The sequence below is a fragment of the Mauremys reevesii genome, linkage group 12 (assembly GCF_016161935.1).
Source record: "Mauremys reevesii isolate NIE-2019 linkage group 12, ASM1616193v1, whole genome shotgun sequence".
Lineage (NCBI taxonomy): Eukaryota > Metazoa > Chordata > Testudines > Geoemydidae > Mauremys > Mauremys reevesii.
This window is the reverse complement of record NC_052634.1, coordinates 24,943,050-25,002,330: the sequence shown is the minus strand read 5'-3', so window position 1 is coordinate 25,002,330 and position 59,281 is coordinate 24,943,050. Positions and strand designations below refer to the sequence as shown.

The following is a 59,281-nucleotide window of genomic DNA, read 5'->3' as shown; positions in this document are numbered from 1 at the left end:
CAGCAGACATGGGGGGAAAGCCTGTGGCAATGGACTTTGCAAAATTATAGACTAGTGATTCTCAACCTGTGACCCAATCAGCAGCTGCGGCCGATGTGGCACCCTCAGGGCCATACAGGTAGTATATAGTGTGTGGATTCTGCTCACATAACACAGAGAAAGTTGCCTGTGCAGCTCACAATAGTAAATAGGGTCAGATCAGAAGATATCTTCTTTCCAAGTGGGAATTGTGTAGGGAGGAACAACAGACCTAGTGCAGCTGTGTTGCTACTGTCTGCTAGCCCTGAAATGGTTCCGAATGCCTTGGTTCAAGTGGCACCAGTTCTAAAAGTAAGGGTGATTTAGTGCTGTGGTTCTCAAACAGGGGTATCCAATGGTCTTCCAGGGGGTACATCAACTCATCTAGATATTTGCCTAGTTTTACAACAGGCTACATAGAAAGCACTAGCAAATTTGTAACAAATTAAAATTCATACATTGATTTGTTTATACTGTTCTCTATACTATACACTGAAATGTAAGTACAATACTTATATTCAAGGGATTTATTTTTATAAATATTGCATCTGATTTTGTAAGCAAGTAGTTTTTAAGTGAGGTAAAACTTGGGGGTATGCAAGAGAAATCAGACTCCTGAAAGGGGTACAGGTGTCTCTAAAGGTTAAGACCCACTGATTTAGTGCAGGTACCACCAGTAACATAGAACCCTGCAAAAACTTCTAGTGCAGATGAATTTGAGAGCAAGCCGGAGAGAAACAGCTGCGGAGCATGCTAGAAAGGGTTGACCTGTCCGCATTGTCTGTGCCTGACTGGCTGTCATGTGGCACAGAGGAGCCTGTGAGAGGTAGGGCAAAGCAAGAGGGTTTGATTAGTTGCTAGGAGCTCCACATGCTAATCAGGAGGTGTGTGTCTGTAAATAGCGACATAAACATCTTCTAATGGACAGTCTTCTAAAGCTGTCTCAATTGTGCTTTAATGAAATGGGAACCCTGGTTTTAGATTTTTGTTCTTTAATTCGCTGGGGGTGAAACCCCTTGTATGAAAACATTCACCATGGGAATAAAGCTTGCGCACATTAGCCTGGGTGTGTAACTGAGCACAGCTTTATTAAGACGATACTTTCAGGGATCATTTCTATAGGTTGTAACTAGAGAATTGTGGCTGAAAGTGTCTGACCTTGCTAACCATGATGAGGAGTTAAAGTGTTCTTTTCTGAGCATGAAGTGAGTGGACAGTGTTGCTTTAATACACCTGCTGTCTGCTATTGATGACTGTTCTTGCTTTCCTTTTAGGAAGTTGAGAAGAAAAGAACACAGACTGAGTGGTTAGTCCTTATAAAACAAATTTAAAAATAAATGTTTTGGTTTTCTTTTTCTGTTATCTGAGCTTGTTTAAAGCTGTTGTTTAGTGGCAAGTCTTAATTTCTTTTAGTAGAATTTGGAAGAAAAGTAAAGGTAGTGTGAAAACTGGTGTTTTAAAGGTTTCTAATTCAGTTCTTACTGAAAGTTTTTTAATTTTTTTTATGCTGCTCTCTCTCTCTTTTTTTCTTGTAATCTATTTCAGAATTTAGGTAGGGTTTTGTGTCTGCATGTTCTCTTCCTTTTGCACTTGCTTCTCTCTTCTTCCCTTCCCTTTTTTTGGGAAGCCCCTATTTTTACTTCTTCTGCTCTGGCAGGGGGTACGCAGTTTGCTCTTGGCCCCAAGCCCATCAGACAATCCACACAGGATCTGAGAGTAGCTGTCTCTTGGCCGTATAGTGGGTAGAGGGTTCTAAAGCTGTCTCAGGGTATGTCTACACGATGGGATTATTCCGATTTTACAGAAACCGGTTTTTGGAAACAGTCAAGTGAACGCGGCCACACTAAGCACATTAATTTGGCGGTGTGCGCCCATGTACTGAGGCTAGTATCAATTTCCAGAGTGTTGCACTGTGGGTAGCTATCCCATAGCTATCCCATAGTTCCTGCAGTCTCCCCCACCCATTGGAATTCTGGGTTGAGATACCAGTGCATGATGGGGCAAAAACAGTGTCGTGGGTGATTCTGAGTAAATGTCGTCAGTCAATCCTCCCTCCATGAAATCAACGGCAGATAATCATTTCGCGCCCTTTTCCCTGGATTGCCTGGGCAGACGCCATAGCATGGCAACCATGGAGCCCGTTCAGCCTTTTTTTCACCGTCACTGTATGCCTACTGGATGGTGCTGACAGACGCGGTACTGCAATGCTACTCAGCAGCATCCCCTTGCCTTTTGCAAGTTAGCAAAGATGGTTATTAGCTATACTGTACTGTCTGCTGCTTTGCTAATTGACAATGATAGTTGCAAGTTATACTGTACCGTTTGCTGCTGTCATGCGTGCTCTCGGCTAGCTTCAGTGAGGTTGACTGGGGGTATATGGACAAAAATAGGAATGCCTTCCTAGATCATTCTCTTCTTTAAGTTTTGTCTAATGGAGAGGCAGTCCTGCCTAACTATCAGGCAAGCCTACTAAAGAACGAGAGAAGCAAATGGCTGCTCCAGGTCCGAGCCCCAGACATCTGGCAGAAACGATGAGCTGCATGTAATTCTAGGGGGTGCCCCTGCAGCAACCCCACCCATTGCTTCCCTCCTCCCCCATCTCTCCTGGGCTACTGTGGCAGTTATCCCCCCATTTGTGAGATGAAGTAATAAAGAGTACATGAATTTGAAACAACACTGACTTTATTGCCTCTGCAAGTAGAATTCAAAGGCGGGAAGGGGAGGGCAGCCTCCAGCTGCTATGATATTCCAGGCAGGACTGAATCTCCATTAGACAAAGCTTAAAGAAGAGAATGACCTGGGAGTCATTCCCATTTTTGCCCAAGCAACCCTGGCCGACCTCACTAAGGCCAACCAGGAGCACTCACGGGACGACGATGACAGATATCAGTCCTCCCATACCACCATCTGCCCTCAGGAAGGGAAAGAAAGGGGATGCTGCTGTGTAGCGCTGCTGCACTGCGTCTGCCAGCAGCATTCAGTAGACATACGGTGACATTGAAGAAAGGTGAGAAACAATTTTTTTCTGTTTGCTTTTTTTTGGGGGGGGGGGACATATACCCTGAACCACCCGTGACAATATTTTTGACCCTTCAGGCTTTGGGAACTCACCCAAGAATTTTCTTGGCTAGCTTCACCTCTGCACCAACTTGCACTTTTCCTATGTGAGCCTGGCTAGCTCAGTTGGTAGAAGCAGCAAAGAGTCTTGTGGCACCTTATAGACTAACAGACGTTTTGATATAAACTCGTAGTGTTGACTGGGCCAGAGAGAGCAGCAGGTTTCCCCTATTGTTTCTTGCTCTTGTTTTCTTGACTAGTTTCTCCTCTGCACCAAGTTGCTCCTGTGCTTCATGAGCCTGACTAGCTTAGTTGGTAAAACATCAGACTTTTAATCTGGGGATCCACAGTTCAAATCTGCAGTCAGATGATAAACTACTCATGAAGATCTTAAACTATCTTTCTCATGTCCTCTTTGATGTTACTTTTTCTCTGCAGGATTTTCCCTTTCCTCAGAAGGGCCTTTTTCTGTGTGGGTTTGAAGGGGCAACTTCCTGACAGCCCCTCTGTCCTTGCAGCCTGGAGGAATAAAGGCCTCTGGGCATAGAGCATGTTCCTCCCCTGCACACACACACACACACACACAGAATATCCCTAAGGAATTAGAATCACCTGCTGCCTTCCCCTGTCCTGCTGGATCCCCAAATGAAGATGTTCTTCAGCCCAAACCCATGTCCCCTCTTTTCCCAGTGCCCCTCAATCCCAACCCTCTGTCCCTCCTATGCTCACTGCTCCTCACTCCCAACCAGAGCCTGAAACTCTTCACCCTTCTCCTCTGTCCCATCCCACAGCCCCCTCCTATTCCCAGTGCCCCTCAATCCCAACCCACAGCCCCTCCCATTCCCAGTGCCCCTCAATCCCAACCCACGGCTCCCTCAATCCCTCCAGCAGCAAGTGCTTCAGACCCCCTCAGGAAGATTTTCTTGCAAGGTTTCGTGTAGGAGTCTGCATGTGGATTTTACAGTATGTTGGAAATATGTTGGATTGCTTGCCGAAATGATCACGTTTGGCTGGTGTTGGATTCCCAGTCTCCATGTTACAGGGGCAGGAGAAATAAAGGGTTGTTATCCTTGTTGTGTGAATCGAGGGCAGCACAACTGTGCTTGGCAGACCCTGATTGAGGGACTCACCCTCAATTCAATAGCATTTGCTAGGCAGGGGACAGGGGTTCCAAAGCGAAGTGGGCTGGGGCTTGGATCCCAATACTAAAATGTAGGTGTTAGACCAATGTTAGGACAGGGTGGCAGTGGAGGGATGAGTGAGTCCCTAGACAACATAGTGAGTACGGGGCCTTCTTATTTCCCCTTTTTCCACCCAGGATGGCAGGTGAACTCTACAGAGGCACCTCTGGGCTTGCACTGACTAAGGACAACAGCTGTGAGTGGGGTGCAGAGACGGGATGGCTCATGTTAAAGGACTTTTGGTTGCCGGACTTATGAACTGTAGGGAGAAGGACACTGCCCAGCTTATTTGGGGGTGGGTCTTTCCCTCGTGGTTTATGTTTATGTGTTGGGGCTGCTGACATGACTTCTGTTAACCCTGGGCTTACATTGCAGTGAAGACAGACCCTGAGAGGGCATCTATACTGTGGTAAAATCCCGCTGGCCCGGCTGGCCTGGATGATCTGATTTGGGCTCCTGGGGCTCATACTGGAGCCCAGGCTCAGAGACCCTCACCCCTCGTGGGGTCTCGGAGGCTGGGCTGAAGCCCAAGTGTCTACACTGTAATTTTATAACCCTGCAGCACAAGCCCCACAAGCCTGAATCAGCTGACCCAGGGTTTGAGAATAGTGACTTGGGTGTGTTAATGGCAGTGTAGACATAATGCTAGGCTATGTCTGCACTGCAATGAAACACCCACGGTTGTCCCGTGCCAGTGCAGGCTCCCGGGGCTTGCGCTGCGGGGTGGTAAATTTGCACTGTAGACATCTCAGCTCAGGCTCAATACCAGGCTCTGGGACCCCACAAGGTTGGGAAGGAGTTTAGCAAGCGAAAAGGTAAAATGGCAGTGGAGTATTACCCTGGACTCAACGGCATTTCTCCATTGGTCTGTCTGCTAATCCAGGATTCTGTCTGGGGGCAGAGGTACCCGGACACCTGGGCGGGGAAGGGGCACCAAAACATCCGGGATCTTACCTGGGAGGACAGCGGCGCCTGCAGCTCGACATGAGACGGGGGCGGGGGAAGCAGGAGCATTTCCCAGTTCCTTGCTGTCCCCGTCTGGCCAAGGCACAGAGCTCACAAGCAGAGTTTAAAGCTCCAGCTGCCAGGCTGTGAACCAAGCTGGGCCCCGTGGCTGGTGCCTGTGATCCCAGCGCCAGGGGAAGCTGAGGCTGGCGGATCACTTGAGTTCAGGAGTTCTGGGCTGCAGGGGGCTGTGCCGATCGGGTGTCCACACTAAGTTCAGCATCAATATGGTGATCCCGGGGAAGCTTGGGGTCTCCAGGTTGCCTAAGGAGGGGTGAACCGGCCCAGGTCGGAAACAGAGCAGGTCAAAACTCCCCTGCTGATCAGTAGTGGGGTCACACCTGTGAATAGCCCCTGCAGCATAGCCTGTGCAAGACAGTGAGACACAGTCTCTTTTTATACAGACACCCCCGCAGAGACTGGAGGGGGGATGGGAGCACCGACACGCTGGGGATTCTGATTTGGGGGGAGGGATGCACCCAAGCAACACGGATCTTGAAAAGGGGAACAGAGACACCCACAGATCCCGGATGGGGGCAGGCAGGGGAAACCACACACTGAAGCTAGTTCATGGGGTGGGGGACAGAGACACCCACCGGGGATCCTGGATGGGATCACCCACATGATGGGGATCTTGAACTGGGAGGAGGGAAGCACCATGTACCAGAGGTTCTGAAGGGGAAACAGGGACTCCCACACACCAGGTGTCTTGCAGCAAGAGCTGCGGTCTTCATTTACACAGGGCAGAGATGGGGAATTAACCATGTCCCTTGCGGAGCTTGTTCCACTAGATAATTAGCCTCACGGTTAAAAAATGGTAATTTCCAGTTGGCATTTTGTGACATTGACTGCAAACCAATGGGGTCGTGTTCAACCTTTATCTGGTGAATTAAAGAACCCTTTAAAATCAGATATTCCCCACTCTGGGAATTTTTAAAACTGTGTATTTAAAAACAGTGATTAAATCCCCTCTTAACCTCCAGTCAATGAAATCCATTGAGCTTCTTCAATCTCTCGCTGTAGACAGAAAAGAACAATGCACATTTTCCTTGTTTTTAAAGGCAAAAATCCTGATCTTTCCAAGGGGAGCTTCTGCTTCAACTGTCAGTTTGGGGAAGGATTTGGCTTCCTGGGTTATAATCTGCCTGCTGGGTTATAATCTGCCTGCTGGGTTATAATCTGCAGTCTGTCAGCTAAGCCATAGTACCTGCTATTATTTAAAGTATCATGTTTGCCCACACCTGACTCCCTGCCATCCCCACCGGGGCCTGACAAGCTTTGCTTGTGTTTGGATTCTGCAAAGCAGAGGAGCAGGTGACATTTTCCTTGCAAGCTGTGTGTGTGTGTGTGTGTGTGTGTGTGTGTGTGTGTGTGTGTGTGTGTGTGTGTGTGTGTGTGTGAGAGAGAGAGAGAGAGAGAGAGAGAGAGAGAGAGAGAGAGACTGACTATTTGGCCAGGTCTGCACTACAAAGCTATTTCAGCATCATTATATTGCTCAGGTGTGTGAAAAACACACAACGCTCCCTCGGTCAGCAGCTTGTGGCTGGTGCACACACTGCAATACCACGTCTGGCAACAAAACTGCCCTGTTTTGGTGACAAAATAAAACCACCTCGACGAGAGGCCTAGAGCTTTTTGCAGCAAACTTAAAGTGACAAATTGTCAGTGTAAATGCTGCTGGTCATTATATCACCATAACTGGTCTCCACCAGTATCCCACAATGAACTCGCCTGCCCTGCATTCCTGCTACAGAGTCTGGGCCCCTCCCCTTTCATAGCTCCAGAAAGTTCTGACTGCTGAGCTGTTATCTACACTGGGATTACGTTTATATAACGGCATTGCCAGCCTAGATAATGTAATTACACCAACCTAATTTTGTAGTGTAGACCTGTCCAAAGAATCACACACACACCTTGGGAGCAAAACGTCACCTGCTCCTCTGCTTTACAGAATCCAAACACGAGCAACACTTGTCAGGGCCCAGTGGGGATTGGCAGAAAGTCAGGTGTGGGCAAACATGATACTTTAAATAATAGCAGGTACTATAGCTTAGCTGGTTAAAACCTTTGTTTTGTAAGCAGGAGATCCTCGGTTGAACTCCCAGTAGTACCTTGAGGAGTGGCTTTTGTGGCACCTGGTATTGGCTACTGTCAGAAGACAAGATTCAGAGCTAGATGGACCTATGGTTTAAATTACACTCACAGGCATTGATAATAGAGTTACTGAAAGTTTGGGTGTTAAGAGCTGATAGGTCAGTGATCCACTCCCCTCAATGTGGTTTTACCGTTTCCACTTGCTAAACTCCCTCCCACCCTCTATAAAATTACAGTGCAGACATATGGGCTTGAGCACAACCTCTGAGGCCCCATGAGGGGTGAGGGTTTCTGAACCCAGGCTTCAGCGTGAACACAAATATCTGCACCACAGTTTTTAGCCCCTCAGCTTTAGCTCCATGAGCCCAAGTCAGATGACCCAGGCCAGCCCTGCTGCCATCTTTATCCCTGGAGAGATGGACTCTAAGGGTACGTCTCCACTGCAATGTAAGCCCAGGTGTGGCACGCTGTGCTCAGAGCAGCACCTGGAAGCCCCATATACACCACTCTCATATAACGATGACATGGTTTGTACAAAGTCTGCCTGGTGAGGTGTCATTTCAAAAGTCTTGATCTGTTGAACATTAATATCGTGTTGGATTGTGTGTGCTCGCATTGGTTGGGAAGTTATGAAGTTTTGCTCTGTGTGTGTTACTGGGATATGTTATGAGGTTGGGAAATGCCCCCCCCCCCACCAGCCTTTCAGGTGTGACAAGGGAGGCGCCAGACTCGCTGCTGGCCCATTGAAGGGATCCACACTCCCAAGGACTATCCCAGGAACCGTGTACAATGCAGGCTTCTCCGAGATAGCACAGCGACAATGGACACTGCTTGACTCACATGGTAGCAAAGAAGCTTCCTAGCAAGTTGGAAGAAACTATGAAAGAGGGGAAGAGACATCATGACTTGGCCTCTCTCCCCCACAACTCAGCAGCTGGAAACACACCTGAAGGACAAAGACTGAACTGAACTGAGTCAGAAAGCAGAAGAGAATAATAACAATAATACTTTCAAACCAAAGTCCCCAGACAGACTAGTACTGGTGTGTCAGCAGAAAATTTTCAGTTTGGGGAATTTTGTTTTCTCAGTCAGACCTTGCCAAGGGAAGCAGGGAGAAAATGTTTGAGTTGCCTCCTTCAGAACAGCTTGGCCTAGACACTAGCTCTGGTTCACTGCTCTGGCCTTGCTCGGGTTGAGGGTATTTTAATAATTTGGGCAGGTCCCAGGGTGTTTGGGGGAGATGATGAGGATGTTCCCTTTTGACATAAAAACTAAGAAATACAGGACTAGAGAATTTTTATTTAAAGAAATCTGGGATTTAGACATTTTATTCAAAGCAAGAGAGTTCTGAGTTTCTGAGAAGGTTTTTGTTTGCAAGAAGCAACATTGTTTGATCTGTCATTGTACCAAAGGGGGACGTAGTTGTCTACAAAGGAGGAGTGAAGACTAAATGCATCCAATGAGAAAGGGATTCGAACCCATGCGTGCAGAGCACAATGGGTTAGCAGTCTATCACCTTAACCACTCAGCCACCTCATCTGAGCAGTAACAAAAAGACAGGAGGAGAAATCTAAGGGCAGCAGAGATAGGGACAATAAGGCGTTTTTAAATACTGAGCGGAAGCAGGGGCTGAATGAGCTCCCCCCTCACATCTAGTGAGGAGCTGGGGGAAAGACTTCAGGAACAGACCGTGTTTGCATAGACACACCTACTCTGCCTAGCTATGCAGCATGATGGGGCCGCTTTCCCAAAATGACCAGTTTTGACTGGTGGCGGGTTACAAATCACTTTAGGATTGAGTGGAATGAAATATTATTATCCTTCCTGCATGAGGACTAGGCAGCAGAACATACCTAGTCCGTCCTGATGGAGGGCTGGGTGGGTGGGTTAGGAATTGCTTTTATTGGACTGCATAGAAGTGATCGAGAACGTCACCCTAAACCTGTGGTCCCCAAGCATTTCACACTGTGCCCTCTTAGCCATGGCTGTGGCCCCTCGGAAGCCGCAGTCAAGAACCGGGGCTGGGAGTGGGTCTGTTGCTTGCTGGGGAGAGGGGGTGCAGACAGGGGTAAGGGGGTCGAGGCCGAGCTGGGAGCCAGAGCCCCAGGCTGAGGGTGGGGTTGGGGAAGAGCTGGGACAGAGTGGGGCTGAGTGCTGCTCCCTCCATGGGGGCTGGCTCAGGCCCTGAGGTGCCCCCATGAATGTTCCTCTGTGTCCCCCTAGGAGTCATGCCCCACATTTTGGGAACCACTGAACCCTACTGGCTAATCAGGGGCTAGTGATGCCAAAGCCCAGGGAAAGGGAGAACAAGTGCGGGGCTCCTAGCACTGGAGCCATGTGAAGGGGCTGCAGGAGCGGGGCAATGGCTGGTGGCCCAGGGAGTTAAGGACAAAGGGGGCACAGGAGGGGGCAGGAGTTAGGGGTGAAGGAAGTGCAAGGGCTGGAAGTGCAGGAGCTAGCGGTAAAGGGGGAGTGGGATCGTCCAGGGGCAATGGGGAAGTGCCAAAGTACAAGCTTTGCCCAGGGCACCATTTTCCCTAATGCTGGTCTGAGCAAACAATTGGAAATGACCCTTCAGTGAGACCAGAACCATAGTGTAGAAAAGCCCCTTTGTCAAGTGGTGGTGGCTGAGGGCTTAGGGAGATGGGTTAGAAAGCAACAGGCGTCTTTCTGTGGAGGTTTGATTCTTGCCTGCTGGGCCAGGCTGGTGTGTGGTGTCTCCATAGCTGCACTTTCAGTGTTTGATCTGCCGCAGGGAGCCAAGTCTAGACATATTCAGAGGCTCTATGCCAGGGTTTCTCAAACTTCCTCTCACTGCAACCCCCTTCTGCCAAAAAAAACTTACTACATGGCCCTGGAAAGAGGGACCAAGCCCCTCCACACTGAGCAGAGGCAGGGGAGACAAAGCCTGAGCCCTGCCCCAGTGAGGGGAGAGCAAATCCAGAGCTTGAGGGATTCAGCCCTGGGTGGGGGGGCTCAGACTTTTGACTTCAGCCCCAGGCCTCAACAAGTCTGAGGCCAGTCCTGGTGACCCCATTAAAACAGGGTTTTGACCCACTTTGGGGTCCTGACTCACAGTTTGAGAACCACTGCTCTATGCTGATGGGAGAGAGTTTTCCTGGGGGTGTAGTTAATCCACTTCCCAAGAGTTGGCAGCTCTGTCAGTGGGAGAAGCTATATCACTGGGTGTGCAAGCTGTGCTGTTTACCACATTTAAGAAGTTTAATCAAACCCCATTTTTAAAACCACCTTTGGTCTGGGAATGGCAAAGGAGCTTGATGAAGCAGGGTCTGTCCTTCAAAGTCCTGGAGATCATGAGTCCATACTCCTGTTGTCATGGGGGTATAGCTCAGTGGTAAAGTGCTTATCTGCTGCTTAAGTGGTCCTTGATTCAAACCCCTGTGTTCTCTTATAACCTTCTTTCTTTTTTTTAAAAAAAGGAAAACATTTTCATTTCCATTCTCCATTCTGTTCAGGGGCTCCACTATACGGGGGGTGCTTGATATGAATGTAAACACTCAACATTTTGCTGTCCAAATGCACAAAAACCTAGCAAAGCTGTCCATCAGCTGAAATCAGTTCCAATCCTCTAACTGTCTAGTTTATGTTTTCATCAATTAAACAAAGGTATCATACGAATGTACATTTGCAGATCCCTCTTCTCCAGGAGCTATGCTGTGCAGAAGAACAAGAGCCACATCCAGCTGCAGTTCAGGAGTCTGATGACCAAAGAGCCAATAAATGTTCTGAGGGCTGGAGAAAAATGCCTTCTAGTGAGCTATTGAACGAGCTCAACCTGTTTAGCTTATCAAAAGAAGATGAAATGTGACTTCATTGAAGTGTTGAAGGGCCTTAATGGAGAGAAAAGATTGGGTATGAAAGGACTCTTTAATCGAGCAGAGAAAGGCATAACAAGACCCAGTGGCTGGAAGGTGAAAAGAGACAAATTCATATTAGAAATAAGACACAAATATTCAACAGTGAGGATGATTCACCACAGGAAGAAGCTACCACGGAAATTGATGGATTCACCATCTCCTGATGTCATCTAATGGAGACTAGATGCTTTTCTGGAATGTGTTTGCCCCAAAAGTAGCTCTGGTGTCATACAGGAGGCCTGTGATATGCAGGGGGTCAGATTAGATGCTCTAATGGTCTCTTCTGGCCATAAAGTCGACTAATTTCTGAAAAACTGAGTGTAGCATTGGGAGCAGCGTCTGATGTTTTCCTGTCTAGCCGGCTTGCTTCCTAGAACGAACGCTCCTTGAGTGGGGTGATCCACAGGGAGAAGCTCAAACCTCCACAGTGCCTGGGCAGGGGCAGGACATTAGCACAGCAAGGGAGGGGTGTGGCAGTGACATCACAAAGGCCTTTTGCAGGACCTCAGACTATTGGTCAAAGGTGGTGGGGAGGTGGTGACCTCACAGAGAGATGCTGACATCAGGCAGGCAGGACAGGGGCGAGGGGTCAGGGAAACCTCAGAGACCCCTGTGGCTTTGCTTCAGCAAGTCTCCTTCTCCAGGTCTCTCTTTGAGGACTGAGAGAGTATTCGGGTTCACGTACGTGGGCACCAGGAGGAACCTCTTTCGAGTTTTCTCCCTCCCTTTTAGTGAGTTTACTAGAGACCAGCCGTCCCTGTTTAGAAGGTAAGAGCCTCCTCGAGGTTTGAAACCTGTTCAGTCTGATCCATCTGGTGACCATTGAATTCTAGGCATGGAAAACATGAGCTTAAGGAGGCAGAATTTTATTGCGCACCTGGGATTTTGTCCCTTAGAATCACTGGGGTCATTAGGGTTTGTCCTTTTGGTTTCACCTTTTCCTCCATCCGTCTCTCCCTCCTTTCTCTTTGTCTCTTGCTTCTTTTGTCCTTTCTCCTGTTCCCCTCCCAACACCAGGAGGGGTGTGCGTATGTGTCTCAGGTGAGTGCTCTGCAGCTCCCACTGTGGGATGTCCACCCAAAAATGTGGGGCTGAAATAGTGCTCAGGCAGTGATCCCCACCGGTGACCTGGGCCATCCTTTGGGCGAAAGCCCTCAGCCTGCCGTCCTCAGTCTCTACCCTGATTGGCTGAGCAGGGGGTTATTGACAGGGAGGAGACTCAGGTCCTTGTTGTTCTCTTTTAAGCCCAAGGAAATAAGTCAGAACCTGTTATATGTTTGATGAATTTTGCTGCTCCTCTGCATTAATGGTCTCTGAGCAGTTCATGATTCTCTCTAACAATGCAATTCTCCTCAAATACTTGCTGAATATTTATTGTGCACTGTTGTTGGTCTGGAGCTCATCTGAGAGCACTTTATTCAGGTCATTCAGTGTCTGAAATTCAAGATCCGATGGTTAGTTTAAAAATCAGGGCTCTTGGGTCCTATTCCCAAATCTGCCAGTGACTGGCTGTGTGACCTAAGACAAGTCAATTCTCCTTTCTCAGCCTTAGCTTCTCCCTCTTTCAAGTAGGGATAATAATGATCCGCTCCTACCTACCTCATGGTGGGTGGGGATCCATTGGCGAGTGTCACTAGGAGTAGTGTGTAATATGCGGTGTCCTATCACATTTACTCAGAGCAGATTATGACATAATAGAATAGCTGAAATAGTCTATTTGATTTGTATTTTTTTATTTTGAAATTGTTAAGAGCAGCAATTACTTAGCTCAGACTGAAGCATCTTATCTAATGTTTGAGATCTAAGTGTCTCCTCTTTGTGTGCGACGAGACAATTTAACACACTGTGACAAACAGGAGATGCTTTTGTTTTGCAACAAAATATTTTTGCAAAGAACTTTCATCTCACTTGTTTTGATTTCGAGAAACAAACTGGTTTAGTCTGAAGGGGATTTTCTGACAGAAATGGTTTCAATGAAATTTCCCCACCATCTCGATTCCTGGGCTCTATCCCTTTCTCTGTTTTTTTTTTGTCCATTAGAACAGGAGTCAGGACTGTTGGCTTCTCTTTCTGGCTCTGCTACCACCTTGCTTTGTAGGCCCTTGGGAAGGTCACTTCCCTTCTTTGTACTTCAGGCTTCTCCCCATCTGTCCAATGAGAACAGGGACAGTTCTCGAACTCTGGGCAGTCGTTTTCAGCCGGGCCCCGGCAGGGATAACTAAAAATTTATATAGATATATATATATATGTATATATAAAAAAGGCTTTCATTCCTTAGTAACCGGTTCCCTATAAAAAGTTCTGATTTAAGGGATCTGCCACAGTATGTATTTTTGGTACCAATAGCGTTACCATGCGTCCGTATTTTCCCAGGAGGAATTTTTAAATTTTAAAAATTCCCCCCAGACAGTGATTTAAGAACCAAAAAGCCTGACATGTCCAGGAAAATACGGGTGTATGTTAACCCTACCTAAAGTTCTTTTTTAAAAAGATGGGCCTGAACTAGAAACGAGCTCCGTTTCACATGTGTGGGTCCCCGCCACTCCCTGGGGGTGTGCTAGGGTGACCAGATGTCCTGATTTTATAGGGACAGTCCCAATTTTTGGGACTTTTTCTTATATAGGATCCTAATAACCCCCACCCCCTGTCCCGATTTTTCACACTTGCTGTCTGGTCACCCTACGGTGTGCACATGTGTGGGTTCCAGCTGCTCCCTGCCCCCCTCATTGAAGCAGGTGTGCAGGGTTACTGCCCTGGGAATTGCAGGGCACAAGTGGACATGGGGCTGGCTGGAGGCAGGGCAGGGGCTGACTGGAAGTAGGGTCTGGCTGCAGGCAGGGCAAGGGGTGCGGGGCTGGCTGGAGACGGGGTGTGTGGGGCTGGCTGGCTTTAGGCAGGGGGGTGCAGCAGGGGTTGGCTGGAGACAGGGCAGGAGGTGCGGGGCCGGTGGTGTAGGGCTGGTGCGGGCAGGGGGGTGTGGGGAGCTGGCTGGCTGCAGGCAGGGCCACAGGGGGTACGACAGGGGTTGGCTGGAGACAGGGCACGGGGTGCAGGGCTGGCTGCAGGGGGTGCGGGGCTGGTGCAGGCAGGGTGTGCAGCAGGGGCTGGCTGTGAGCAGGAGGTGCAGGGCTGGCTGGAGACAGGGGCTGGCTGTGGGCAGGGCAGGGGGTGTGGGGCTGGCTGGAGACAGGGGCTGGCTGTGGGCAGGGCAGGGGGTGTGGGGCTGGCTGGAGACGGGCTGGCTGGAGGCAGGGACTGTTGCCATCAGGGCAGGGGTGAGGGGCTGGAGGCAGGCCAGGGGGTGCAGGGCTGGCTGGAGATGGGCTGGCTGCGGGCAGGGCAGGGGGTGTGGGGCTCGCTGGAGGCAGGGGCAGGTGCAGGCAGGGCAGGGGGTGCGGGGCTGGCTGGAGGCAGGGGCAGGTGTAGGCAGGGCAGGGGGTGAGGGGCTGGGTGCAGGCAGGGGGTGCGGGTACAGAGGGTACAGCCTACCCTGTACGGTAAGTGCCCCCTCCTCCCTCCATCACCACCGGGGTAGCAGCAGCAGCCCGGGGCTTGGGGGCTATTTAAATGGCCCGGGGCTCCCCTGCTTCCACTACCCCGGCCCTGTAAATAGCTGTGGGAGCCCTGGGGAAGCGGCGGGTCTCTGGGGGCTATTTAAAGGGCCGGGGCGGTAGAAGCAATGGGAACCCTGGACTTTATAAATAGCCCCCAGCGCCCCACAGCCCTACCCCAGCCCTATCCCAGCCCCTGCTGGGAGCCCCAGGCCCTTTAAATTGCCCCCTGGGGAAGCCGGGCCACCCTGGTACAGCGCACCAGCTCTTGCCAGTACGCAGTACCAGGGCTTGGGCACGGGGCCCTCTTAGGGGTGGGGCCCGATTCAGGGGAATCGGGAGAATCGGCCTAAAGCTGGCCCTGTGTGGGGGTGGGGTGGGGCAGGACTTGGTCCCATTCTGGGCACCACCAAAAATTATCCAAACCTGCCGCCCCTGTCCAGCCCAACCTTCTGCTGATGCACCTCAGCCCCCACCCATGCAGGGTTTGAAGCTTCCATTGCTTAAACTCCAGGACACTGAGGGATTTCAGCTCCCCTTTGCCCAGAGGGAACCTTCACCCCACTCCCAGCCAGGTTCTTGTCCATGGGATCACTGTAGGGGGCTGGGTCCCGCTGTGTCTTTTCTCTCTCTGTGACGGGCCAGGGTGCAATAAGTGGGGCATCTGAGCACCCAGGACCTTCTGTGGGGCTGCCATTCCCCTTCCCCTTCTGTGGTCTCATCAGTCATTGACTCCAGCCTTTTTTCTATCCATCCTCAGCACCATCCCAAGCAAACTGCACTCGCCTCAGAAAGACAGTGTCCCCTGGTGGGTGTAAATCACTGACCTCTCTCCTCTCTGAGCACTGACTGCCCCTGTGTTTCCTTGCCTCTCAGTCTGTGCAGATGAGACCTTTCCCTCCAGTGCTGGAGGATTCGCCCTTCTCATCTACCCTTGTCCCAAGCAGCACAGCAGGTGGGAATCTTACATGTACTGAGGTGACTTAGGAGCAGAAACCCCCCCAGACCTTCCATGCAATTGGCACTTGCTCCTCACTGAGCAGGATTGAAACTCCTGCAGGGAGACTGCTGGGCCACCTCCCAGCTGGGCATGAGCAAAGCAGCAGGGTGAAAAGAACCTGGAGATGCTGGGGATTGAACCCAGAACCTCATACATGCAAAGCATGTGCTCTACCACCGAGCTACATCCTCAGATTGTCTTTGCTTGCTATGGGTTACACCAGGGGTAGGCAACCTATGGCACGTGTGCCAAAGGTGGCACATGAGCTAATTTTCAGTGGCACTCACAATGCCCAGGTCCTGGCCACCAGTCTTGGGGGCTCTGCATTTTAATTTAATTTTAAATGAAGCTTCTTAAACATTTTAAAAAACCTTATTTACTTTACATACAACAATAGTTGATTATATATTATAGACTTATAGAAAGAGACCTTCTAAAAACATTAAAATGTATCACTGGCATGCGGAACCTTGAATTAGAGTGAATAAATGAAGACTCGGCACAGCACTTCTGAAAGGTTGCTGACCCCTGGGTTACACTCAGAGCCCTCTTGTTTCCAGAGCATCTAGTGGCCTAAGAGCAGCATGGGGGACACATTCCCTGCTCTGAGGGCCAAACCTGCTGTCCTGGAGATTGCTGGTTCTTAGGGTCACTTTGCAGCAGGGCCAGATTCGATGTGTGGGGCAGAGAGAGTGGGTGCCCTGGACACAATCAGATACAATCAGGCCTCTCCCCTGCATTGGGTGGGGGTGCTGCCACCCCCTGCTGGAAGGTAATGGGAGGGGAGGGGCGCTGTGAGTCGCTCAACACCTGACCCTGGTGGCAGCAGTGCTGTGGGGAGCTCCAGGTGTTTCTAGGATCTGCTTTTTCCACCTGCCTGTGAAGTCCAGCTTTCCCCAGCACATTCACTGTGGTGCAATTGGGTCACTGTTTCCATGGCTGAACAGCAAAGAATTTCTCCCAGTTTCCCTTCTATCTGCAGCAGGATTAGCCTGTGTCAGTGATTAATGAGGTGGATCTAGTTGTAGATTGTTATTCATTCCCCACCTTGACAATTCACACCATCCCTTTCCCATGCAGATTCCCAGCACCTCGGTGATCCTGGTAGCAGGGGCTGGGGCCTGAGATTTTCAGGGTCCTTTTTCCCCTCCACCTGGAGTGAATGCAGCTTTTCCCCCATCCCAGACAATCCATGAAATAACAACAGGGGCATAAAGAAAGAGGGGAGGGAACATCTCACGGCCAGGGCTGGATGTGCCCAGGGCCCCCTGCTTGTCCATTGTTTCCATGGAATTTGGCCCCCAGCTTTGCACAAGGGACAGAGAAAGATCTTGCTGTTCCTGTGTCTGTGCAAGGAAAATTGTGCTTCCCTAGGAAAGAGAGGCGGGAAATGGCCCCATGATGGGACAATATCCTCAGGATTAAGACCCAAGGACTCAGGCTGAGAACTGATAGAACTGCACTCATCTGGGATTTAACAAATTGTCTTCCATGGAGCAGGGCCAGTTCCAGTGTTTTTGCCACCCCAAGTGGAAAAAAAGAATAAAAAAGCTGCAATCAGCAGCAGCTCTACCGCTGCCAGTTTTGGTGGCAAGTCCTTCCCTCTGAGAGGGACTGAGAGGGCCAAATTGCCACTGAAGCCTCCTCTTTCCATTGGCCGCCCCAGGCACCTGCTTGCTGCGCTGCTGCCTGGAGCTGGCCCTGCCACGGAGACACTGGGAAGAGAGGGGGGAATCAGGAAAATAACATGGATTTGTTTACACTGCAAGTGAAGAATAACTGGAGTATTTTTGGTTTAAAGTTACTTTTCCCTGACTGGGAATTGAACCCAGGTCTTGGCAGTAAAAGTGCCAAACCCTAACCACTAGACCACCAGGGAGGAGAGGATGTTGCTTTTCTTCTCACTTATGCTACACTTTCTTAGGCTACTTTCTAGCCACTTTCTGAAATCGCTCCATTGTCCACTCCCTGAGGGACTGGGAGCAGAGTGCAGGAACTCCTGTGCTCAGGGTCACAACCTCAGCCCAACCCAAGTCACTGAAACAAACTCAAATGATGCTTCCTCCAGCAGGATCACAGAGACACACAAAAAAACCCCATGAGGAACAATCCTCCTCTGCCTTCATTTACCCCATTGCAACCCTCTCAGCAGCCCGCTCTTGCAGGAAGGACTGAGCTGATAGGAGCTCTGGCATAGAGACCAAGGGAGGGGTGTTGCTCCCCCTTGGTGTGAGCTGATCACATTCTGACTCTGTGTAATAGGGCTCTGAGCTTTGCCATCTTGTGAGTTCTGAGTGCTGAGCCCCCCGGACCCTTCTGCTGGGAGCATGGGGATTGTACAACAGCTGCAAGCCCTTTTCCCATCTCCTTGTCCTCCTCGGCTTCCCCAGACCTTCCCCACAAATGGTTCTATCAGGCACTGGAGGGATCTAAGGACCTGCAGGTTTCCCTCACCCACCTCTTAAGGCAAACAGTGATTCCCTTCTCTGACACTCCTGGGCCAGGCTTCTTTTGAGTTTTTCCCCAGGGGACCTGATTCCCTGTGAAGATGTGTGTGTGGCGTGTGGGGAACTCAGACTCAGACTCTCCCCCACTAGATGAGTCCAACAGCACCTCCCCTTGGTGGGAGAATCCTAAATTCCACCCTCCCACCCTGGTTACTCTGACCAGCTGATGGCGGCAGCATGCTAAATCAATCCCAGCTCTCTGGTCTAGAAAGCAGCATCTAACCAGCCTTGTGACAGGTCCGGTTTGCTCGCTGGAGACATAACGGACCAGGAAAGAAGGCAAATGTCAGACAGGGAACCTCAGCTCAAAAATAAACACCCTCAGGGCTCCTTCTACATGGAGACTGGGCAGTTGACTGACTTTAAATCTAGCTAGCTCAGTTGGTAGAGCATGATGGTCTTTCAGGGTGTGAAAAACCCCAAAACCAGTATAATTAAGCTGACCTAAGCCATGGTTAGATAGTGCTAAATGAAAAAAAAGATTGTTCTGTCAATGTAGCTATTATAGGGATGTAAAACCCCTCCAGTTACTGTAGCAGCTGTCTACTCCACAGTGCTAGAGCAGTGTCACAGCAGCATTTTAAGTATAGCCAGCCTCACAGTGAGACCAGATCTGGCTCTGTGGACACTCAGGAACTAGCAACATACTAATGCCTCCATAGTTGGCAGGATTCAAACCTGCGTGGGGAGACCCCAACGGATTTCTAGTCTATCATCTTAACCACTCAGCCACAAGTATTTAATGTACAGTCCCTTCACTACACCATGATTCTGTTCTCACAGAATTGTCACTTCAAATTGCTCAGACCAGCTCCCCCAGCACACTCACGGCTGCATTAGTGTACGTGTGTCCATGGCTGAACAGCAAGAGTTCCTGCCCATTTCCCTTCCAGCTGGAGCATGATGAAAGTGTGTTTGTGGTTAATGACATTGCTATAGGTTGTTGTTCATTCCCCACACTGACAATTCAGACAGTCCCTTTCCTATTCTAATCTCCACCATATCATTCCAACAGCCGGGGTCAGGATTTCTCTGGGGCACTGAAATGTTTCAGGGGGTTGAACTCAGCCTTGCATTCCATCCCTGATGTTTCATGGACTAACAGCAGCAGCAGAAAGAGCTGAGCCAATATCTCACTGTCAGAGGTGAAGGTGGCCACGTCCCCTCTGTCTGACCATCGCCATTGCAGGAGAGAAGGGTTCAATGGAATCGAATGCCCTGGCTCAGACAAGAGACACAGGGAGGTTTTGCTGTTCATGGATCTATGCAAAGGAAATTGTGTCTCTGTGTGAAATTGAGGAGGGAAATGAAATGTTCACATGGTGGTGTTGGAAAATCATAGTGCTAATGAAGCCTTTCCGTATTAGGCCTGAGTAAACCAAAGTTATGTTATGCTTGTCCAAACTGTGTTGGAAAGCTTACAGAACTCATTAGACTGAAGGCCATGTATCTACCTAAGTCAGCTATTTCGCTTATCAGTTTTGTTTGGCTCCCCAAGTATATGTTGGCTCCCCAAGTGTATGCAGCTGCGTTCACATGTATGCATCCAAAGTATCTAGTACAAAGGGTCAACGGATGTATCTTGTGTCCCCTTCAGAATGACAAATGTATCCTCAACAGATGTATCTTGTAGCCCCCACAAAATGATATATGTATCCTGCATATCCAATTATCCCCTAATAGATACATATACAGGGTCTATAGGTCAACCAAATGACGTAGACAAACGTAGGCTAAGTTGTTTGTTACCGGCTATAAAGGTAGGCCGCTTGGCCATGAAAGGTGTGTCTCTTTCTCTGGCACTAGCCGAGAGGAGCACCCGCTCAGCTGACCGATCAAGAAAGGGTGTGGTACTTGTCTTCCTGTCTCCGTGCCTCCTTGGTGTAATTAGGTAAGCTCCAGGGGGAAACGAGCCCTTTTGGCTAACAAATGGCGACTCCACGCCGGGACTTCTCTCCCTGTTGGGGGCGCTGACCGGCGGCCGAGGACGGCTCAGGAGAGTGGCCACCTTGAGCTATTGGTTTGCTCGAGCTCCGGGTCGCCGCAATCGGCCGGGACGGCTACGCCCCCTCCACAGAGAACTCCAGCCGACACGGAGGCAAGACAGTACCAGAAGAGGGGAGTCCACCTGCCAGACGTGGCCACTCCGGGCGTGGTAAGTGCGTTACCTCCTGGGTTTGAGGATTAACGCCCCCGAAGTGCGGGTTGGGACCTTGGGCCCCTAATGGTAAAGGAACCCACAAATAGGAAGGTGTGTGGGTAAAAGCTTTCTGGTTAAGGTACCTAGGTTCAGACACGGCTAATGAATAATTCCATTAACTCCATGAGTCCGTGGGCCGTGCTGAACAATTACTGGGACTTAGAGCAGTCCCAGGGCTGGCTTTTCTTTTTGGTAGGGGTACTTTTGTTTCTTGTTCTATTGGTATGCTGGAAGCCAAAACTGTAACCGGGTCTAGGAGCGTGTGAACCCATCTTCTCTCCCCCCCCTTCTTTTCCGTGTGGGTAAGGGACAGTCTAAACATTCCACCTCACCCCCTAAGGGTACCCCAGCATATTATATGTACGTACATTATGGTTCTAAAACCTGCAGGTATTTAGAGAATTGGAATCTTTATACGCGTGAAGATCCATCTAAACAATGCCCATTAAAAGGTACCTTTAATCTAGATAAGATCATATATCTCAGAGGAGCTTTTAATCACCAAAGAAAAGCCTCTGACACAGTGTGAGCAATTTGTCTAGAAACGGGTTAATTTAAAACTCAGCTTCGCCCAGAGATAAAAAGAGAAAGTTGTTTTATGCTCAAGGTCAAGCAAACCAAAGGCAGTACAAGTTACAGAACTGAGATTACATTTGCAAAGCTTAACTGTTTGGTGAGATCCAACAGTCTGACTTTGTGATGGATGCCGGTGCTGGTGTGGCTTGGTGACACTGGAGAAGCCAGAGGTAGCTGACCTGGACTAGAATCTCTGAAAGAGACACCGCAGGAGATTCCAGGGTGTAAAAGAACAGCCTTCCCAAGAGCGGAAGCATGTTGGAAATTCTGAACAAGCTATATACAGGATAATCTCCCGTCCTCCTATTCCCCTTTTCTGAATGTTATATACAGACGTGGCCAGTCTGGACATGTGTGAGTATTAACGTGGCTTAAGGCTTGGGGCATTCATATTTTTCTTGAGTGATGTGGGAGCATTCCCAACACTCTCCATTGTTGTTTTATTATTTTTAATGAAGCTTTAAAATTTGGTTATATGGTGTGCTTTCTCTATCCACCACCCCCCCCACCGTCCTGCAGTGTCAGTTTGATCACCTGACATGAGGGATAATTGGTAACAGAAATTTGGTGAGCAATAGAGAATGGGGGAACCCTGTAGAATTTACACCATCTATTTGTTTTACCCTTGTTGTTTTATGTTTGTTTTATTTGGTTCTGTTGGTGTTATATGTTGAGGATTGCATAATTAAAGGTGTGCCCATTCTCAGCTGCAGTAAGTCTGAGAACTGGAGAAGGGTTTAGCATTCCTCTCTCCACCCTGGTTGACCGGGACGGGTGGCAGGTGGATCTACCCCCAGTCATAGCAGGACTGGGCAATAGAGTAGTTGGAGAAAAGGAAAAAAATGTGTATTTGGTAATTAGAATTGAGCAATTAAGAGCATAGATCATGAACCAGGCAGCAACTCAAACCTGCGCCCAGGGCAAGTTGCAGGCCTTGAGACAGGACTTCCAGTTAGAAAAGGAAGCCCTGGCTAAGCAAGTACCAGTCCTTCAGGGACTTGTTAAAATGTAACCATTCGTGCTCAGCATATGCCGTAACAGCAGTGTGTTTGCTACAAGAGGCAATTAAATAGTTAACGCCAGTGGGCCATGCGTTTTGCCCAGGTGGCAAGCCTCACGAGGGAGGACTCGGGTCGTCTTGTGAATAAAATGTTTTAGGAAAAAACCCAGAAGGGTGGGGGAGAAGCCCATGAAAGAAACGGTTCAGCGCAAAAAAAAAAAAAAAAAGGATCGGGCCCAGGCGGGCAGGCAACAGACAGAGAGCTTGGAGAACAGGTTGGAAACTTTTGAGGGTCTAGTGGAAGGAAGAAGTAAGTGAGTGTAAGCATGGGGATTTCAAATACTCAGGAGGATATTTGGAATGGTGATTTGAATTGGTAAGTGGCTGTTGGGAGCCAAGCAAGTGATATAAGGAAAGAGCAAGTGATTTGAAGGAGAGTGAAAAGTTAACTCTGTAGTTGCTGGAGGGAATAGTAGTTGAACTTTGTAAAAATGCTAAAGAGAAAAGTTCTTGGTGTTTTTTTTTAATGTTTGTAAATAAATTCAGGCAAAGAAATTATTAGATTGCAATCATTTGGCTATGAACAATTTTGTTGAATTAGCTAAAGAATGTATACAATGCTATGTAAATGAAAATTTATTAGGCTCTAAGGCACTATAAGTGGTGATGTTTTCTTTCAGTGTTTAAAAGCAGGAGTTAAAAGTAAAAAGCAAGCCAGAAAGCATCTGTATTAATGCAAATTATCTAACTGATAAGGTAGAGGCCACTGAAATCTGGGCTGTCTATGAAACACATATAAGACAATATGGGGTAATTCCCTTGTTTTGCCTGAAATCAACAAGGGTATTTGTATATTTTAAGCAATAATTGACTGCCCAGAAGGGGGAGACCTCTGTTTTGGTCTTTCAGATAATCAAAGAAAACTAATGCCAGCTGAACAGCATTCAACGTATCGTGATTTACTGGCAGAGTAAAAATTAAGTTTTGTGTTCTATGTTCTGTCTTGTGGTGTTTGTCTTGTAGCCAAATTGTTGTGATTAATATTTTCATGGGATGGTCTGGTTTAAAATAAAGCAGAAGGCTTGAATTGAAATGCAGATATTTGTTTTGTTCAACTTAAAATACAAAGTGTTTGGATACATCAGAAAAATGTGATCTATTAAAGTCTAATATATTTTCTTAAGTAAGAGAAAGAAACTACATTGGCCAAATCTTTTAATTGAAAATTGTTGTTAAAATTTGCATACTAACAGTATCCTCAACAGATGTATCTTGTAGCCCCCACAAAATGATATATGTATCCTGCATATCCAATTATCCCCTAATAGATACATGTACAGGGTCTATAGGTCAACCAAATGACGTAGACAAACGTAGGCTAAGTTGTTTGTTACCGGCTATAAAGGTAGGCCGCTTGGCCATGAAAGGTGTGTCTCTTTCTCTGGCACTAGCCGAGAGGAACACCCGCTCAGCTGACCGATCAAGAAAGGGTGTGGTACTTGTCTTCCTGTCTCCGTGCCTCCTTGGTGTAATTAGGTAAGCTCCAGGGGGAAACGAGCCCTTTTGGCTAACAGTGGCCCAATGCCCTAACGAATGTGGGTGAAGGAGTCGGGCTGGAAAATGATTTTACAGGAGTTTGTATCAATTTATTGCCCTGATTAAAATCTATGGCTAAAAGGCAGCCACTGTTGTTAGTACTTGAACCTGTGTAGGGACACCCCAGCGGGTATCAAGTCCATTTCCTTAACCAGGGATAGTTGATTATTTTATTAAGATCTAAATTTCTTGGTCAAGATATAGTCAATGTCTAGACAGCAGAGAAAATAATACACTGATGATAATAAGAAGAATTTAGAAATAATTTGCAGTCACTATGGGCATAACTATGATGATTGTCTCGTGTTTCATTCTTTATATCTGGCACCACCACTGCCTTTCCCTTTAGTTTTGTAGTTTACCAAGGGTAAAACTAAACATCTCTTCAGATACAAGGGAGTGTTTGTGTTCATTCCTGCTAGCTACACAGGGGTTTGATGTAGCTGCTTTCAATCCTCTGGCTCTGCCCTGATAAGTAACATTTCAGGGTGTCACTGAACTGAAGAGGGGAGATCATTTTTTGACAGATTACGCCGCCTCTTAAAGGTGTTTGTCTGGCTGGCAGCCCTGGTTCCCAGGACTCTCCTGAGGGAAGAAAGTTTCTGTGCAAAATACTAAAACTTTTAACAAAGAGGAGGGAAAGGCCATGGCCACATGATGGGGCCAGTATGTACCACAACCTGGTTCTTTTATGTGGGATGACTCTGAACACTGACTGATCTCCACTCCCTTGGATTTGAAGAGATGTTTAGTTGGGCACTTAGGAACCTGTAAGGCTGAAGCAATTTTATGGATGGTGACACTAGGATTGAAGGGTTATTTAATGTTGTAGAAATTGTTAAAAACACTGAGCTTCAACTGGAACTGCCTGTTATTAAAGGCTGGTTTCCCCACGTCAGTTCCATAAGCTCTGCTAGAAACACCCTGGTCCTCTCCTGCCTTGGTGGGAACTGCAGGGAATCGTCCCCTGCTGCCCTTGGCTCCAGGCTGGTTTTTCTGGGGAGGGGACGTGGAATTGATTTGTTCGCCGTTGAGAAGGGAGCCAGGCCAGTTCTCAGGGAACGAGAACTCCCAGCATCTTCCCAGCCCAGCCCAGGCCGCTGCCCTGTCCCAGCCTCTGTTCCCCTGGGGGCCCTGCGTGTTTGACTCTAGAGCAGGCCGGGAGCAGCAGCTGAGGCAGAGGACAGCCTGGGCCGGGCAGATAAGAAGGAGTTTAGCAAGCAAAAAAGTAAAATGGCAGGGGAGTATTACCTTGGACTCAACAGCATTTCTCCATTGGTCTGTCTGCTTGGGGGCAGGGACAATAACACGTCCTGCTGCATTCGTTATTTCAAAGGGCGGTTTAGGATTTTCATTCTCACACACGGTGCACAAAGCAGGACTCAACCTTTGGCATAAACTAAACAAGCTGCCCACAGATTCTGGCAGCCACAATGAGCATTTGGGTGAGAGCTCAGACCTGCCCCTGTCCCAGAGGGAGGGGGTCATCTGTGTGGGGACTGTACCACTGACCTACCCGCTCCTAACTCCCAAACTTTCAGTAACTCTACTATCAGTGCCTGTGAGTGTTATATAAACCATAAGGAAAACCACACTGGGCTAGACCAAAGGCCCATCTAGCTCCGAATCTTATCTTCTGACAGTAGCCAATAGCAGGTGTCCCAACAACCAGGCACCACTGGGAGTTGAACCCAGGATCTCCTGTTTACAAAACAGAAGCTTTAGCCAGGTAAGCCATGGTGCCTATGGGTGACTAAAACACAGTGTCTGCCCACACCTGACTCCCTGCCATCGCTACCAGGGCCTGAGAAGCTTTGCTTGTCTTTGGATTCTCCAAAGCAGAGGAGCAGGTGATGTTTTCCTTGCAAGCTGTGTGTGAGTGAATCTTTGGCCAGGTCTGCACTACAAAGTTGTTTCAGCAGAATTATATTGCTCAGGTGTGTGAAAAACACACAACGCTCTCTCGGTCGGTAGCTTGTGGCTGGTGCACACACTGCAATGCCACGTCTGGCGACAAAACTGCCCTGTTTTGCTGACAAAATAAAATGACTTCGATGAGAGGGCTAGAGCTTTTTGCAGCAAACTTAAAGTAACAGAGTAAATGCTGCTGTTCATTATACCACCATAACTGGCCTTCCCCGGTATCCCACAATGCCCGCCGTGAACTCACCTGCCCTGCACTCCTGCTACAGAGCGATGGGCCCCTCCCCTTTCATAGCTCTGGGAAGTTCTGACAGCTGAGCCTGCTGCTCTGCTGCAGCAGCCAGGAGCAAATCACTGCCGTGGATGCTGCTCTCTCCCGCACTGCAAACACAGAGCAGGCGGCGGGAGATTCCTTACAGTGTAGGGGGGCCACTGGAATCCGAACTGTGACACGCCCAGGACACCTCTTCCCTCAAGGAGGCTCTTACCTTCTAAACAGGGACGGCTGTTTTCTAGTAAAATCAGGAAAAGGGAAGGAGAAAACTCGAAAGAGGTTCCTCCTGGCACTCACGTACCTGAACCTGAATACTCTCTCAGTCCTCAAAGAGAGACCTGGAGAAGGAGACTTGCTGAAGCAAAGCCACAGGGGTCTCTGAGGTTTCCCTGGCCCCTCGCCCCTGTCCTGCCTGGCTCATGTCAGCATCTCTCTGTGAGGTCACCACCTCCCCACCACCTTTGACCAATGGTCTGAGGTCCTGCAAAAGGCCTTTGTGATGTCACTGCCACACCCCTCTCTTGCTGTGCTAATATCCTGCCCCTGGCCAGGCACTGTGGAGGTTTGAGCTACTCCCTGTGGATCACCCCACTCAAGGAGCGTTCGTTCTAGGCAGCAGGCCGACTAGACAGGAAAACATCAGACGCTGCTCCCAATACTACACTCAGGTTTTCAGAAATTAGTCGACTTTATGGCCAGAAGAGACCATTAGAGTATCTTATTTGACCCCCTGCATATCACAGGCCTCCTGTATGACACAATAGCTACTTTTGGGACAAACACATTCCAGAAAGGCATCTAGTCTTCATTAAATTACATCAGGAGATGGAGAATCCACCACTTTCCCTAGAAGACATTTTTCTCCAGCCCTCAGAACATTTGGTGGCTCTTTGCTATTGAACGAGCTCAACCTGTTTAGCTTATCAAAAGAAGATTGAAAGGTGATTTCACTGACGTGTTGAAGGGCCTTAATGGAGAGAAAATATTGGGTATGAAAGGGCTCTTTAATCGAGCAGAGAAAGGCATAACAAGACCCAATGGCTGGAAGGTGAAAAGAGACAAATTCATATTACAACTAAGGCACAAATATTCAACAGCGAGGATGATTCACGACAGGAACAAGCTCCCAAGGAAAGTGGTGGATTCTAATTCTAATTCCTTATGAATATTCTGTGTGTTTGTGTCTGCAGGGGAGGAACATGCTCTATGCCCAGAGGACTTTATTCCTCCAGCCTGCAAGGACAGAGGGGATGTTAAGGAGTTATTCCTTCAATCCTCCCCACAGAAAGGCCCTTCTTAGGAAAGGCAAAATCCTGGAGAGAAAGAGTTACACTGAACAAGACTCCAGAGAGACAGATTTTTATAATCACAGTGAGAAGTTTTTCACATGACCAGGGACTTGAACCCTGGACCCTCAGATTAAAAGTCTGATGCTCTGCCAACTGAGCTAGCCAGGCTCACATATGGAAAGTACAAGTTGGTGCAGATGTGAAGCTAGTCAAGAAAAAGCGAGATGGCCACAATAGGGAAACCTGCTGCTCTCTCTCTCTCTTCCCAGCCCTGGCATGGCTGGGTATTAGTGCTGGTTAAAAAGACAGGAAAATATCGGCATCTACCAACAATTCATAGCTGTACAAGACTCAGGCACAATACAGAGGTGCCCATCTGCAAGTGCCGAATGGTTGGATTGGCTAATGCAGCCTGCAGACGTCCAGGGCACTCTGGGATATACAGCCAAGTGTCCATCACCATCATTCTTTCAAAGGGATAATGATAATGGTAGCAAGGTTCACAACTGACTCAACAGTTGCATACAAAGGTGCACGTTTGGCAGTTACGTTGGCTCAGGTTGGCCACCCCGGTCTAGATGTAGAAGTTACAACATTTAAACTGGAAAGAGGGGCCAATTTCCCCATCATTTCCCACCTTTACATCCAAACACGATGAAGGTAGCAGATAGAGCCAGAGCAGGTTGTCTATGGGACCAAGTATATGCAGAGTATCCTCGACAGAGGTTTGTTCAACCTGTTCTTAAAAACCTCTGAGGACAGAGACACCACAGACGCCTTTGGGAGCCTATTCGAGAGCTTAACTACACTCAGAGTCTGACATTGGTGAAGTAGGAGGCTGAGAAAAACAACACTGGCTGTCAGAAAAAAACAGCCCTCCCTGGTGCTTTAAGCAGTAGGTTCTGGTGTTTTAACAGCCATGGCCTGGGTTCAATTCCCCCTAAAAGCCAGAAGTTTTTCAATGAAAATCTCCATTCATTTCGCATTTGAAATGGAAAGGAAAAGAGGGCTTCTTGTCCTTATTAATAAGGCAAAGAATGGCTTTTTTCTCAGTAAATATTTTTAAAAGGCGCTGACTCGACCTGAAGATCTCATTTCATTTGTATTTACAATGGAATGATTCTCTCTAGGATAGACAGAAATTCTTCAGCTAGACTCGGATTCCACGGGAATACGAGAAGCGATTGTGTCTAACACCTGCCTTTTTTTGGACAACAGTGATGTCCAGGTTTTCCATGGACATTTCCCTTCCAGCACCCAGGCTCCATCCAACAATACAAGAAACTGAAATGCACAGAAAGTTTCTCACCATAGGATTCACTGACCAGGCCGGGGGAAAAGTTTTACCATTTGAAGATGTTTGAATTCCCTCCAACTTCTCTCATACAAATGCTAAATAGTTGGTGGTGTAATGTTACAGGAGAGGTTGAAATTAGGCTATTTTGTCAGATAGAAGACAGTGATTGTGTCAGGAGTGGGATGTGAATGGAGCCTAGAGCAACAAATGACAGTCTTAGAGGGCTTATTCCTTCACCCTCTCACTTCCCTGGTCCTTCTCGCATGAACAGAGAGCAACAATACCTGAAGTCCAAAGGCGCAAACAATTCGATGTTTATTGGGGTGAACGTCCAGCAAGCATGATTCCAGTTTCCTTCCTTAGTGTCCCCCTTCCCAGCTCTGACACCACAGAGCCTTGCCTGTGTCCCTGTTTCTGTTCCCATCCCAGTTCCCATTTCCCCCTGTAGCAAAACGTGATCCCAATTCCCCCATCCCCAGTCCCTGTTTCCATTTCCCACCCCCCCCCCAGCCTTCCTGATTGACTGCAGACTATATAGTAAAACGTGAGTTCTGCTTAGCTATTCCTTAACCAATCATTTTACTGAAATGTAACTAACCAATCCTAACATACTGTAACATGGTTATTTAACCAATTATATGCCACCACCTTCATTGGTTTACACCCAACAAAATTAATTATACAGCAGACAGAAACAATCACAGACCCAGACAGAGACCATGCAAATAAACATACAAAACAATACAGAAGGGAGGATTTCACAACTACATCTATACAGACATAAGGGTTTTCCAGCTGTGTCTATTGATAAGTGAGTTCTTGCCAGACAGGATGCTACCAAACTAAGTTTCCCTTTCTCTGGAGGTGATGGAATATCAGGACAGGATTGTATTCCTAACAGCCCAATCGCACCTTATTTCAGTGTGACTAGTTGGGAATGTGAGGATGTGACCATACACTTCCCACCTTATGGCTGCCTTTGCTGCTTAGCCGAAGAACCAGGCCTCAGACTGTCACAGTAAAAGAAGGCAATTACATAGACAGTGATTTTTTATTCTTTCTTTTATACCTTTATAACTAGCTAAGTGATAAAAATACACCTAAATTCTTAAAGTACAGGCCTTTGCAGACTGGCCTGAATCTCTGTATCCTAACAGTCCTCGAGGTCAGGCAGCCTCTGGGTAAGGGGGTGGGGACTCAGATCCTTTCTACAGCCAATTGCACCAGGGTCGTGTATAAACCAGGGAAGTTCCCCACAATAGCCAGACCAGATGCCCCCTTTACACTTGTGCTCTGTCCTCATTGCTTCTCTGTCTCTCTTCCCCTCATCTCTGCTGCTCCCCCTCTGGGCTTTCTCAGCACCTGGCCCCACAGCACTTCCTGGGGGCCAGAGACTACACTTTCTGTACCTGCGTATGTGGCCTCTCTCCTGATTGCTAAGGAAAGGAACCTTTCCAGGAAATGGCCACAGCTTCTGGGAATCCCTGTGTGGCTGTGAACAGAATTTGGCTCCTGGCACACAAGGCAACTTAAAAGCCAAGTACCCAGACAGGGGCTTGAACTGTGGACCCACAAATTAAGAGCCTGATGCTCTACCAACTGAGCTACCTAGGCTTATTGAGAATATTTTTACCGTTCACCACAAGAGTGAGCAGGCAGGCAAAAGAGAGTCAAAAAAAGTCCCAGGAACCCCTCCTCTTTTTCTGCACAGCCACTGCCTGTCAGAAGGATTCCTCCTCCTCAGGGAGACTAAATCTCTGTGCCTAGACAGCCGGTCCATCCGCTGCACCTCAATCCCCTATGCCCGAGCCTCCCTGCCAAAGCCCTGCACCTGGCCCCATACAATTAAGTCTCACTTGTCGCTGGGAACTTAACTTCTTGTGCCCAGAGTGTCTCGGCCCCCTCAGCAGATGACCTGAGAAACACAGTGTCCGGCTTTTCCAAAGAAGAGCTTAGACCCCCTCATCATGTGGCCTAAAGGATAAGGCATCTCCCTGTGGATCGGATGATTCAGGATTTGAGTCCCCTCATGGTTGTGCTCACTTTGTGCTGCAAGTCCTGCTCCCTTCAGGGCTGGAACCTCTTCTTGGCCGCTCAGGCCAATGCTCCGGCTTCAGCTAGAGCCCCGGGAAGGAGTTGGGGGTTGGGTTTCACAAAGGCTGGGGCATGAGCCCCAGGTGCTTCCAGTCTCGCCTTTGCCCTTCCTGACTTGCCAAAGAAAATGGGCGGCTCCACTTCCAAAGTGAGCACCTGGAGTGGGAACGGTCAGAGGCCCCACCAAGGGGGCTGGCCCTGCTTTCCTACCCTCTTCTGATGTTGGCCACAGAGCATCAGCAGCCGCCCTGCATGCTGGCCTGTGGGTGGCCTTCAGTGGGGTTCAGCACAGCAGGGAGCAGGCTGGCCCTGTGGCTGTCTGCTGGCCACACATAGGCATGGTCCTCCCCTCCTCTTGCCCTGGCCTCCGCTGCTTTTAAGCCTTCCCTTGGAGCTGTCAGCACCAGCCGCCTCTGCTCTAGGTGCCCAGAGGAGGAGAGGTGCTGGGCTCCCACCTGCCCAGCCCTGCTTCCTTCAAGCACAGTGGCAAGTGCCAGACTTGTGGGCATCAGGTGAAGCCATGAGAATCCCAACCCTCAGGTGTCAGTTCTAGAGCCCTGACCCATACAGCAGGAGGGGAAAAAATTGCTCTTGCAGAGCTGGAGACAGGGAAGTGGAGCACTGTGAGCTCCAGGGTTTTACCACAAGGTCCCACTGAGATCTGAACTCAGATTGCAGGACTCAGAGTCCTGAGTGCTGCCCATTACACCATGGGACCAGCTCATGCTCCCTTCTCTGGCCATCAGTGACCCTCATGGGGCCGGCTCGAATAAGGGACTGTTGGCCCCTTACTAAAGCTTAGTGGGGGTTTTGGTTGGCTAGTTCCCAGTCCCAATAGAAGGGGGAAGGGCCAATGGGAAATCAGGCCCCTGAGACCGACAGTCCCCAGGGGCAATGGGGAGAGGCCAAAGCTCCAAGTTAGCTGCACTGACAGGCCAGGCAGTGTAATGAGGGAGTCACCAGGCTAGGGGGTCTCATCCTCCGTGGGAGCTGGAACTGCCTGGGTCAGAGTGGGGCAGAGCTAAGGAGAGAGCAGGAGCCCGAGAAGAGCCGGGGAGCAGAGCTGCACAGGTGTAGTGCCAGAAACTGCTCCCTGTAGGACTTTGCTACCTGTAGCAGTTACTGAGCCCTGAGGTTGTTCTTATTTGCTGACTTGTCCTAATTGGCTAAAACTTGACAGTGGTGGGGGATGGAAGCATAAAGGCTTAATCCTCCAAACGACCCTGCCTGGTGTCCATCTGTATCTATTACCTCTTAACACAGGATTGTAAAAAATAGAGTGAGGTCATTTAAACATCATTTATTTTGCAGCTTCATTTACTGTGCTAACAATGTAGCATCCTGACACCGATACTTCTGCCCATGTGCCCTGTGGGTTGGATTCATTATAGTGGGACACGGGACATGTGGAGGATAATTTAAACTCTTAATTTCCTTATGGTTTCCCTGCAATATACTTCTCTGCTGGTGCGATTTCTGACCATTGCACGTCTATTGTATTTATTACAATAGCCCAAGTAAGTCACACAAATGACATAGTCTAAGGGCTTGGCTACACTTGCAAGTTAGAGCCCATTAAAGCAGCCCCGGGTGCCCTAACTCCTGAGGTGTCCACACTGGCAAGGCACATGGAGCACCTGGGCTGTGCAGCTGGAGCGCTCCTGGTAATCCACCTCCATGAGAAGTATAACGCTTGCTGAGCCCTGCTGAAACGCCCTGGTATCAGTGTGGATGACGTGTTGCGTCACTGCACTGTGTTTGGCCTCAGGAAATGTCCCATAATCCCCTGAAGTCAAGTGCCCACTCTGGTCATTGTTTTGAAATCGGCTGCAGGCATGCGGATATCCCCTTTCAAAGCTCCGTTTCTGACAGCCGGCTGCTTATCTGCTCTGGGACAAAGGAACCATTAGTGTGGAATGCTGCTGCTGTTGTGAGTGTGTATGTGTGTGGGGGGGTCTGCTGCTGTCCGAACACACAAGACAGCATGCTGACACTCTCAGCCCCCAAACACACTGTCACTCCCCCCACGTACACACAACACACTCCCTGTCACACTCCACCCCCGCCCCCCATTTGAAAAGCACGTTGCAGCCACTTGCACACTGGGATAGCTACCATAGTGCACTGCTCTCTGTGGCATTGCCAGAGCTGCTAATGTGGCCACTCCAGTGCGCTTGCAGCTGTCAGTGTGAACACACGGCAGCGGTTTCCCTGCTGTGGTTTAACTCCCAGCGCTCTACCTCTGCAAGTGTAGCCAAGCCCTAAATTTGCCAGACCAACCGAACTCAGTAACTGCCCCCCCCACCATGTGCAGTGAGTAGGGGCACCGTGGAGCACACGCTGCACTTACTGGCTCAGCCTTGTGCATGGTGGGGTGCCCACCTCCCCATTGATGAGACCTGATCCCAACATCTCCATGGAGCTCCAGTCTGCCCTGCTGCCATCCCTGTCTGTGTTGTCTTCTCTAGCAGTTGACTGGAAGGTGAGCACTGGCCGCATGCCATGTAGCCGTGTTGTCTCGAAGGGTGAAAGCAGGAGGAATGGTGCCTTCATAGCCCACCTAATATTCCATAACCTAGTTAAGGAAAATATTTCTCAATGAATTCTCAGTAAAAGATCAGAAGCAGCCAGTGTCTGCATCAGTCTACGAGCATTGGTATTTTCTTGAAATTTGTCAGACCAACCTATCTAACACCTAACACACATTTGAAGTTCTTCTTTTCACACTGTTGCTCATTCTTAGGTTCTGCTTTGTCTCCAGACAGATCCATTCTCTTTCAGGACAGCCTTGCTCTTTCTGTCTGTGTCACTCACTGAGGTGTCGGAGTAAACACTCCCCTTCCTTCTATTCTCAGACAAACACTAGTATTAAGTGTTTGCTACTGATGGGTCTAGAAAGCATTGGTCAAGTGGAAGATGCTGTTTCTGGGGGATTGCTCCGAAGTTACAGTACTTTGGGTTCAAATGTCTCCCAGCTTCCTTGGGGAAAATAACACCAAGGCTTTGTTGCAATATACAAGAAGGAAGGAGTTTTTCCACCCCAGATGGGACTTGAACGAACAATCTCTGGCTTAGGAAGCCAATGCCTTATCCATTAGGCCACTGGGGCCCTCCCTCCTTCAGCACCTCCATGGCTGTGGCTCTGAGTGCCTTTAGGATGATTAGGGGGCGAATCCGGGGCTGGAAGGGGGGTAAGGTCGGCCTGTAAGGAGTAACCAGGTGGGGCAGACCCAGGGGGAGGCTGTGGCTGCTGGTCGGTTGTTGGGATCCAAGCTCTAGATCAAAGCTGCACAGGACCTGACACCCAGGGTTATAGGGCCGACATAGTGACCCCCTTACTGGCCTCGGTGACCCCCAAACCCTTGTTACTAAGGGCATTGAGGAGTCTCTGTCCCTTAACAACTTCTGGGAGCTCCCCGGCAGGCTGCGGGCGTCAGCCGCTTCCTGCCACACAGGTTAGACTCTTGGCGCTGTGCCAGCCGCCCCCTCACTTGCAGGCCCAGTGTAAGAAGCAGGAGGCCTGGTGCTGGCAGAAGAGGGTTTTGATTAATCGACCTCTGTGTTATGGGCACAGGACGCTTCCACTCAGTAGCATAGCTGGGGGGGGGAGCAGGGGGAGCAGCTAAGGGCGCCGGGTTCCTCCAGTGGGGGTGTGGAGCAGCCGTTCGTTCTCCTGTTCACACTCCTCTGCGGTGTGAAAATCGGGGAGGGGAGGCAGAAGCCCCACTTCCCTCCCGAAATGACGCCCAGTGGGGGAAGCCAGGACAACAGGGTGAGGTGACAAGTGGTGGCCAGACTCTCACCGCCAGCGTCTAGTCTAGCTCAGGGTCCAACTCAACTTCCTCCCCGCGCCACTGGCCCCCAGTCCCCTTCCACCACCAGGTCAACCCGGGCACTAGGGCAGGAACGGGGTGAGGCAGCAAGTCAAGCTGAGCAAGGCAGGCAAAAGCGAGTCTTGTCTTCATGGGCCGCTCACAATGACGTCCTTTTTGTCTGCAACTGCTGCAAAAATATCTCGGGCAGAGAAGCAACAGGCCAAAATTTTACCACACAGCTGCCAAAGTAGCTCAGTTGGGAGAGCGTTAGACTGAAGTTCTAAAGGTCCCTGGTTCAATCCCAGGCTTTGGCAAGCCCTTTCATCCCTCTTTGCACAGTGGGGGCTTGTTTTCTGGGAGCACAGTGGTCCCTGCACCCAAGGTGAATCCCTGAGCTTGGGCTCTGCAGTAGGAAAAGATATTGTGGGCTTCTGCCCCTAATTGGCTGGCCTGACCTTTAACAATGAGGGACAGGAGCTGTCTCTCCTAAGTGAGTTATTGGTGGACCCAATATGGCAGGAAGAGAGTGCTAGAGGGGGTGCTGGGCAGTGACAGGCAGGTATAGAGGATGAAAACTCTTCTGTGCAGCTGAGGGAGGGCAGTGCCAGGGAAGGGGCATGTGTGAAAGTGGCCCTGTGGAAGGGAGTTGGGGGCCCAGGAGGAGGCACTTGATGTTCAGTGTCTTGGAGCAGCTGGGCTTGGACATGGTGGGTGTTCAGGAAATGCACATTAACAACTCTAGGGTAGCTTGATGGGCAGAGGGTGATTGGAGGAAGGGCCCATCTCTCTGGTCCTCCAGGCCAGGGAAGAATGATGGGAATGTCTGGGAATGTCCCACAACAGCATTTAATGGGAAGCTGCCTGCAGAACAGTTACACTGCACAGAGCTCCTGTGGAGGAGGGGTGGGAATTAGTAACATTTTGAGGATCGTTTGGGAAATGAGCCTTTGCTGACAAGGTTTGTCTCTGTTCATATTTCACCTTCAGGTGTTATGTTGAGGGATCTTTAGTATATTTTTGTGAGGTTAATAACTATCTCCTCAACTTTATTTACTCAACTTAAAAATTGGTCACTTGATTTTTGCATCTCCCTGTGAAAATACAACTGACACGTGTGGCTTTCTACAGGGGGTCATGATGTTAAAGTTGGGGAATTCAGTCTCTGTACTTCTGGGGGGAGTGTTGCTTTTTTACAGCTGCCTCAGGGCCAGGCACACTGGGCTGTTAGCTGCACCCACTGTCCTTGCCAGGGGCCCCTGCTGACCCCTGGGCGGCTGCACTGCAGTGCTGGGGTGAATGCAGGTAGAGAAGCTGCTGTGGAGCAATGTAGAGCAGGTGCAGGAAGGAGACGGGGTCACTATTCTCATTCTGAACTGCACAGTTTTCCAAATTTGGGACTAGATTCATAGATTCCTAGACTTAAGGTCAGAAGGGACCATTATGATCATCTAGTCTGACCTCCTGTACAACGCAGGCCACAGAATCTCACTCACCCACTCCTGTAACAAACCCCTAACTTATGTCTGAGTTACTGAAGTCCTCAAATCGTGGCTTAAAGACCTCAAGGTGCAGGGAATCCTCCAGCAAGTGACCCGAGCCCCATGCCGCAGAGGTAGTCGAATGTCCGAGAACAATTCTAGGGGAAGGTGAACGCAGAGCAATGACACTGGAGATGCCCAGACCTCCAATAGGGGCAATGTGGAAATTAATAATGGGAAGATCATTTGTGAAATTAGACGTCACTGACAAGATTTGTCTCTGTTCCTATTTCACACTGTGGTGTTAGTTAGAGGAATCAGTACAGATGTTTACTATATTAATTAAACACTTAATTTTATTTAATCAAGCCAAAAACTTAGTATCACTTATTTTTTCTCTGTTCTAGCAAGAATGAATTGAATTTTGTGACTTTCTGGAAAGTGCAGCGAGATTAAATGTGGGAAATTCAGTCTCTGTGTTTGTGAGCTGATGTTTTCCTCTCACAGGTCAGTGCCTGCATTGAAATACCCAGAGGGATCTAAGGACTGGTGTACGCTGGGCACTGAACTGGCAAAGCGATGTCTCCCAGTGTGTGACCCCCCCATAAACCCATATAGTTAAGGTGACCTAATCCCGGGTTAGATAGTGCTAAAGAAAAGGAAGAATTGCTCTGTCCATGCAGCTGTTACAGGGATGGGAAAATTCCTCCAGTCACTGTCTATTCCAAAGTGCTATAGCAGTGCCACAGCAGCATTTTAAGCGTAGACAGAGTGAAACTAGATTTATCTCCAGTTCGCACTACGGATGCTCAGGCACTAAGACTACAATAATAACACCAACAGCGCTTGCGTAGTTGGCAGGATTCGAACCTGCGCAGGGAGACCCCAATGGATTTCTAGTCCATGGCCTTAACCACTCGGCCACAACTACTTGACATGCATCTATTTCACTGCATGATGATTTTGTTCTCACTGAATTGTCACTTCAAATTGTTTGCTCAGACCAGCTTCCCCAGCACACTCACGGCTGCGCATCAGTGTAAGTGTGTCCTTGGGTGAACAGCGAGAATTCCTGCCCATTTCCCTTCCAGCTGCAGCAGGATGAGAGTGTGTTTGTGTGAATGACATTGCTGTAGATTGTTGTTCATTCCCGTCTCTGACAATTCAGACAGTCCCTTTCCTAGTCAAATCTCCAGCACATCGTTCCAATAGCAGGTGGCAGGATTTCTCTGGGGCACTGAAATTTTTTCAGGGGGCTGGTGCATGAACTCAGCCTTGCATTCCACCCTTGATGTTTCATGGACTAACAACAGCAGAAAGAAAGAGCCGAGCCAATATCTCCCTGGCAGGGATGCAGGTGCCATGACCCCTCTGTCTGACCGTCGCCATTGCAGGAGAGAAGGGTTCACTGGAATCGAATGCCCTGGCTCAGACCAGAGACACAGGGAGGTTCTGCTGTTCATGGATCTGTGCAAAGGAAATTGTGTCTCTGTGTGAAACTGAGGCAGGAAATGAAATGTCCACATGGTGGCCCAGTGCTCTAGGGAATGTGGGTGAAGGACTCGGGCTGAGAAATGATTTAACAGGGGGTTGTATTTATTGCCCTGATTAAAATCTATGGCTAAAAGGCAGCCACTGTTGTTAGTACTTGTACCTGTGTAGGGACACCCCAGTGGGTGTCAAGTCCATTGCCTTCACCGGGGCAGTTGATTATTTTATCAAGATACAAATTTCTTGGTCAAGGCCTGGACTCCAGAGAAAACAATACACTGCTGATAAGAAGAAGTATGTCAAAAGATTTTGCAGTCACCGTGGGCATAAGTATGATGTGTCGTGTTTTACTCTTTATACCTGGCGCCACCTCCTTTCCCTTTAGCCTTGTAGTTCACCAAGGGCAAAGCTGAACATCTCCTCAGATACCAGGGAGTGTTTATGTCCATTCCTGCGAGCTACACAGGGGTTTGATGTTGCTGTTTCAGTCCTCTGGCTCTGCTGGGATAAGGAACAATTCAGGCTGTCACTGAACTGAAGGAGGAAGATCAGTTTTTGACAGGGAGAGGGACGCCTCCTCTTAAAGGTGTTTGTCTGGCTGGCAGTCCTGGTTCCCAGGTCTCGCCCGTGGGGCTCCAGCAGTTTTGGGACCAGGTCACTCCCTTGGCCACACTGGCTGCCCCCAGGTGCCGCCCCCTCAGGGGCCCCGGCAGTGCAGCGGAGCTGAGCAGCGTCTGTCTGCTCGCTCCAGTGGCTGCCGGCCCCTCCCCATGGCAGGGCGGGGTGGGGCTGTGCCTCCGTGCGCTGCCCCCACCCCGAGCCCCTGCAGCCAATGAGATGATGCAGGAGCAGTGTATGGGGGCAGCAGCACACGGAGGCCCCCAGCCCACCCCGCCTTGGAGCCCCAGGTAAGCGCCACACTCCTGACTCCCTCCCAGAGCCTGCACCCTCCCCCCCTCCCCACATACCCCTTCCCACTCCCAAACTCCTTTCCAGAGCCTGATCCCCCCTACACACACCCCTGCCCCCAACTCTCTCCCACAGCCTGCACCCTCTCCCTCCATACCCCCAGCCCCCAAACTCCCGCCCAGAGCCTGCACCCCTCCCCCGTCCCCCATGCCCCCTCCTGCCTGCCCCCAGTCTCCCACCCAGAGCCTGCAACCCCACCCCTCCTCCTGTTCCCGCTACCCCCTGCCCCAGCCCAGAGCCTGCACCCAGCACCCAAACTCCATCCCAGAGCCTGCACCCCAGAACCCCTCCCCCACCCAGAGAGCAGCCTCTCACCCCTTCTGCACCCAAACTCCATCCCAGAGCCTGCACCCCAGAATCCCTCCCCCACTGAAACTCCCTCCCAGAGCCCAACCTCTCACCCCTTCTGCACCCAAACTCCCCCCAGAGCCTGCACCCCAATCCCCAGCCCAGGGCCTGCACCCTAGACCTCCTCCCCCCACCCAAACTCCCTCCCAGAGCCTTAGGCCTGTGAGGGGCAGAGTTTTGGGGGGCGGGTTCTGGGCGGTATGAGTGACATTATTGGCCCACTGGGAGGACTGGAGGACTGGCACTGGCCCTAAGGTAAATTGAGGTTGAGACCCTGCTTTAAGGGATTGGAGCAATGCTGGAGAGACTGACGGGCAGGGAGCTGGGGAGCTGTGTGTGCCCCAAGGAGAGTTGTTGTTGTGCTCTGGTGACACAGAGTGGGGGTGGGGAGTTTCTAAGCTGTGGTGTTTGTACAGAGATAAAGTTTACTAACCCCCAGATTAAAAACTGTTCCTGCTCTAGGCTATACATGACACTCCTTGTTGAGAGTATAGATCAGCGGTTGAATGTTTCCCTGCAGGGTAATGGGTTCCTAATGCCCTCCCTGGTCAGAGCTCCACCACCTTCTGTACTCGCACCATGAATGTGAAGAACAAGACTCCAACCCCATCATTCTTCCCTGACCCGGAGGACCAGAGAGATGGGCCCATCCACCAATCACCCTCTGCCCATCGTCCTATCCCAGTTCTGACCTCCAGACTCACAGCTCTGCTGGTACCCCTCACTCCCGACCCGCAGCCCCCTGGGTTCCCCCCAGCTCTAGCGGTGCCCCTCACTACCAACCCGCAGCCCCTGCTATCCCAGTCCTGACCTCCAGATTCACAGCTCTGCTGGTGCCCCTTACTCCCGACCCGCAGCCCCTGCTATCCCAGTCCTGACCTCCAGACTCACAGCTTTGCTGGTGCCCCTCACTCCCGACCCGCAGCCCCTGCTATCCCAGTCCTGACCTCCAGATTCACAGCTCTGCTGGTGCCCCTTACTCCCGACCCGCAGCCCCTGCTATCCCAGTCCTGACCTCCAGACTCACAGCTTTGCTGGTGCCCCTCACTCCTGACCCGTAGCCCCCTGGGCTCCCTCCAGCTCTGCTGGTGCCCCTCACTCCTGACCCGCAGCCCCCTGGGCTCCTCGCTGAGCTTCCCAGTCACTGCGCTGGTGGTGACCCTCACTCCCGACCCGCAGCCCCTGCTATCCCAGTCCTGACCTCCAGATTGAGAGCTCTACTGATCAGGGGCGGCTCTAGGCACCAGCAAAACAAGCTGGTGCCTAGGGCGGCAAAATCTAGGGGGCGTCCCATGCTGCCGGGGGGGGCGTCAGGCTGGGCCGGCGGACCTGCCGCAGGCAAGACTGCGGAGGGGGTGCTCGTCCCGCGGCTCGGCTGGACCATGACTGCGGCAGCTCAAGCGGAGCCGCCGGACCCGCTAACCGTCCGCAGCCGCGGGAGGTCCAGCCAAGCCAGCGGACCCTCCGCAGTCATGCCCGCGGGAGGTCCGCTGCTCCCGCGGTTCTGGGGCGCCTCCCGCGCATGACTGCTTGGGGCGGCCAAACAGGTAGAGCCGCCCCTGCTACTGATGACCCTCACTCCTGACCTGCAACCCCTGTAAAACTGATGAATGAAATTGTTTTTAATTGTTCACTTTATCAATGTCACTTCTGTTCACCATTCACTACACTTGTCCATAGGCGGCAGGTTCGTATAATTTTTGGTGGGGCCCAAAATGGTGGTGTCCCCCCCCCCCGCTCTCACCCTGTAAGCTGATATAAAATGAAGCTACAATGCGTCAGCACTACAAGATTACAAGGGTCAATTAAAAGTGGAAAGTCAGAAGCAGCACTTGCCTGCTTTAATATACAGTATTAAATTTTGTTGCACCTGTTGTGACAAAGTGGGAATGTTCTTAATGTTTTCTCTGAATACTGTGTGGGTGCCTCAGTTTCCCCTGCAAAGTGCCAACTGACGGTGTTGGGGACAAAGAGATCAGGTGGCCTCCTTGTCCGGAAGAGACACAAAGGCCAGATGAGGGAGTGTCAGTTTGGAGCTGGCTGGGGAAATCGGGAGAGGCCCAGAACTTGGGTCTGGGCTCCCCACCCCCCAAGATGGACCTGACTGAGGGGTCCTGTTTTCTGTACCTACAAGCTCTGTTTTAGACTGTGTTCCTGTCATCTAATAAACCTTCTGTTTTACTGTCTGGCTGAGAGTCACGTCTGACTGCGGAGTTGGGGTGCAGGGACCTCTGGTTGCCCCAGGACCTACCTGGGCAGACTCGCTGCGGAAAGTGCATGATGTGGAAGGGCATGCTGAATGCTCTGAGGTCAGACCCAGGAAGGTGTAAGCTTCTTGCCCTGGAGACAGTATGCTCAGAGAGGAGACTCCCCCAGAGTCCTGACTGGCTTTGTATGGAGTTGTTCCAAAGCATCCCAGCATCCCCTTCCACACCATGCACTTCCCGGAAGTCCGCACAGGCACTGACACTCCCTCCTCTGGCCTTTGTCTCTTTTCCAGGCATTAGGAGGCCACCTGATCTCTTTGTTCTCCAACACCTTCAGTTGGCACCTTGCAGGGGGGTGGCCCAGGCCATCAGTTGCCTGGAGACAGGGTGTCGGCCATTCTCTGTGCAGACAGCATCACACTGGCCCTCTAGGGCTTTACAACAATCACACCCCCTTATCCCACCATCTAGAGCCTTAAGAAATGCATTGGGGAAACTGAGGCACACAGACAGTACTCAGAGAAAACACCTGTATATGACCAGTTACATACTTTGAAGGGTGTAAAATAATCAAATATTGTGCTAAATACAATGATACTCCAAACTGACCACCAAATTTAAGTTGCACGTTTTTCCCCTCAGGTGAGTGTTCTGGGGTGGGGCTGGGGATGAGGGGTTCACAGTGCAGGAGCGTGCTCGGTGCTGGGGGTGCAGGCTTTGGTGTGAGCCAGGGCTGAGGATGAGGAACTTGGGGTGCAGACAGGCTGCCCCAGGGCTAGGGCCAGAGAGGACTCCCCATCACCACCACTGGCAGCAGCAAGCTCCAGGGGAGGGACCCCTCCTCTGCCCCCCTATCCCCCACAGCACACTCACTGCACATGCTCCTAGGCCCCCTCTCAGGTCCAGAAAGCTCACTCACCTCCTCTATGATGGGTACTAGGGGGTGGGGGGGGGTTGCCATCACAGGTGGCCTTCCATGTTACTGCCCCTCACCATAACTTCACTGTGGATGGGGCTGCCCCTTGCCCAGCATGGGGCAGAAGTGGGGTCTGCACGGTGATGGCTATGGGGCAGGGGAGCAGGGTGTCATAAAATTCACCCAAGCCCCAGCTGCTCAGGTAGGTCTATGAATCCCCTCCCCCATCTGCCCTGTGGTGGGTGAGTGCTGGAGGGGAGGGGGACTGCCTTCATATATGGCTTCCTGCCTCCCTGACCCCTGCTGCAGGCTGCAGCCTGCTGCCCCTCACCGTAGCTTCACTGGGGGACGGTGGGAGGGGATGGCATGGGGCTGCCCCTTCCCCAGCGTTGGGCAGGAGTGGGGGCTGGGGCGGGGGCTGGGGCTGGGGGGGGGGAATCATAGGGTCAAACACTCACGGAAGCCCCAGCAGCTGCTCAGGTGAGTGAGGTCAGTCTCCGAGTCCTGGCCGGAAGTCCCCTTTGCCTCTCCTCCAGGTAGGGGGAGGGGAGGGCTGCCAAACATGGCACAGCCCCCTCCACTCCGCTCCCCTCCCCCGGCCGGTGCTCCAGCAAGCAACAGCAGCTTGCATTGCCTTAGGCAGCAGCCGGCAGCAGCAGAGGCAAGGGAGAGGAGACACGCTGTCTGGTCTGTGTTCAGGCAGGGAAGCTCTGGGGCCGGGCGGCAGGGCCGGCTCTAGGTTTTTGCCGCCCCAAGCAAAACATTTTTTGGCTGCCCTCCCCCGCCCCCAGACATGAGCCCCCCCCGCACACTCCCTGTTGCCCCAGCACTGGGCTCCACCCCAAATGTGGGATCCGCTACCAGCACGCTGCAGCCGAACCCTGGCCCAGCTGTGACTCTGTCCCCATGCGGGTGGAGCTGCTGGGCGGCGCGGAGCGGGAGTACTTCCAGGTGGCGGCACGGCTACGGGGTGGCGCAAAGAACACGGCCCCCTCCCTGGGCTTCGCAGCACTGCTGGTGGCCAAGGTGGATCAGTTCGCACTCACCGCCCTCACCCCTGACATGCTGGCAGCCGAGGACCTGGAGAGCCCCCTGGACCTGCTGCTCTTCAGCCTCACGGTGCCCTGGCCCAGCCCCGGCAGGAGGGAAGGCGAGGATCTCCGGCTGCGGGGCTACCTGCTCAGCACCGAAGAACCCAGCCGGCCGCTCACCTCCTCACACACTCCAGGAGCCCCTCGCCGCCATCGCAGCCCGGGCTCGGCTCCAGGGGACCCCGTTTCCGTCCCTCCCCAGCTCCTCACACACACTGGGTAGGGCCGCCCAGAGGATTCAGGGGGCCTGGGGCAAAGCAATTTTGGGGGCCCCTTCCATAAAAAAAAGTTGCAATACTATAGTAACATGTATTTGGAAATGTAAAAAATAACTAGTGAAAATTAATTTGTAATAATTTGAAAATACACCAAATACATTATTTAAAAACATTAAATGCTTTACTGGTCTGTCTACATTTGCAATTACATAATGGGCTGTTGCTGGGTGATGGTTGGTGCCAATGGGCTGTCACTGCCTGGAGGTGGTGCTGCTGTTGCCCAGGGCTGGGTGGGGAGCTGGGCTCTGGGGGGTGCCTGGCTCACAGGGGCTGGGCTCAGGACTGTGGGGAGATGGGGTCGGAGGTTGTCTGGCTCAGAGGGGCTCGCCTCAGAGCTGGGGGTCAGGGCTGTGGGGGATGGGGTCGGGGGGTGCCCGGCTCAACGGGGGCTGGGCTCGGAGCTGGGGGTCTGGGGTGAGGGAGATGGTGTCGGGGGGTGCCCACCTCAGAGCAGCTGGGCTCAGAGCTGGGGTCAGGCCTGTGGGGAGGGGGTGGGGGGTGCCCACCTCAGAGCAGCTGGGCTCAGAGCTGGGGGTCAGGCCTGTGGGGGATGGTGTCAGGGGTGCCCAGCTCAGAGGGGCTGGGCTCAGAGCTGGGGGTCAGGGCTGTGGGGGGAATGGGTACAGGGGGGTGTCCGGATCAGAGGGGCTGGGCTTGGAGCTGGGGTCAGGGCTGTGGGGGGAATGGGTACAGGGGGCTGTCCGGATCAGAGGGGCTGGGCTCGGAGCTGGGGTCGGGGCTGGGGGGGGACGGGGTACAGGGGGATGTCCGGATCAGAGGGGCTGGGCTCGGAGCTGGGGGTCAGGGCTGTGGGAGGAATGGGTACAGGGGGATGTCCGGATCAGAGGGGATGGGCTCGGAGCTGGGGTCAGGGCTGTGGGGGGAATGGGTACAGGGGAGTGTCTGGATCAGAGGGGCTGGGCTTGGAGCTGGGGTCAGGGCTGTGGGGGGAATGGGTACAGGGGTGTCCGGATCAGCGGGGCGGGGCCCGGCGCGGGGGGTCCGGGCGGGGAGGGGGATGGGGCCGGGGGTGTCCGGATCAGAGGGGCTGGGCTCGAGCTGGGGTCCGGGCTGTGGGTGGAATGGGTACTGGGGGCTGTCCGGATCAGTGGGGATGGGCTCGGAGCTGGGGTCAGGGCTGTGGGGGGAATGGGTACAGGGGGATGTCCGGATCAGAGGGGCTGGGCTCGGAGCTGGGGGTCAGGGCTGTGGGAGGAATGGGTACAGGGGGTGTCCGGATCAGAGGGGCTGGGCTCAGAGCTGGGGGTCAGGGCTGTGAGGGGGATGGGGCCGGGGGTGTGCCCAGGTCCGAGGGGCTGGGCTTGGAGCTGGGGGACAGGGCTGGGTGGGGAGGATGGGTTTGGGGGGGTGCCCATCTCAGTGGGGCTGGGCTTGGAGCTGGGGGTCAGGGCTGGGCCTGGGGGGTAATGGGGGAGTGCCTGACAACCACCTCCCTGAGACCCCCCAATCCAACCCCCCTTCCCTGGCCCCTGACCGCCCCTCCCCCCACAGAACCTGTGCCCCCTCCCTGCCCCCTGAGTGTCCCCGGGACTCCCTGCCCCTTAGCCACCCCCCCGGCCCCGGCTGCTTACCCTCCGCTCCCTGCATGCCTCGAGGAGTGGCCCTGCACAGCGCTGCAGCCGCATGGCTCCCGGAGGGGGCTGAGCTCTTCCCCGCTCAGAGCCGCGTGGTCAGGGGAGGAGCCGCTCGGCCCGGAGCTCCTAGTCCCGCCCCCTGACCACGCGGCTCTGAGCAGGGCGGAGCTTAGCCCCGCCCCCCCCAGCCAAGCTGCTGCTGCTGCTGCTGCACTGTGTAGGACCCGGGCGCGAACAAGCGGAGGAGGAGCGGCCCGTCCTCTGCAGCCAGGCGGGCCGCTACCGTAAGGGGCCATCCTCTCCCCTGCCGGAGCCGGTAGCGCGGCCCTGCCCCGGCTGCAGGGGACGGGCCGCTCCTCGGCTCACAGCGGCAGGATGAGCTGGGGCCCCAGCTCTAGGCACCAGCTTGTTTTGCTGGTGCCTAGAGCCGCCCCTGCCGGGCGGGGAGGGGGGAAGCTCCAGCCGTGGCGACGGTGGCGGCGGCGGCGGCGGGGGGTGCGCTCCAAGCAGGGGAGAAAACATTGGTGGGGCAGAGCCCCTGCTTGGGAATATTCCTGGGGCTAAAGCCCCAGAGCCCCATATAAGTCGGCGCCTATGCACTTGTCTATATTGTAACTTCTGTTCACTGTTTGCCATATTGTAATTCAAACCCCATTTTAAAACGCTCACTCCATTTTGTAATAGCTTCCTCCAACCTTCATTTTTGCAAACCCTGCTGTACTCTTATTAGTTTAGGTTAGATGTGTGAATGAGGCATGTGTGGATGATGGAATCAACCTCCAGCCCCAGCCTGTCCTGATGAAATAAAGTTCAAACCCCGCTGGCTGAAGCTGCAGACAAGAGCCCTAACAAAGTAAGAAGAGGCCACCCTAAAAAGAAAAGGTCCAATAGAAGGAAGATCAATGCCAGGTCCCCGGCTGCAAGTCGCCTGCAATTGACGGGTGACCCGTCACCAAAACCCAGAGGCAGTGACACAGCAAGACCTACAGACTCTGGATTCAAACAAAAAGGACAGGTGAGATAGGAGACTTTGGAGGGTAACATTCTGCTGCCAACATGGAAGGGCATCGGTGCAGGCCCAACAGAGACCCAGCTCGTCCTTGTGCCCGGCTTTCCTGGCCAGTTACCGCCACAAGCTACGAACCCAAGCTACAAACTCAAGCCACAAACTCAAGTTATCTTCAGGACTGGTAACTATGCAGCAGCTGCAGAACATCTGATGGGTGTTTGTGTGTGTGTGTGTAGGTATTAGGTATAATGTGTGTGTGTATAAGGATTAAAATATTAGTTACTGGCCATAAATCGCACTGTTCTCATAATAAATGTGGTGTCTTTGTCTTGCCCTCTGAAAAGCTCCTGTGTAGCTTTGTCTGTACAACACTTGTGGCTTGTCCGGGCAGGCTCCAAGCAGGGGACACCAGGTGCTGCAGGGCGGCTGCCCCCCAACGCCACAGCCGGGCGGCCAGAAGCAGCAGCAGCAGCAGCAGCGGGGTCATAGGGGGCGGGGCGCTGCCATGCGGGGCCCACGTCCCGCTCTCTGGGGCTCCACTCCCTCTGGGGCTACCCTGCCCCGGCTCCTCAGCCTCCTGCCGGGACAGTCCCCCGGCTCTGCCCTCCCAGGTCCCAGCTGGTCCTGGAGGCGAGAGCCCTGGCTGGAGGGACTCTGGGCTGAGGCCTGGCCCGGGAGCCCCACTGCTACCCCGACCCTGCCAGCGCCCGACCAGCTGGAGGCGAGGGGGGAGTGGGCATTCAGCACTGGTGGGGGGGGGGTGCCCAGGGCCGGGGCAGTAGGGGGTGGGGGTGGGGTGCGGTGGGGGGTGGGGGGGGAAGCCCAGCACTGGGGCAGCAGGTGGTGTGGGGAGGGCACTTGTGGGGGCGGGGGGGTGAGAGCCCAGCACTGGGGCAGCAGGTGGTGTGGGTGGGAGGGGCATTGGTGGGGGCGGGTGAGAGCCCAGGGCTGGGGTGGGGGGCAGCCAAAATTCTGCATCACCCTGAGGAGGGTCTCACAGACAGAGAGAGAGCGCATGCTGCATGAAAGCTAGCACAAGCCAGGGGCCTATGCTGCCATGCTCGTCAAGGCACTGGTCCCGGAGTACCAGCTGATAGCGTGGCGCGGAAAAGTGTGCTACCTCGGAGCACCCAATAAGCCAGCTCTCCCCAGGAACCTCCTGCAGAGGCTTTTCGATTACCTCCAGGAGAGCTTCCAGGAGATCTCCGAGGAAGATGCCTGTTCCATCCCCCTGTATATAGACCTTCTTTTCGCATATTTAATATTCCTGTTCTGTTAGAAATAAATGTTTACATGTTTAAAGCACTTACCGACTGATCCTTCCCCTGATTCAGGGTCCGGGGTAATGGCTGGGGAGGGTTGGTAGGCGATCTCAGTGAGGGTGATGAAGAGATCCTGGCTGTCGGGGAAATCAGCATTGTAAGCGCTGTCGACTGCCTCGTCCTCCTCATCTTCCCCGTCCGCGAATATCTCCGAGGAACAGTCTGTCGACAGTATCCCATCCTCAGAGTCCACGCACACTGGTGGGGCAGTGGTGGCAGACCCACCGAGAATGGCATGCAGTGCCTCGTAGAACCGGCATGTCTGGGGCTGGGCTCTGGAGCGTCCGTTTGCCGCTCTGATTTTTTGGTAGCCTTGTCTCAGCTCCTTGACTTTCACGCGGCACTGCGTTGTATCCCGGCTGTATCCTCTGTCTCTCATGGCTTTGGAGACCTTCTCGTAGGTCTTTGCATTTCGTTTGTTGGAGCGCAGCTCCGAAAGCACAGACTCATTGCCCCACACACCGATCAGATCCAAGACTTCCCGGTCAGTCCATGCTGGGGACCTCTTTCTATTCTGAGATTGCCTGGACTCCTCTGCTGGAGAGCTCTGCATTGTTGCCGGTGCTGCTGAGCTCGCCCCGATGTCCAACCAGGACATGAGATTCAAAGTGGCCAGACAGGAAAAGGAATTCAAATTTTCCCGGAACATTTCCTGTGTGGCTGGTCAGAGCATCCAAGCTCGGACTGCTGTCCAGAGCGTCAACAGAGTGGTGCACTGTGGGATAGCTCACGGAGCTACTAAGTTCAATTTCCGTCCACACATAGCCTAATTCGACATAGCAATGTCGAATTTAGCACTATTCCCCTCGTCGGGGAGGAGTACAGAATTCGAACTAAAGAGCCCTCTATGTCGAATTAAATGGCTTCCTGGTGTGGACGGGTGCACGGTTAATTTGAATTAATGCTGCTAAATTCGAATTAAAGTCCTAGTGTGGACCAGGCCTCATGGGGAGAACGGGGGAAATCGGGGGAGACGGGAGAGCTGATCATTGGAGGGGAAAGGGGGGAAATCGCCCCAGATTTTATAGCCCGTGTGAGATACTGAGAGAGAAAAGGGGCAGAACTAGAGAGAATTTGTATCGGGGGCGAGAGGCAAGTGGCACAAACAGGGGAAGGATCCAATTAACCCCCCTTCGCCCACCCACCACTTCCCCCGCCACTGGGAATTTCCTGGCTGCCCAGAGACAGTTCAACCCCCCCGCATCCCACCGACCTTCCCCTCCCTACAACTCCAGCTTCTCCCCTCCCTGCCTGACACCCCCCATCTCCCCCACCACCACAGGGGATCCCCCCCACCAGGCCCCAGTCTCTGCCCCCCAAATCCCAGCGGTGCCGGGGGCGGATCCTGATGCAGCTCCACTGGGGCTGAGGCAGCTCTGAGGCTTCTCCCAGGTTCCCCGGGGCAGAGTCACTTTCCTGCCCAGCCCCAGTGCCCCCCCCGGGGTCTCTCACTTCCCGGGGGCTCCGTGGGAGGCTGGACCCCAGGGATGCAGGATGGCAGGAATGGGGGTGACAGGCCTCCTGTTCCTCAGTCTCACGGCGGGACCGAGGGGGCTCGTCACTCTCCGGCTCGGGAGCGCTGGGAAGACCCGACCGTGGAGGGGCCATCGCTGGGGGGGACGGCCCTGCGCAGGCGCTGAGCACGTCCTTATATCACTTTTGTGGCAGGAAAAGTGCTGAGGAGATGGAACGCTGAGGGCTGGTTTTGGCGGGAAAAACCGGTTTGGACTGGTTTGAGCCTGTGTCCTGATGGTAAACAAGTCCCCTCTCAGAGATGGAGTCCAGGGGTCAATAGTTCATATGCTCCAGATTGGATCTTATTTTAAAGCCAGTGATTTACTTCATAAACATCTTATTAACCAACTAATGGAACCTATTGAACAGTTCATACTTCTCACACCTAACAATGAGATAAAAAAAAAAGAACACAGACAAGCCTTGTCAGTAACGGCTAATGTCTCAACTGGGAAGCATGTGAGCTTGCTGCAGAGCTGCTGCTCAGGGACGGGAACCTCCTGCCACCCCAGCCTCCAAAATCACTCAGGCTGCACTTTCTGCATGACTAGGTGCTGGCTGAGGGGGGCGTGGGAATTGGTGGCCTCTGCTGCAGGTGATGGGAATCTCAGGCATTTAAAGCCATGGCCTAGAGGAGGGAAGTGCCTAACTACAGAGTCTGCAGCTGCCTAGGGCCAGCGCTGAGGATTTAGAGTCCCTAGTGCTGCCGTTGCAAGGTTCAAGCATGCTCAGCCCTGGCATTGCCAGCCCTCCTGCGGCTAGTAGCTGCAGCTGGCTAAGGCTGGCATCTGGGAACTGGCCCCAAGGCCGTAGCCAGAGAAGCTACAAGTGGCTCTGTGACTACTGGGGCCATTAAGCTAGAGCAGCTAAAGTCACTGGAGTTAACCTCAAGGAACAGAGGTCACCAGTAGGACAGGAATGTCAAGGGGAGCAGGGAAAGAGGGAGCAGGTCAGGCTGGCAGAGGGAGCTTCCAGCTGGATGGGAGCATGTCCAAAGTAGAAAGGAAACAAGTATGGGGAGAAGTGGGGGTGACCAGGTAGCAGACTAGCATGTAGATGGGAGCAGAGGGAGAGAGGCTGGTGGCTTCAGATTCCCAAGGGCTAAGTCCTGACTTTGGGGAGATGGTGTTTGCAGGTGGCTTGCTCACATGGCAGGATGGGGGCTGAGGGGGGGATCTGTCAGAACTGATCAGGTATCTGCTGGCTTTAGAACTGAGCTGAGACTAGGACCACATGCCGTGACTGGTGACATGGGGGGTACTGGAGACATGGCTAGAGAAGGTCTGAATGAGGAAGGAGATAAATCTGTGGGGAGTTTCCTTGATCACTATGAAAGTTCTGCTCACTGTGGACACTGGTAAACCCACATGGGTGTACAGCTCAATAAGAAAACCCGGGGGCTGAGGGAGCTGTGTATGGCAATGCGTATAGTCATGTAGGGGGGTGTGATCAAAATGAAAAATGTCTCTGAGGTTCAGTAGCAGGTATCCTACAGCACCAATGGCACTGCCCCACCAGGCCCATACTCGGAGCCCATAGTGACTACATAGGGGCCTGCAAATATGTTTGGTACCAGGACCCACAGAAGGTTAATCTGGCCCTGACTACCTGAGCACTATTTCAGCCCCACATTTTTGGGTGGCCCTCCCACAGTGGGAGCTGCAGAGCCCTCCCCCGCAACACACACACACACACACACACACACACAAACACCCCTCCCTCCTGGTGTTGGGAGCGGAACAGGAGAAAGAACAAAATAAGCAAGAGAAGAAGAGAAAGGAGGGAGGGAGGGATGGATGGAGGAAAAGGTGAAACAAAAAGGACAAACCCTAATGTCCCCAGTGATTCTAAGGGACAAAATCCCAGGTGCGCAATAAAATTCTGCCTCTTTAAGTTCGTGTTTTCCATGCTTAGAATTCAACTGTCACCAGATGGATCAGACTGAAGAGGTTTCAAACCTACAGGAGGCTCTTACCTTCTAAACAGGGATGGCTGTTTTCTAGTAAAATCACTAAAAGGGAAGGAGAAAACTCAAAAGAGGTTCCTCCTGGTGCTCACGTCCGTGAACCCAAATACTCTCTCAGTCCTCAGAGAGAGACCTGGAGAAGGAGACTTGCTGGAGCAAAGCCACAGGGGTCTCTGAGGTTTCCCTGGCCCCTCGCCCCGGTCCTGCCTGGCTGATGTCAGCATCTCTCTGTGAGGTCACCACCTTGGACCAATAGGCTGAGGTCCTGCCAAAGGCCTTTGTGATGTCACTGCCACACCCCTCCCTTGCTGGGCTAATGTCCTGCCGCTGGCCAGGCACTTTGCAGGTTTGAGCTGCTCCCTGTGGATCACCCCACTCAAGGAGCGTTCGTTCTAGGCAGCAAGCCGGCTAGACAGGGAAACATCAGACGCTGCTCTCAATGCTACACTCAGTTTTTCAGAAATTAGTCGACTTGATGGCCAGAAGAGACCATTAGAGCATCTAATCTGACCCACTGTGTATCACAGGCCTCCTGTAGGACACAAGAGCTACTTTTGGAGCAAACACATTCCAGAAAGGCATCTAGTCTTCATGAAATGACATCAAGAGATGGAGAATCCATCACTTTCCTTGGTAGCTTGTTTCTGTGATGAATATTCCTCGCGGTTGAATCTTTGTGCCTTAGTTGTAATACGAATTTGCCTCTTTTCATCTTCCAGCCATTGGGTCTTGTTATTCCTTTCTCTGCTAGATTAAAGAGCCCTTTAATACCCAATCTTTTCTCTCCATTAAGGCACTTCAACACTTCAATGAAGTCACCTTTCAATCTTCTTTTGATCAGCTAAACAGGTTGAGCTCTTTCAATAGCTCACTAGAAGGCATTTTTCTCCAGCCCTCAGAACCTTTAGTGGCTCTTTCTGCCCCAGCTCCAATTTCACATCTTTTTCAAATGAAGACACCAAAATTGGAGGCAGTATTTCAGTATCAGTCTCACTGATGCCGTGTCACCTCCTGTGACGTTATTGACATAATCTGTAACTGTATAGATCACCGTTGTGGCCACTGTTCTATATTTGCAGCCAATATTGTAGAAAGGTTGTCGTGTAAGAGGTCTATGGAGAGGTTCTGATTGGCTGATTATAATGATGCCATCTCTAGATGTGTATCATTTTTGTAGTTGACGTTATGAATATTGGCTCTATGCTGCCCGTACTTCAAACTTGTGCTCTGCTTCTGGGGAACACCCCAGATAAGTTGGTGTCAGTTCTGCCTCGCCTGCTTAATGGCCCATTAAGGACCATCAGTTATACAATCGACCCATTGAGAGAAGGCAGATACGCCTTGTGACTCAGCAAGGTCTGCAGGGACCTGCCTTTGGACAGAACTCTAAGGTTTTTCTATGCCACGTGCTGGATAGTGTGTCCTTGGGACAAAGAAAGCAAAGACCACATGGCAAGAGGCTATAAAAGGCTGATGCCTCGTCTTCATCTTATTTTCAGTCCTGCTTCATGTCTCTGGAGGGGCTTTGCTACAAACTGAAGCTCTATACAAAGGACTGAATGACCCATCCCAGCTGTGGATGGACTCCAGAGACTTGATTTGAACCTGCAGTTTATTCCATCACTGCTACAAGCCTGAACCAAGAACTTTGCCATTACTGTGTGTAATTAATTCCTTTAAAAATTTTAACTCTCATCTATATTTCTTTCTTTTTATGAATAAACCTTTATATTTTAGATGCTGTAAGGGAAAATCCAGTGTTATCCAAGGCCTTGTAGGCCCAGGCCTCATGTCAAGCTGCCAGGGCCGGCCAGACAAGCCAAGTAGGGGGGCACAGAGGAGACAGTGGAAAGTCCTAACAGTCCCCGACTGAAAAACAATTTTGTAATATCCCCTACTGTCAACACGTAACCGCATAGAACAGATAAGTAAGAACAGGAAAAGCCTAATATGGAAGAAATTTACTCCTGCTCCAATCAGCATTAACTTTGCAATATTTTTTTAGCAAAATAATAAGGAAATTATGTATGTAACTTGCATATTACGACTGTGGTTTTAAGCTTTATAAGGCTGTCTGTAACCAGCTTCGGGGAGGCCGTTTCCATAACGGTTCTCCCCTGCGTGCTTCTAATCAATAAAAGGCCTCAGGCTGATCTGATTGAAAACACAACACATGGATCAATTTTTCCATAACGCTAAAGGATTTGCAAGAGCGTGATTTGTGGGTAAGATCTGACTCGTCTATTGACCTGCATCTGGGGCTTGGTCCTTTGGGGTCCTTTGAGAGAACCCATTTTCTTTTACTGGGGTATTGGTTTTCATAACCATTCATCCCCATAAGGAGCGGTGCTGGTGGTGATACAATGGAACTGGAATAGCTGAGGGAATTGCTTGTATGACGTCCGATTGGACAGTGGGATGAAACCAAAGTCCTCTCTGCATGGCTGCTGTAACGTGCTTTAATAGTAAAGGGCACCAAGCCTCGGGCTGTGACTGCCCTGCTCCAAGCAATTTGTCCTGAATTGATACTCTCAGTAGTGTCCTGCCAGTGGTCGCATCGTTACAGGGGTCATCCGGGATTACAGCTGGGAACTCTCCAAAGCTCAGGATGCGCTTCCTCAGCTAGGGGAAGTACATAACCCACACACCTCCAGGGTGTGGTGGGGTGTCCCAGCTAGTGGCACCGAGATCACTTAGAGGGAGCAATAAAACATGTCTTCTATACAGCCTTTGCTAACAGCTGGGTGGCTTTTAGTTCATGCTGTAGAGGCCCACACACTAAGCTCCAGAGGCCCGCGGTTCAATCCTGCCCACCACCTAATCACCAACCTGGATCTGTCAGAATAACAGAGGCAGCTGCCACCCTAAGGAGAGAGCTGCCATGCCACGCCCGGCTGAGAAGAGGTACCAAGCAGTGAGTTGACACCCTTCAGAGCTTCCTGTGATAAACTGTGAACTTAGGACAATAGCGGGTGGTAAGAAGTGTTGTCCTCAGAGTGGCCTGGGTCAGAGCCCATGGGAGGCCCTGGGCTCCCCCCCATGCCATCTGCTGCATCCTTCCCCCCAAAAGAGCCGAACCCCTGACCAAGAGGCAAGATCCCCATGAGCAAAGGCCATCACGAGTCATCTGTCTTTGAAAGTTTGCAGAGGATGCGGGAGCAGAAAGGGGAGAGAGGATGAGGTTGGCTCTTGGGAAGAGGGAGCCCTATGGGAATCTCTTGTTCACCACCATCAACCCAATGATCAGATCATTGATGCCTAGAATCTTCCCTGACATGTTGCAATTGATTGGATCTAGGTTTTAAAATGGGTACCACATTTGCAGACGGAGAAATGTCAGGGAGTTGAGTGGAAGGCCATTGCAAGCTCAGCTAATTAGGCAATGTGGCTTATGCCCCATCTAACAAGCTCCTTAAACAATAGCTCCCAGTTTTCATTCGCATTGTTCTGTTTAGTGTTTTTCTCCAAAACACTTTTACTAAACCTTTGGGTCAGCTTTGGAAAGTTAGCCCTTTCAGTGCACCAAATATAAATATTGCTGGTGGGGACTGCCCTCTATTGGTCACAAGAACGGCCATACTGGATCAGACCAATGGTCCAGCCAGCCCAGAATCCTGTCTTCCCACAGTGGCCAATGCCAGGTGCCCGCGAGGGAATCGACAGAACAGGGAATCATCAAGCAATCCATCCCGTGGCCCATTCCCAGCTTCCAGCAAACAGAGGCTGGGGACACCTCAAGAGCATGGTTTTGTATCCCTGCCCATCCTGGCTAATAGCCAATGATGGACCTCTTCTCCATCAACTTATCTAGTTCTTTGATGGACCCTGTTATAGTCTTGGCTCTCACAGCATCCTCTGGCAAAGTTTCCCCAGGTTGACTGTGTGTTGGGTGAAGAAATACTTCCTTTGGTTTGTTTTAAACCTGCTGTCTATTCCTTTCATCAGGTGACCCCAGTTCTTGTGTTATGAGGAGTAAATAGCACTTCCTTACAGAGGCAGACTAACACAGCTACCCCTCTGATACTTCCTTATTTACTTTCTCCAAACCCATCATCATTTTATAGACTTCTATCCTAGCCCCCACTTAGTTATCTTTTTTCCAAGCTGAAAACTCCCCTCAGTCTTATTAATCTCACCTCACATGGAAGCTGTTCCATACCCCAATCATTTTGGTTGCCCTTTTCCGTACCTTTCCCAATTCCGATATATCTTTTTGAGATGCGGGACCAGCTCCAGTATTCAAGATGTGGGCATACCACAGATTTATACACAGACAATATTATATTTCTGTCTCGCTAGCCATCCCTTTCCTAAGGACTTCCCAACATTTTGTTGGCTTTTTTGACTGCCGATGCACATTGAGTAGATGTTTTCAGAGAAATATCCACAGTGACTCCAAGATCTCTTTCTTAAATTGTAAGAGCTAATTTAGACCCCATCAGTTTAGATGTAGAATTGGGATCATGTTTTCCCATGTGCATTACTTTGCATTGATCCACATTGAATGTCATCTGCCTTTTTGCTGCCCAGTCATTCCGTTTGGTGAGATCCCTTTGTCACACTTTGCACTCTCTTTTGGACGTAACTAACTTGAGATGGTTTGTATCATCTGCAAATGTTGCCACCTCACTGTTTACCCCTTTTTCCAGATCACTCAGGAGTATGTTGAGCAGTGCTGGTCCCAGTACAGACCCAGGGGGACACCACTATTTACCTCTCTCCATTCTGAAAATCAGACCCTTTCTTTCTTGCCTTTGAACCAGTTATTTATCCCAGAAAGGACCTTCCATCTTATCCCATTTTGATTCAGAACCTTTGGGGAGAGACCTTGTCAAAGGTTTTCTGAAAATCTAAGTATACTATATCCATGGGATCACCTTTATCCACATGATTGTTGACTCCCTCAAAGAAGTATAGTAGATTCGTGAGGCATGATTTTCCTTTACAAAAACCATGTTCATTCTTCCCCAATGAAAGCGGGGGCAGACTCACTCAGCGGCACCTCCTGCTGGTCGTCTTGGGAATTAGCTCTCCAGCAGTCAGAGCGCCCTCTGCAGGCCGGTGATCCGCCTTACCACAGCTGGCCCCCTGTCCCTCCCAGGACCCCGGTGCCCCTTTTACCCTGGCAGTATCCCCTGGCAGTACCCCCACAGTTCTGGGTCTCCCCCTCCCAGGGGAACCCCCACCCACTATCCCCACGTCACCTCAGTCTTGGCTACTGCCCAGTCTCCATCCAGCCCCCATTCACTGGGGCAGACTGCAGTATGAGCCACTCATCACAGGCAAAGGGGTTTGGACCTGCCGCCTCTGCTTTCCCCTGGACTGCCCCATTGCAACCCTGCACCTATTCAGCCTATAGTCAGGCCTGCAGCCAGGGGGTTTCCAGGCCAGAGATCCCAGCCCCCAGGAGCTGCCCCGCCCCTGGGCTGTGCGTGCCAGATTAATTATACAGCAGACAAACAATTACAGAACCAGACAGAGATTATACAGACAAGCAATAGGAAAGTGGAGACTACAGTGATAGAACAAGAAAGAAATGAGGATTTCAGACTCCAGCTATTGATAAGTGAGTTGTTGCCAGACAGGATGCTATCATAGTAGAGGTTGTGGATGCTGGTTGCTTAACTGTCTGGCCCCCAGGGCAGGATTTTGAGGGTCTCAGAATGCCAGCACCCATCTTTTGTTCGCTTAAAACGTGAGCAGGGAGATTCCAACATCGCAGAACTCATGGAACTCCAGGAAACGTGTAACTTTAGGTCCGGGTGAGTGTGCCTAAAAATCAGCTGTGCTGGAGAAGGTCTCTAGGAGTTGAAAGAGATGTGCCATCTTGGCCTCCCTAAAGAGTGTCATCAAATATTAATGAAAACTAGGGTTGATAAGTCACATTCTTTGTAGCGTTAGGATTGGGGACTGGTCCAAAGTGCCAGTTTTAAGACTCTTTTTTCCTATCTCTTGGGTGTTCTGGTTTCTGCATAGAGACGTGGTTTCAAATCCCACTCCTGACATGACCATTTTCTTTTAACTGGAGAAAATGGCTCACTTCAATCTCCTTTGCAACAACAGAACACCATTTGTTTAGCTTTTCTATTCCAGTAGTTGTGAGAGAAGTTCCAAACTAGGGGGAAACAGGGCCTTTTCTCTCGACCGATCAATTTTTGTCTTCCTTCATTCCAAGCCATTTTCTCAGATACAGCCGTATTTCCCACACTTTTTGTTCAGCGTTCTTTGCTTTTACGAAATTTTAGGGTCATCATTTAATTGCCACACACCTGTACTTATGAAGTGAAACACAATATTTTTTGGATATTCTTGCAGAAGAGTTTTGCTTTCTGACCTGGAATTGAACAGGGGCTACCCAAGGGGGACAATGCTACTCCCTTTTCTTGCCTCATCCGAAAAAACATACATTCCTGATGCCCTTTGTTTCCTTGCCCTTTTTAGGGTAAATTTACACTTCTCAGAAGTAGAATCCTTTACAAAACCACTCAAAATCTCAGCAGTGTCATAAGCAACGGCTTCCAGAAATGTGCCCAGCTTTTCTTTAATTTGGTGACACAGGTCCAGGCAAGGGACTGGATACAGGCCTGGATCAGAATCTTCGTTACCAGAGCTAGAATTTCTATTTAAAAAGAACTATTTTTCTGCAGCTATTAGATTTCCAACATTGATTTCATTTTATACACATTTTGAGCATCTATTAAGGATAAATCGAACAAAAATACCACTTCTCTTTCCTCAACATCTGCATCATGAAGGGGAGCATTCCGAATAGGAAAGATCTTCTGTGGGGCATGGGTTACAAAAATGCTTCGGGAACCAAATACATGGGCATTTTGCCAAGTTAAAAATCACTTAATGTGGAATTCTCTCCCCAAATCATCTGAGAAAATACTGACGTAAATAATTGAACTACACTGTGCTCATATGCACTTCCTTCAGTTAGTTGAGGTTCTGCTGTTGTTCACCATTTCCGAATGGAGATTTTAAATCACTGCTGTTTCTTTGTTAGCATGTGCAGTAAATTGGAGAGTTCTCCACTGTTGACAGAACTGCACTTGAACTTTCTCCGTGTCATCATGGAGGGGTGGGGAAAAAGCAAAGCTGAAGTGACAAATGAGGACTTTAGGAAATGGTCATTTGTCTTAAATTCTCCAATAAATCTGAGCTACGTCCTATCGAACTGAACTAATATCCAATTGGGTGAGCAAACAGCCTTCAGGAAAGAGAGAAACCCACATCACAGAGAGACAGAATACATGACAATGAAAGTATCAAGAGACATTCCAGAGCAGGTTACATCTGATTATTTAGAATCAGGACAAGAGATTCTCCCATCACATTCTCCTCTGGTCCATTCAAAGCAGCTTCACTCAGCACTCTCTCAATAGTCAGTTATGTTATTTACAAAATTGTAAGTATCCCAGCATCCCATAATGGGGGTGTAGTGAGGCGGCCTGGTTCCCGGCCGCTCCTGAGAGGGAGGAGCCAGAACAGCTGCCACAGTGGGCGGAGCCACGGCCGCCTGTCCCCATCCCCCGGAAGTCAAGGGGCGGGACAGGAAGTATAAAAGCCCCGGCCCAGCGCTCAGTTGCAGCCCGGCGGCCGGGGAGGACAGATGCTCCTGACCGAGCTCCTGCTGGACTGAGCCCGCCCCGAGCCCGGTATCCTGAAGTGGACTGGCTGAGCCTTCCCCGAGCCCGGTATCCTGAAGTGGACTGGCCGAGCCTTCCCCGAGCCCGGTACCCCGAGGAGCTACCCGAGCGTAACCCCGACCCGAGTCCTGAGGAGCAGCCCGAGCTAGCCGGCTCTCAGCACGGCGAGGAGCCCATGGTGTGGGACCCAGCGCCGGACACCAGTACTGAGCAGGTACCCATGGAGGGGGAAATGGAAAGTAGCCCGGGGGTAGCTGACCCCAGTCTGGCTACAGCAGACTGTGAGCCGATGTCGGTGTGTTGCGGTCAGGACCCCACCGACACAGCAGCAGACTAACTGCCGCTGTTAGGGCCCCGGGCTGGGACACAGTGGAGTGGGTGGGCCTGTGTCCCCCCTGCCACCCCACTCACGGGTGGCAGTCTCCCCCTCACCCCAGCGCTCAGACAGAAGTCTGGACTTACCGGCTGGTTGCTCAGCTCCTGCCAAGGACCTGAGCCCTGAACTATTGCTGTTGCTCAGCTCCTGCCAAGGACCAGAGCCCTGAACTATTGGTGTAGCTCAGCTCCTGCCAAGGACCTGAGCCCTGAACTATTGGTGTAGCTCAGCTCCTGCCCAAGGATCTGAGCCTAGAACTGCTGATTTGCTGCCCCGCCCTGATTGAGGGCCTGGGCTTAAATTACTGACTGTGTGTGCTCAGCCCCTGCCTGAGGGTCTGAGCCTAGAACTGCTGTTTGCTGCCCCGCCCTGACTGAGGGGCTGGGCTTCGTTGACTGTTTGTTTTTCCTCAGCCCTGCCTGAGGGTCTGAGCCCTTGGACCTTTGGAGACTGAACTGGGGATTTAGGCCGTGTAGTGAGGCAGCCTGGTTCCCGGCCACTCCTGAGAGGGCCGAGCCCCCTACACCGGACGCTTACAGGGGGACAAAATAGTCCTCTTGCCAGAAGTGGCTTTACCAATAGATGAAACCTGGAATTTAAACGCCAAATAATCACACTATGTTTGGGATCCATTTAAATTCCCCTTCCAGGTCTTTGACACTTTCAGCTCCAGTCATAGCGACTCTGATATAGGAGGAAAGAAATCAAAACAC

At 51.2% G+C, this 59,281-nt stretch overlaps 4 non-coding genes across 4 annotated transcripts; 2 read left to right on the top strand and 2 right to left on the bottom strand.

Moving 5' to 3' along the window:
• The first annotated feature begins 1,109 nt into the window (after nucleotides 1–1,109).
• On the top strand, nucleotides 1,110–1,326 carry LOC120376577. The gene has a single exon (XR_005587435.1). It is a non-coding gene; the product is annotated as a small nucleolar RNA U3 (small nucleolar RNA).
• A 14,577-nt stretch (nucleotides 1,327–15,903) lies between these two features.
• Nucleotides 15,904–15,975, bottom strand: TRNAA-UGC. The gene has a single exon. It is a non-coding gene; the product is annotated as a tRNA-Ala (tRNA).
• An 18,621-nt stretch (nucleotides 15,976–34,596) lies between these two features.
• TRNAF-GAA lies at nucleotides 34,597–34,669 on the top strand. Its single transcript has one exon. It is a non-coding gene; the product is annotated as a tRNA-Phe (tRNA).
• A 2,013-nt stretch (nucleotides 34,670–36,682) lies between these two features.
• Nucleotides 36,683–36,764, bottom strand: TRNAS-AGA. The gene has a single exon. It is a non-coding gene; the product is annotated as a tRNA-Ser (tRNA).
• Nucleotides 36,765–59,281: the final 22,517 nt, after the last annotated feature.